This window comes from Lynx canadensis, chromosome D2, assembly GCF_007474595.2.
Source record: "Lynx canadensis isolate LIC74 chromosome D2, mLynCan4.pri.v2, whole genome shotgun sequence".
NCBI classification, from domain to species: Eukaryota; Metazoa; Chordata; class Mammalia; order Carnivora; family Felidae; genus Lynx; species Lynx canadensis.
This window is the reverse complement of record NC_044313.2, coordinates 13,810,497-13,881,912: the sequence shown is the minus strand read 5'-3', so window position 1 is coordinate 13,881,912 and position 71,416 is coordinate 13,810,497. Positions and strand designations below refer to the sequence as shown.

At 49.0% G+C, this 71,416-nt stretch overlaps 1 protein-coding gene across 1 annotated transcript; it reads left to right on the top strand.

Moving 5' to 3' along the window:
• The first annotated feature begins 57,557 nt into the window (after positions 1 to 57,557).
• KCNK18 (potassium two pore domain channel subfamily K member 18) lies at positions 57,558 to 69,661 on the top strand. The gene is made up of 3 exons (XM_030334241.1): positions 57,558 to 57,777; positions 60,399 to 60,527; positions 68,847 to 69,661. The coding sequence occupies exons 1-3, from the start codon at positions 57,558 to 57,560 to the stop codon at positions 69,659 to 69,661; spliced, it is 1,164 nt and encodes a 387-aa protein (XP_030190101.1).
• Positions 69,662 to 71,416: the final 1,755 nt, after the last annotated feature.

Below are 71,416 nucleotides of genomic sequence, written 5' to 3'. Positions count from 1 at the left end.
AGCCCTTCTCGTCACCTTGCCGGGGCAGAAGCCCTCTCCACGCCGCTCTCCCCATTCATTCCTTTATGGGAAATGCGGAGCAAAAGGAGTGAAAGATGGCAATTATCTAATTGGACTATTAACAAACAGTCCTCTGAGTGCGGCGGTCTGGCGTGGCTCCTGGGCGGGGGAAGGGCCGTGTTCCCTGCCCTCATTCACAAAGAGTGCAGGGGCCGGGGAGGAAAGGGGGTTTTTTAAAGGGAGTGGGGTGGCGGGGGGTTGGGGGGGGCGAGAGGAGAGGTGGGAGGTTTGGCTGAGAATTTTTCCACACAATTCCCAGAATGGGGGCGGAGGCGGGCGGGGAAGAGGAGGGGGCTGGGGGCGGGGGTGTCGGCGAGAGGGTGGGAGAGAAGGAGGGAGAGGGGGTGCGAGTGTGTGCGGTTTGCTCCGAGGGGCTCCCGCCCGCCTCCCGGCGCGCTCCGCCCGCCCCGCGGTCCTGCCGCCCCGCCGCCACCCCGCTCGACCCCGTGGAACGTCCGCGAGTGGGAGGGGCCTCCGAGCGGGGTCCTTCGCCCCTTCGCCTCCCCCGCCGCCCCTACCCCCTCCCCCTCGGGCCCATCGGAGGACCCAAGCTCGGTCCGGTTCCGGAAGCCACCTCTGGCCGTGGAGGCAGACCTTGGGCTTCTACTTCATTTGAGTGTGTGTGTGTGTGTGTGTGTGTGTGTGTGTGTGTGTGTGAGATTGTCCTGAGCCACTCTCCTCAGGGAGGCGGGTTTCCCGGGGCCCGACAGACGGGTGGCCTGTCAGTCCTCTCGAGCTGTCGCCAGCTGGGCCTCCGGATGGACAGTGCCTTTGATTCCGCGCTCTGCCGGGTGGTTCGGTGGGGCCGGGTGGCTGGAGAGCGGGACGTGTCCTTGCAGCCGCCCTGGCCTAAAGATGTAGAGTGGGATGGAGACAAAATCCAGCAAACTCTCCAGTTACTTCCCTCCAGGCGCAAACGCCGGGTTGGCGCCCCGAGGCTGCGAGGGCTCCGCTCCCCAGCCCCTCCTGCGGGCGAAAGGCGCTGTCGCCGGGTCTTGGCTCCCCTTACCGCGTAGCCAGTGCAGGGCCCTGGGATTCGGGTCCTCCCGAAGGGGATCCGGGCGGTGGATGGAGCCCGCCTTTCCCTGTAGAGCTCGGCCAGAGGCAGTTCCCGGGGCCTCCTTAGGTGAGGAGACGATGGGGTCCCAAATCCCGGCCTGTGGCCCTTTCCTGTCATACCCTCAGACAGCTGGCCCGGGCCCCTTCCCAACCTCCCCGGGTCCCTTGCGCAGGAGGATTTGCCGCCCATCTCGAGAGATCTGGAGGCCGTGGAAAGTCCCAGACCCAAGCCTTGGCCCCAGTGGGGCCACCTTGGTGGGGAGGGGGGTGTGTGGCTCCGGGTCCCTCATCGCTCCCAGCTGAGCCGCCTCCTCCTTTCTGCCAAAGCTACTGAGGCCCGTGAAACCCACGCTGATACCTGCAGTGTTGGGTCAGAGGCCCAGAAAAAAGTCTTCTAAAATAAAAATACTCAGTCCACCGCCTCTTCTGTTAGGTGGAGGAGGGGAACCGGCCAGGGAGCGGACTGCGGCCCTTAGAAAAGTCCAGCGCGGTAGGCAGTGGTGGCCCAGGGAGGTCCGGAGCTGTATATCCGGCACTGGAGGATACACCAAGGTAAGGCCCAATCCCAAATAAGGATTTGAAGTTGGGCATCAGAGACACTTGCCCCTCCCTTCCGGAGAATAACAGTGGCACGTTTTGTTCTAAGTGGGAACTGTTTATTCAGCAGTCACGTAGGGGTCCGTGAACTCATTTAATTTTCTTAACCCCTCCATCAGGAAGGTTAATCATATCCCAGTTTTATAGATGAAAAGAAACAAAGGCTCAGAGAGGTTCCCTAACTTGCCCCAGTCACACAGCTGGCAAGTGCAGAATTTGAACTCCAAGGTATTTACACTCTTCTTAGCAACCCTGCAGGGCTTTGCCCTTTTTATTCCTGCTTTGAGTTTTTGGAATCTCCGGGTGCTCGTGACAGGTATCCAAGGTACAGAGCAATGACCTTAAGGTCAATCCCAGGAATCGTGATGACCAAGCATCAGTTTTTATGGATTTTATCAGAACAACATGAAATGCAAATGGAAACATGAACTTCTCGTTTGTGATAATGCTATTTATTTCTAGCCATGAGCATTTCTTAGGAGTCTATCACCGCCCACCCCCACCCCTACATCAGCTGCCCTGGAGTGAATAAAGTAGTTTCCTGGATCCAAACCTACTGAATGAATATCTGAGAGCTGTGTTCAGGAATGCGCATTTTTAGCTGCCTCGCAGGGGATCTTTGCACAAATTAAGGTGGGAGAACTGCACCTTTTCTTTCTTTTTTAATGTTTATTTATTTCTGAGAGAGAGAGAGAGAGAGAGAGAGAGAGAGAGAGAGAGAGAGAGAACAAGCAGGGGAGGGGCAGACAGAGAGGGAGACAGAGGACCTGAAGCAGGTTCTGCCCTGACAGCAGAGAGCCCGATGTGGGACTCGAACCCACAAACCGTGAGATCATGACCTGACCTGAAGTCTGATGCTTAACCAACTGAGCCACCCAGGCACCCCAAGAACTGCATCTTTTAAAGTTGGGTAAAGTTGGGGGGCTCTGCTAAGTTTCATGAGAGCTGGGACGTATTTTCCCCCCACTTACTGGAAATGCAAAGGCTTATTGGAGAAGGGAAGAAATTGGGGTATTATGGGAACACACCTAGTTTAATTAAGCAGCCATTTACCAAGAATCTAGAGGTGTCGGGACCAGGGCTGGATCCAGGATGGGAGCTGAAGCATCTGGGTCTCTTTACAGCTTCACGTGCAAACCCTTTACGGAGAGAACTCATGGGCCCCAGCTCCTCATGGCTTGGGGTTGACAGCACAAGCGATGCCTCTCTATGTTCTGAGCCCTTGAAGTGACCAAATTCAATAAAGAAACATTCAACCCATAACCTGGTTTTGCTTTTTGTTATGCATAGTACTTTCTGTGTGTGTGTGTGTGTGTGTGTGTGTGTGTGTGTGTGTGAGAGAGAGAGAGAGAGAAAGAGACAGAGAGACAGAGAGAGACAGAGAGAGAGAGAGGCTGGATTAAAATTCTGTGGGCATCCATCCAGAAAAACCATGACAGGTTTCTGAGAGGACACAGTGGAGGACGGAAGCCCTGGGATGGAAATTTCAGAGAAGCAGCTGCGACTCCCAGAAACTAAAGCTGTGTGTCCACTGGGAGAGAAAGGAGAGAGAACTCAATCAATTATTTGGATAATCTGAGTCAAGCCTGCACTACACAACCCATGAGGACACAGGGCTGCTCCAGGTAAAAGTGGTTTAATCCCATGACTAAATTTGCCTCCCTCCCCAGAGTCCCCTCCCCAAACGCCCCCCCCCATCACTGTCTGCAGGTGCAGACAGACCCAGAATAGAACTGTAGAGCTGGAAGGAGTTTTCAGAGATCATCTATTCCATAACCTTCATCTGACTTGACAGATGAGGAAAATGAGCCTGGGAAGACAAAGCAACTTGTTAAGGATTAGACAACTAGTTAGTGGGGGTATCTGTGCGACAATCCTGGTCTCCCAACTTAAAGCTACACCCCCACCAGCACCCAGTCTTCCCAGAACCTGAACAAGATGAATGCTCTCTCTGGGATTGGGTGAAATGATGCCATATAAATGAACTGAATCACAATCAGAGCCTTGAGGGTGCTTTTCACATGCCTTGCCTCCGCCCTGTCACCCCACCTGAAAGCAGGATCAGAGATAGTACATACACAGTGCTTTCCTTCCTACTTTCATTTTTTTTTTTAATTTCAGGAAGATGTAGGAGGGGAAAATATGCTGGCAGAAAATCTGAGATTTTCTTAGATTATGAGGGGTTTGGGACAGCATAACTTAATGTCTGAGACATCATTTTAAAAGGAACTGCATCGGAGGAGATAATACAACCTGAAATTAAGTTTCTGTGACAATGAATCAGGGCACCTGATAATAATGACTAAAAACAAGAATACCTAGCATTTATGCAGATATTGTCATCCCAGCCAAAGTTTCATGTGGTGATGAATTCAATTTTATCTAATTGCCATCATCCCCATTTCATAGGAGGAGGTCAAGACACTGGAGAAGCAAATTAATTAAGAACTGATGCTGAAATCTGGTACAGCCACTCTGGAGAACAGTATGGAAGTTCCTAAAAAAAAAAAAGTTAAAAATAGAACTACCTATGATCCAACAATTGCACTACTAGGTATTTACCCAAAGAATACAAAAGTACTAATTCAAAGGGATACGTGCACCCTGATGTTTAAAGTATTATTATCTATTATAGCCAAACTATGGAAGCAGCCCGAATGTCCGTCGACCGAGGAATGGATAAAGATGTGATACATATAGACAATGGAATATTACGCAGCCACCAAAAAGAATGAAATCTTGCCATTTGCAATGATGTGGATGGGGCTAGAGAGCATAATGCTAATCGAAATAAGTCAGAGTAAGACAAATACCATATGATTTCACTTCTGTGTAGAATTTAAGAAACAAAACAAAGGGATAAAAGAGAGAGAGAGAAGCAAACCGAAAAACAGACTCTTAACTCTAGAGAACAAGCTGATGGTTACCAGAGGGGGAGGTGGGTGGGGGGATGAGTTAAATAAGTGATGGGGCTTAAGGAGGACATTTGCTCTGATGAGCACCAGGTGTCGTATGGAGGTGTTAAATCACTATGTTCACCTGGAACAAATATTGCACTATATGTTAACTGGAATTTCTTTTATTTTACTTTTAAGATTTTTGAATTAATTTATTTTGAGAGAGAAAGAGTGAGAGGGAGCATTTACATGCATGCAAGGTAGGGAGGGGCAGAGATTGAGAGAGAGAAAGAGAGGGAGAATCCCATGCATGCTCCACACTGTCAGTGCAGAGTCCCAACTGGGGCTTGAACCCAGGAACCATGAGATCATGACCTGAGCCCAAATCAAGAGTCAGATGCTTAAACAACTGAGCCTTCCAGGCACCCCCCTTTTTTTTAAAAGTTTTATTTAAGTAATCTCTATACCCCATGTGGGGCTCAAACTAATGACCCCAAGATCAAGAATTGCACGCTTTTCCAAGTTAGCTTACTTACTAGGTAGGTGACCTTAGGCTCGTTACCTTGCTTCTCTGTGACTCAGTAGCAAAGTAAGGTTAGCGCCAGTATCTGTAAGGCTATTACGTAACAGAAGTAAAGTGCTTACTTAGAACAGTGCTTGCCACACAATGAACACTCAATAAATATTTAACTAGCGTCTTTCTTCCAGCACCTTCCATGGGGCTAGCACTGTGTTGGGTAGAATCACAGATAGCAAGAAGGAACCAAGAGTCGGGCAGAGTAATCGAAAGGTCCAGATAGTGACGGGCAAAGCATCTACTACAATCGAGAATAGGTTGGCATCATGTTGATTCAGTACAATCTGACAGTATAAGCAACTACTATTTATCAAGGACTTACCCACTGCTATTATCTCATTTCATTTTTGTAACAACCCTGTGTGTACCCATTGTGTTGGATTACAAATGGCCATAAATTGTTTGCCATTTCTTCCATCAAGAGGTGGCATCTATTTTCCCCTTTGCTGAATTTGGCTGGCTTCATGACATGCTTTGATCAATAGAGTGACGTGGAAGTGACACGTTGCCAGTTCTGGGGGTAGGTCTTTTTTTTTCTTAGTGTTTATTTTATTTATTTTGAGAGAGAGAGAGAGAGAGTGCATGCACGTGCGAGTGGTGGAGGAGCAGAGAGAGGGAGAGAGAGACTCCCAAGCAGGTTCTGCATCATCAGCATGGAGCACAACACAGGGCTCGATCTCACAAACTGTGAGATCGTGACCTGAGCCAACATCAAGAGTCAGATGCTTAACCAACTGAGCCACTCAGGCACCCCAGCAGCTAGGTCTTAAAGAGCCCTGGTAGCTTCTGTTCTTGCTTTCTTGGAACCCAGCTGCCATGCTTTATGTAAGTGAGTGTAGCCTGCTAGAGGAAGAAAGTCCATATAGAAAACTAAGTGCCCCAGCTGATAGCATCAACTGAGTGAGACCATCTTAGATGGTCCAGCCCAGTGGAACTTCCAGCTGAATGCAACTTTATAAGGGATCCTGACAACGTCATGTGAAGCAGAGATGAGCCATCCATTGTGAACCCTGTTCAAATGGCGGAATCTTGAAAAAAATACATGGTTGTTGTTTTCAGCTACTAAACTTTGGGTGCCATAAGTAACTTGAAACACTCAAATTACAGATGAGAAACTGAGACTCAGAGAGTCTAAGCAACGTGTCCGTGGTCTCAAAGCTGAGCAGTGGTATAGCCTGGATTCAAACCCGAGACCATCCCATATCCAAATCCGTGCTCTTGACCAACGAATTATATAGTGCCTCCTATGAAATAACCAAATTCTTTTTTTTTAAAGTTTATTTATTTATTCTGAGAGAGCGAAAGTGAGTTGGGAGGGGCAGAGAGAGAGGGAGAGAAAGAATGCCAAGCAGGCTTCGCACTGTCAGCACAGAGTCCTATGTGGGGCTTGAACCCGTGAGATCATGACCTGAGCCAAAGATGGTCGCTTAACTGACTGAGCCACCCAGGCACCCCTGCAATAACCAAATTCTAAAGAATAACTCATATGTTCATTTTTCTTCTTTCTCTATTTAGACATTACAAGAGGGAGGCTGCACGCATTAAGGACATAGCATTGTCACTCTTAAGACCGTAGAGAATCAAAGTGTTAGAGCCAGTAATGGAACAAAGGTGGTCTTTGCCAAGATCCTCATCACTTTTGGAAAATCAAATCGGGCCGTCTCACTGGGATATGGGTACAGAGCCCTGAATTGTTTTCTCATTTTATTAAAAAAAAAAAAGGATGCAAATGAACATGTTCTGCTCTAACCTTTAGGAAATCAGAGCAACATTAACACTTAGGGTGGTGAATAGAAAATGGCAACAGGTGGTTCCTTGGCTCTGAAATTCTCCAGGCGGAGCATTCTGAGAGAAGGAAAAGAAAGGTTGATTTTATTACAACGTTTCTGGGTCACAGAGAACTTTGAGGTTTTCCAGGAAAACTGGCTTATAAATTTGTATCTTTCTAACAGGAACACATTTGTGTTTCAAAGCATCTTTAAACCCATCATTTTCTAAAGTTCCTTTTTGCCTGAAAAGCTGCTGGAGCCATTTATTTAACAGGCAGGAGACACCTACTCTGTGTAGGTCTTTAAGAACTCCTTGTTTCAAAAGCAGAAAGTGTTTTTGTTTCAGTGGGCAGGAACATTGGCCCAGAAGTCACTCACCCTGTAAACCTCCCCCCCCATCCAGAAAGAGAGCCACAACTGAAAGGGGATGAAGGTAAGGTCACTGAGCAGTTAAGATGATGTATCACAGGGTCTGTAAATTACAACTGGGTTTTTTTGCTCATAGAAGACCTTCTCAGTCACTCCTTCGAAGCCTATTTACTCTTATTTTCTACCTAATTCTAACAAGCCTAACTCTCCCATTGCCTAGGTTGCAAAAGATTAGAGGCATCAGATGGGAAAGTAAGGTACTGCTTGAGTGAGAAATCTTGGAGAGAGAGAGAGAGAGAGAGCGAGCGCAAACACACCAAGTGAGTCAAACACTATCACAATCTGGGGTTACTTTGTTTAGACACAACTAACTCTGACCTCATGTGTTCTTGAGGGCGTGAAAGCCACAGAATGTAATGTACCATGGGTATTCAGGGAAACGGCCCCCAAAGGTTAAATTGCATTTTTGTTTAAGAAGGCAGAGAAGCATATAAAACCTTTGAGGGACATTTTAACGTCAAATAAATGTAGAAAAATTACATGTGTCACACTGTATATAGTCAGGGAGACGTCACTGTAATTTTGAAAGGCAAAAACTATTCCTACGTGCAAGCAGTGCAAGTAACACAGACTTCTCTTTATTCACTACTCAAAGGTGGCCAAGGTGAGCTATTTAACCCAGGAATACAGAACTGAGCATGGGCATATTTTTATCCCCAGATATTTTGTGTTCGACCCATTGCAACACAGTCCACGGCTGGGCTGGGGGGGGGGGGGGGGGCGGGGCGGGGCAAAGAATGCAGGAAGGTGAAATGACTCAACTAAGGCCACTCAGCAAAAGCATTAGCCCAGGCAAATCAAGGGGACCAAGAGGGAGGGAATGCCTCCTACCTGGTGGGCTCTTGTTAGCATTTGCAAAGGGAGGAAAGGGAATCCAAAGACTATGAGCTATCTGCGAGAAGCATTTGTTCTCAGGTTTTGCCAAGACTCTCAGCTACAACAGAAGCCGAGGAACCGTGGTCCCAGGGACGCCAATGGGCTGTAACTGGTGTTGGAGTCCAATGCGACCCAAAAGGCAGGCTGACACGCTCTCCGTGAAATGAAGCAGCAGTCGGAACTCACGTGCACCCGGCGTGATGGAAGGCGATGACATTTGCGCAGGAGGGATGTTACAAAGTGTGTTGAGAAACTCCTAATACTGCGGCTTAGTATTTCCACAGCACTCTCCCTCTTCAAAAGTGCTTTACAAACATTAACTAATTAAACCAGCACGACTTCTGGAAGGGAAAATTGGGCCTCTGCAATCTGTTTGAATTATCTGAAAAAAGCTAATACCATGAAGATATAATGTTCATGAAGAGGAGTACACAGAACTGTAAACAGCTTTGGGAGGGATTAGGTATCCAAGTTTGGCGGTGGCATTGGAGAGCCCCGGAAGCTGTTTATGGCAACATTGTGTCACTAGCACAACAGGGCGGATGGAAGAGCAAGTTGCAGACACCATAAAGGATCCTCCTGCAAACAGCCTGGGTGCCTGTGGCTGGTTGTGGTCTCTCTCCTTAAGGTTCTTCCTCTGTGGGGCTTGTCCGCACCCTGGGTAGGTGGAAGGAGGAAGAGTTGCATCCACATCAACCAGCCTCTGCCCGCCATCTCTATAGAAGAGGCCTCAGAAAGAGGTTCAGGGAGCAGCCCCCCTCCCCCAACAGTGCCCTGCACCTACCAGAGGCTCGAATATTTGGTGCTGTTGCCCCGTACAGAAATACTTCAAAACATCCACCGTTTTGAGACCCTTCTCAGAAGAATGCGTTTGGGGTTGAAGCAAAGGGCGTCATTTTACAGCCAGAAATGGAAGCTCTAGAAAAAGAAGGAAGTAGGACCAGGGTTTGGGAGACCGTACTATTGTCCCAACTGGGTGCCTGAGAAGGTGAGTGACCCCAGACAAGAGCTGACGCCATCTGGCCTTCCTTTTCTTCTCTGCTGAAGGAGGAGCAGGACACGGTCAGTGATCCACTGGTGATCCCAGCTCTAACGGTCTCAGATTCTGTGGTCACACGTGGCAAAGCTTAGGGGCGGCGGGTCCTCAGGCTGAGACTACCTGCTTTATGGCAGAGTCATCAGGCTGTCCAAATTACATGACTGCTGCTGGGTATTTAGACAAGGCCCCAAAAGAAAACACAGGTAAGTCACAGAGAATGGTCATGCTGAATATCTACCAATATGCCAACGTAGTTTAAGCAAAGGCTGAAAACCAGAGCCAAATCCAGTCTGTGGTTTCGTGTGTTGTTGGGTCCACATTGTATTTTTTTTTTTTAATATTTGAGTTAATTTGCAATGTTTTCAAAATAAGGGGATTTTACTGAAACACCTGAACTCCAAATGTCTCTTAAAAAATTAGATGACCTCGTTGTACCGGACTAATTTTTTTCCACATCAGCAATCAGCTGGAGATGAGAAGTGTCTGCGCTACTGGAAGGGGCTTGTGCTCTCCAGCTCCCCACCGGGTTGGTCCCTTCATTCACGTCACCTGCCTGGTCCTTGCGGCACCATCGAAGGTGATGCTGTAGGCAGCAGGTGTCTGTTACGTTGGGCTGCTCCAGAACCTGAGGGCGCAGGCTACCATTTCTCTGAGGAGCTAACAAAATTGGAGAGCCCCAGGATGGGTCTCAGGTGGTCACTGCTTGCTGTTCCTGAAGAACATCTCACCAAACTGCCCATCAGGATTTGCTCCATCAGTGGAGTAGTTCGAACCCCAAGTCACGTCAAGGACACCCCATGTGGGGAGATGGCCCTGAAGCCAGCCGAACCCCATCCCTTCTTCCCCGTCAATTTGGAGATCCAGGCACCATGCGTCTGGGGAACATGAGCGAACAGAAGAGTCAGGTGATAAAACAGTGAGAACGATCACACACAACAAACACTTTATGGGGGGGCAAGAGCTTCGTATCAGCCTTCCCCATGACCCATGCTATTTTACAGGTGAGGTTCAGGGAACCCAGAGTGATGCGGCTCTAGGAAGGAGAAACAGAGTCAGGAGACCAGCCCGACTTCTCTGCTCCAAGGCCAGCATTTTTTTTTTTTTTTGCACCCGGAGAGTCTGTGGCCGAGACTGGAGGCTGGTGTTGTACCCTGCCAGACAGGAAGCAGCAAGAGAGCAGGAGGATGTGTCTATGGATCCAAAGGCCAGTTCTTCAACTCCAGGAGAAGAGCAAAGAAGAAAGATCTGGAGGCTCAGACCCCACCCTACTGTAGTTTTGTGGGAAAGGAGAATTGAAAACAATAGACCCAAACAAAAAATGATTCTGGCTGTCTACACAGAACAACTTACTTGACAGTAAGTTGAACATTCTAGTTAAAATCTTCTTTGCAGGGGCACCCAGGTGGCTTAGTCAGTCAAGCGTCCAACTCTCGATCTCAGCTCAGATCTTGATCTCAGGGTCATGAGTGGAAGCCCCTCATTGGGTTCCGGGCTGGGTGTGAGGCCGACCTAAAAAACAAAAAACGTTATCTTTACAGGAAAATCTTTGCATGCCAAAAAGGAGGGAGAGACAGAATAGGAGACTTGGGGTGATCTAGCCCAGGGGCTAAAAAATGGAGAGACGCCCTGTTTTCCAGGACAGTCCCTCTGGTGGGTGCTTGGAGACAGGAGAAGCAGAGTGTGCTGACGGAGAAAGAGCATGGTGCCCAGGAGGGAGAGAAGTGACAGCTGCTGGTAGAGGGAATGAAATCAGCAGCCACGAAAAACCTGCTCAGGAGGTCTGCTGACTTCTCCCTCGCTTAAAAACACCGGTGTGCCATGTAAATAAAAATGAGCTCTCTCCTGCCCAGACTCTCCCCTGTTCTTTCCACCTGAACACATCACGTAGTCCCTCCTCCCAGCCTGTCTCCCCAAAAGATCTCCTCTTCTTCCCCTGCTGCTTTGCACCTGCGTTTGTCTAGGGCCTCTCCGAGCCACACATCTTTCCCCAGGTGCCATTCTTCTTTCATACCCTACCTGGGAGTTCTAACATTCGGCTTTCTCGATGTTCCTCCCTGACTTGACTGAACCTGCTATTAGTAATACAAATAGCTGGCCCTAATAGAGTATCCCAAGGGCCTTGCATGGATTAATTCCTTAAAATCTTCACCAGAACTCTATGAAACGGGCACTATTATTAGCCCCATTTCATAGACGAGGAAACTAAGGCACGTTGACTTGTCCAAGGCCAGCCAGCGAATTAGCGATGGTGTATATATTAGTCTGCTAGGGCGGCCACAACAAAGTACCACAGACTGGAGGACTTAACAGAAATTTATTCTCTCAAAGTTCTGGCGGATAGACGTCTGAGACCAAGGTGATAAGTTAAAGGTGGAGATAAAGGTTGGTTTCTGATGAGACCTCTCTTCTCGGCTTGTAGACAGCCACTCTCCCCTATGTCCTCATGTGGCCTTTCTTTCCTCCGTGCTTTTGAGGAAAGAGAGAAAGCTCTTGTGTCTCTTCCTCTTCTTATAAGGACACCAATCCTGTCAGGGACCCACCCTTCTTTCATCATTTAATCTGAATTATCTCCCTGAATACAGCCACATTTGGGGGCTTCAAGATACGAATTTGAGCAGGGGCTTGGGATACAGTTCCATTCATAACAGTGTGATATGATTTTTTTTTCTCATTCATTAATTTACTGAGCACCTATTAATTGCCAGATGTTTTGTTGTCTGGAGACACAGCAGCGAAAAAGTCAAACAAAGGCCTTGCTTCTTAGATGGTAAGCTCCCATCACCTAGGGGGAGAAGAGGGCAACAGGCAAGGAACACACGAGGTCATTAAGCAATTAGATCACTTCAGATGGTGGTAAGTGTCGAGGCAATAGTAATAGGGTGTGTTATTGGGACTATTTTGCCCAAGCAAATATGGAACCGGGGGAAGAGTTTCCCAGGCAGAGGAAAGATATGTGCAAAAGTCCTGAGGCAGAAATATGTAGTGTGTTAGGGGAGCAGAAGGAAGGCTGCCCTGGCTGAGTCAGGGAGAGGAGAGGAGGAGAGAGGAGGGTTTGGAAAGGGAGGATGGGGCCAGGTCATAGAAAGCTTCTTATGTTGTGGGAAGGAATTTCGTATTTATTCTAAGCACAATGGGAAGGTTTGCATTCTGATTTATGCTTTCAAAAGACCTCTTTAGTTGTCCCCCTAGGAGGGACCCCACTGAGGAAGCTCTTCTTCGGTTCACTGGCACATATTTACTGAGCCTCTACCGGCCAGGTAACGTGCTGGTACCCACCCCAGGGAGCTGAGGGCCTCCCGTGTGGTAGGAGGAGACTCCTGGACATGGTGGTCCCAGCCCAGGGCACTTGCAACCTTCCATTAAAGTGCCAATGAGTAAAGACATCCCTGAGGGCTGCGCTTTGTGGCCCAGGCTGCAAGTGGAGAAGGAGTTCAGAAGGAAGGAAAGGCTGAGTGAGTGAGGACTGCTGGTATGAAGCATGGCTTCTCTGCAGAGGTGGGACTCAGCTGGGAATTGAAGGATGGGCGTCCCAGACAAAGGGGTGCCTTCCATCCATGGGGATAGGAGGAGAGGCGCACGGGTGGGATGGAAACACCAGCAGCAAGAGCACGGGCTTATTTCGTATAAAGGTTCATTCAACACCTATTCAGCAGAGCACTCGTTCTGTCCCTGCAGGCCCGGGCTCTGAGGGGCATGTGAAGAGTACTCATACCAGGCTCCTACCATGAAGGGATTTCCACCTAGCAAGGAGGATAAGGCAGGCCCATGACGATGCCGCACCCCAGAAAGTGAGGTGTTCCAGGATCCGAGAATCAGAGGCATCACTGAGCAGGTGTACGAGAGGAGAGTACACACCCGTCACGTATAACTGCAGAAACAGGGATACATACTTCCACGTCTACACATGCAGATACGGAACATGCTTCATGGTCTCCGAGCACCTTCATGTTCATCCATGTATGCATAACAGGTGTGACGGTCAGTTTTGTTTTCCATGTGAATACATGTGGCGCTCTCTCAGCTGGGACCCGACCAGGAACCCTGGAACCACAGCCATACGACTCTCCACTTCCCTGACCCACCGCCAGTGGAGAGCTGCTGGGGAATGGGCACGCGGGCGGGGGCAGTGGGGAGAAGTGGGTAGACTCAAGACATTGGGAGAAGGTCCAACGGGCAGGACCCGCTGTTGGATTGAGCATGGCGGGGAGGGAGGGAGAGGAGTCGAGAATGTTGCTAAGATTTACAGAGAACAGAGAAAACAGAGATGGAGGGATAGTGGGGGGGGGGGGAAACAATTCAGATACAGCACTAGGTTGGTGACTGAGAGGCTGAGGCGAGCACTTCCTCCTCCAGGGCCTCAGTTTTCTCATCTGTCAAATGAAACTTTTTTTTAACCATAAGACACTCTTTTTAAAAAATTTTTTTAATGTTTTATTTATTTTTGAGATAGAGACAGAGAATGAGCAGGGGAGGGGCAGAGAGAGAGGGAGACAGAGAATCCAAAGCAGGCTCCAGGCTCTGAGCTGTCAGCACAGAACCCGACGCGGGGCTCGAACTCACAAACTGTGAGATCATGACCTGAGCCGAAGTCAGACGCCCAGCTGACTGAGCCACCCAGGCACCCCTGTCAAATGAAACTTTTAAGACCAACAACTAAAGTCCTGTGTGTGTGTGTGTGTGTGTGTGTGTGTGCATGTGCGCATATATCAAAATTTATGAAAAGGAGATAATGACCATCCCTCAACATGAGACAGAGAACAGCAACATAATCGAAGGCCCTTGGTACACCTGTTCCCACTACACTCTCCCCTCTTCCCCCACCTTAGATGGAACCAGACTTCATGCCATTGAGTCTGGCATGTGTCACCTCTAGTCACCTTTCAAGGGTTAGTGATTATTCGGTTGTTTCCCTGCATCTTATGATCTCCTAATGCCTCTTACTTTGTTTTTGGTGCCGTTGATTTTCAGTTGACAGGAAGCTTCCGTAGAGGACACCTCATAAGTTTTCCACTGAAGTCCTAGGAGAGGAACTGACCGGGGAGGGGGCCCTCCAGCTTTTCAGATGAGCAAAGCAAGGTTCACAGTGGGATATGCCATAGCACTTATCATCTTGCCCACGGTTTCACCCCAGCTCATGCCTCGCTTTCTAATGCGGGTTCTCTTTTCATGCACATTTGTACCCCAAACTAGACCAAGTTGTCAGGAGCAGCGATCTCTCCCCTGAACTTGTGACCAGTGTGGTGTGGTTACAGGGTTCAGGCTTCGGTCAAAGAAACGGTGACAAAGGGCAAGCAGCCCACATGATGGGGAGGCTTCTAAAGCCACAGGTAACACAGGACAAGGGATGTGGGCACTGGATCTAAGGAGAGGCATGGCCCAAATAGTGCCTGACGGAGTAGTCAGGAAAGTGTCACTGATCAGAACCCATGACAAAGCAGGCACAGTTGGGCTCTGACAAGCCGAAACCCTGATGGCTGAAGAGCAAAATAAATGCAGCTTCACTTGTCCATGACAAGAAGCCTCCTGTGATCTAGGAGTAAGACATGTGACTGCAATATCCACAGAGTGGACATTCTTCCTAATGATGGGGCAAGACTGGGAAGAACCATAGGGTTGGGTCTTCGATGGGCAGTGCTGGTCCCTGGATGCGATCACTAATGCAGAGCACTGGAGGCTTTACATGCATCCTGTCATTTAAGCTTTCTAACAAATAATAGGGAGCTATTACTTTTATTTCCTTTATCTTTAGAGCTAAGGCAACGGAAGTCCAGAGTGGTTAGTAACTTGGTCAGAGTCACCAACAGAGCAAATGGGGGAGTCGGCATTCAAACACAGATGTCGGCGTCCAGAGCCTTAATTTTTAAATGGATTTCCATGTCATCTCCTACAATGGCTCTCCTGTTCTCCAGTAAGACCTGGGCCGTGAACTATTTCTCTACTAGCCTTGTGAAGGTAGACTTTCCCCGGATCCAGCCACTGGGACTGCAGGAGACAAGGACTATTTATTACCATCTCAAAGCCAAGCAAATCAGCATACGACCTTGGCCTCATTAGCAGGAGGCTTAATCTCCTCAGGTAGCCCGTCTTGGCCAATTACACTTTTATTATAAGCAGCTGTTACATTTGTGCTTCCCAGGTTACTCCTAGCTAAACCTGAGCAGTGAAGCGATAGCAAGTGTTGGAGGGATGCTGACAATTAGCTAGTCTCACGTCCAAGGGCAAAAACAGTCCTAAGGGCCCTACTGATTCTTTAGCTCCAGGACAAACAAGTTTTTCTGCCACTAGACCTGCGTTCAACTACATAACATTTTCCAGGTGAAAACACTTAGGGATAGCAGCCTTCGTAAATATATATAAAGACAGATGCTTATAGCAGATCAGGTTTTTCCAACTCTGTGGGCTTGTTCTGCTTTTATAGAGGATCTCAAGTATGACAAAATAGCTCCAGAGTTAATGTTCATCAACATTTGTCATATGAATGTTAGAAATCTTGATATGTCATAATATTATACGTATATATGCATATATATATAATGTATGCATATAAAACTTATGTCTTTTAAAAAGAGTAAACAGAAAGGAAACACCTTGGCCCAATGGAAAAGAACTCAGATCTTGTGGTTCCTAACCTTTTGGGGTTTGATGATCAACAATACGATATTACAAACCTTTTAGGGTTTGGTATTCAATAACACAAAACAAAAAAAAATAAGACAACTATAAATAAATCCTGTCTGGATGATTTAAATTATAGGGCTCACACAGCTGGAGCAAACCCTCTTCCCCTAGCCATGGTGTGATTCTTCTTGATTGAGAATCGAGTTTCTGGGCTCTTTCTCAGAGAATGAAATTACAAAACACAAGATAGCAGATTTAAAAAAAATATTGTCGCCAGGTATCCCTGCTGGATATCAAGTGACTGGGTCAGAAACTCAGTCGGAAACTCCGCTTAAGGAAGAGCAGAACAAATCCCCCTCGCCTGGGAGGCCAAACAGAGCATTGTTTTAGTTCCATGGGAGATAGCGACAATGGAATAGAACATTGTCCCGGGTAATGGTCTCCTGCTGGTGGGGAAATGCGGAGGCAAAACCGAGGTGCTCAGCAAAAACAAACAAGAGGCTGAACTGCTACCTTCTCTTTAAAGTAAAAACTGTTGATCCAGCAAGTGAGCCCCTCCCAGCGGCTTCCATTCTGTTATAAAAGTCTTGCATTTGGAGGTGTGCTGGGTTGGGATGTTGCTGGATGGGGGGGATGGGGGGGAATGGGGGGGGGTGGGCGGGGGACAGAGGCTAACTGAACGACTGTGGCTGAACCTCTAGCCTCAGAGATAGGCTTTGGGGACCATTTTGCAATTCACCAGCTGCTGGACAAAACAGGCTCTCCATAAAAACACAATCAGTGCACCAGGCTGCAGGACCAGCTAAGATCCCACCCTCACCTCTATTCATTTTATGACTGCTGATCACACAGACGTACTTTGTATGGGTAAAGCTCCACATCCGTTGAAGAGAAAACCTTTATTTTGTAAGTATTAATCGGGGCTGCCTGAAGAATGACACCGGCAACCCATTCATTTGACACAGAAATCAGCACCTTCCAATGTTTTTCTTTTTTCCTCGTAAAACAATACTAAATGTGGAGACTCTCTAACGTGTCCCTTGAAACATAATTAAATCAGATAACAATGTAAATACAATAGAAATGTAGGTAGAAAGTATTTAAAATGTGAAATTTTGGAAAATAAACACGGCTTCATATTTGAGACAAAAATAAATGAACATTCAGGACCAAAGTCACCCTTCAACCCACTGAAACTTTTGTAGAACACACAGCTCAAACTCTACCACACAGATGGAAAATAGTCCGAATACAAGCTGGCAGTATTCTTTCATTCCACAAACTTCTACAATCTCCATTAAAGCTGCATGGCATTCAGAAGTTGAGGTCCAATTCATCTTTGCTGTTAATGAGACATTTTACAAGCGTATTTTCTTCTTGGGAAAAATTTCTGAATTGGGTAAAACAAGTGGAAAGTGGATATTTGAAAAAAAAAAAAAAACACAACAGGAAAAAAAAAAAAAAAAAAAACCCCCCGCCCGGACTGGTGATTGATTTGCTTAGAATTCTCTGGGCAAGCATTTCATTTCCTGATAACGGCCATTTCCCCTCCAGTTCCAAATTCTCTCTCCTTGGGGCTGATACTGAACATGCAAATACCAATTCGTGATGGTGGCGTTCCCTTCGTGTATTTCAATAAGAGAATTATTTCAGATCAGCTGTTGGGGTATCCCTCTAACTTTTGCCTTTCCTCTATAAGATCAGGTTTTTCTACAAAGAAGGATATCGGGTACATTGCTAGTAATAGGAACTAGGCGTTCAGTGTCACAAGTACAACCTTTTCATGTTTTGCATGGCCACTATCTGTGTTTTTTAGTGTTGCTTAGTGGACCTGAATACCCAGTGGAGGGTGACAATTTATATTATCATTATGATTATTACAGTAATTAATCTGGTATCGCTAATTTAAAGACATTCATTAGGAAAAACAACAACAACAACAACAACAACAACAACAACAACTCGATGATGAGATGGTTTTGCCTTCAGTTACCTGTATGTGATTATCTCTTATTTCTTCCTCACCTTTCTGGGCTGACAAGAGCTCCTTGGTGAAAAAGTACTCCAGTGGGTGATGAAAGGCATCAGTTAGTTTTCAAGGTGCTTTGGAAATTTGGTCAGTAATGTAAATTGCCATGCTGGAAACCTTTGGTCGAGAGAATAGATGGGGAGAAGAACAAGAACTAGTTTGAAGTACAGGAATAAAGTTAAGGTGGGGGGGGAGGGAGTAAAAATCATGTAGGAACAGAAAAACTTGAATTTGATGATCTAGTTACTAACGAACAAAATTAAAAGGAAGGGAATTTGGGTTAGGCAGAGTCCCTTCAAGTTGTTACAAATCATGTGGGGGGAAACCAAAGCAAACAGTTTTCCGGTAAGTCCCCAGGTAGTCGGGGCTGGCCGAGCAAAACGAGCTATGGAAAAGGGATGATAACTAGTGATAAACCTGAAGGCATGGAGACACTTTGGACAGTTCCGATCTCAATGCCTCCTCTGCCTCAGTAGCTGAGCGCTTCATGCAAAATGAGGAACCCTTACTGAATTTTGTCTTCATGTTGCATGAATCTGGCCAGGACTTTTTGCATTTCTCTCAACTTGTAAGCCTACCTAGAATATTTGCTGGGCATTACACTGGTCCCACATCCCAAACCCTGTGCACCCTGATAGGTGTGGGGTGCCTAAACCTGCATCACTTTAGGACATGCCCTAAAGCAGAGTTCTCCAGGAATGCACATTTTTGCCTCCTGAAAATCCGCTTCAATAAAAGCAAGGTCCAGGCACCCAGGGGATGCTCAGCTTAAAGAATCTGGCAGGGAAATTGGTAGTTTTGAAGGCTGTGTTTCAACTCCCATTTTTAAAAGAGTCCTAGAAACATTGCATTTAACGTGAAATTTCTCTAAGAAAAAGTTCATGGGAATTATTTTAAAGTTTCAGAAAAGTCTATTCGGTAAGAGTAGAAAGTTTTCAACTTCAGAGGCTATTTTTTTTTTAAAGGAAACAAATTTCAATCACTTTAATATACACTTTAAAGGCAATTTATGATAACTGTCGCCTTCCAATGACTAAGGCTACGGCGAACTCTCCAGGCTGAAGCATTCATCCTTGTCAAGAAAAGTCCTCTCAACAATTTTGAAAAATATTAAAAATATGGAAGCAATTGTCAAATCACTTTCACCTGTGCAATATCCTTTTTCATGAGGAGCTCCAAATTGCATAGCTAGGGTTACAGATTTTCACGCAGTTTCATTTGTGATAGTTATGTGGCTGTCATTCCAGGTTTGCTATTTATTTCACTCTATTGAAAGGTATGGGGTTATCTTCGCCTTATCTTCCTCCTGTTACTTAAACCATCCAAGAAAATGTCAAGAAATCAAGTAAGAGGAAGGGGAAACAGGACGTAGAGTCTTCAAAGGACTGACCCCTCCCCCTCCCCCATGAGAAAAATTAAGTTGATAATAGTTGGGGTTACCTCCCTTCTCCACGTCCTCCACCTGCACAAAATGGGCTAAAGTCCCTGGGCTGGACATGTCTGAGGACGAAGAACGAAGTCCTCAGCCGCTGCAGAGATGCTAAGAAAACAGCCAACTGTCTCCTGACTCAGAATATCTGAAAGCTCTCTGGCCTCTCCCAGGACGCGGTCCACATGCACCCGGTGTCAGTTTGCCTTCCAGAAGCGACAGGATGCGTACACGGATCTGGGCAGTGCTTACACTTTGGGTTTATGGGGTCTGTTTGGAACTCTCGGCGATAAAACCGCAGAAGCGTAGGGGCGGGGGACGAGGTGGGGAGGAAAGGAGTCGGCGGAGGAGAGGAGAGTCAGGGAGACAAGCAGGGGGTGGAAACCCTGGGAGGGAAAGGAAAAGCCCAAGGCGGAGAACGCAGCCAGACGAGGGGATGGGGGAGGTGCGGGGTGGGGACGCGAGCTGCGCCTGGGGCCAGAGGGCCGGGCTGGGCTCTATTGGAGGTCGCCGCCGAGCCCGGGGCCGTCCTGCAGCCGAGCTGGGTCCCCTCGCCGGCCACCGGCCACTGTCCCCACCCCACCCCACCCCACCCCCAGCCGCAGCCGGTGCGGTCGCCCGGGGGTAGGTAGGAGCCGCTGGGACTCTCTGCCCGCCTCTCTCGGCCGCCTCGGCCGGGGATCCGCACGCTGCGAGACTGAGCCGCGGCTGGGGCAGCCCCGGGCCGGGTGGCTCGCCAAGCTGGGTGGGGTGGGCGCATTTCACTGGAGGTGGCATTTGCCGGAGGGGAGGAGACAGGGCCATCAGAGCCCCGGGAGCCGGGCCGGGCTCGGGGCCGCGAGTGAGGATCTGCGTCGGGCTCTGCGTTCTGCCTCTTGCAGGTGGCAGTCGCGCTCAAAATGCAATCGTGCGGGCCCGCCCGCCCCCTCCGTCGCGGCAGTCCTTCCTCGGCGCCGGGGAGGCGCCCCCTGTCCGGAGTCGCCGCGTTTTCCGGGTCCAGGCGCCGACCCGCACGTGGGGCCCGGGAGCCGAGCCCCGGAGGGAGGCGGGCCGCGCGCCGACGGCTCTGAGTGCAGAGACCCCACCCGGGGCTGGGGTCCCCGCCCGCCCGCCCGGACACCTCACCTTCGCGTCCCGCCCCGCCTCGGGCCGCGAGGATAGGGGCCGGGCGAGGGCCGAAGTGGCTGCAACCCCAGCGAGCCCAGAAGCGCCTTCTCGCCTTTTCCTCCCGGTCCCGGGCCCTAAGCCCCGGAACCCTGCGCGGGAGGGGGCAGGGAAGACAAAACAGTCAAAGCTTTCCCGCGCGCGGCTCCAGAGCACTATCTCGGTGGCGCTCCAGGCCCGGGGATGTCGCCTTCCCTAGTGCCTTGTGTGGGTGGGCGCCAGGCTGGGCCTCTCGACAGTTTCACGCCTGCTTACAATTTCCCCTTGGCATTGCACAGGGGTAGCTGCGCCCTTCCTCTGGAGAAAGTGGCCAAGGCTGCACCCAAACGTTACTCTCAGGAATGGGGCAGTCCCTCGGGCCGTCGGCGACCGGGGCCAGGAGTTAGAGGTGACTGTTTCATCAGAGAAAATAGGCGGCATTTAAAGCAAACTTGTAGTAGGTCTGGGCCTAAATTTAATTTAAAAAACAAACTTCAAAGATCTCCAAGTGTCCAGTTTTCTTTTTTGCTTCAATTTAAAAATTAGTAACTTTTCCAGTGGTTCAGAGGAGGGAAGAGATGATGCCTGGGTCACCTAGGCTGGGGTCTAATTTGCCTTCTTGTCCTTGCTTTCTCTCCTAGCTGTGTTAACAGTGTGTCCACATAAAAGATTTTCTTCCATAGACAGAACCCTTGCACAAAAACGGATTTTTCTGTTTGGCTGGTGCTACGTCAAAAAAGATTTGCAGCGACAGCCGGCATTGCCAATGATGAAAGGGAGGACATTTCCTACCATAAGGTAGAGTCCATGCAGTGCCTAAAAGCCATTGATTTCCATCCCTGTGTCCTCAGCTTGTTGTTCACTTTCTCCTAAGATTATGACAATCATCATCATCATCATCATAACCAGGACACAAACAGCTCTTGAGAAGTCCTTGGTAACTACCTCTTCTTGGAGGTGAGAAACACACACACACACACACACACACACACACACACACACACACACACACCACCCTGTGGACCTATGTTTTATTTTTGCCAGAGGAGCGCAGAATTGCCCGAGTTTTTTTTTTTTTTAAATGATCTATTTACAGACTTGCTAATGCCTCCCCAGAAATCCTGTTTATCGGCCCAATAGTTGTGACAGGGTTAGGAAACCAGTTTAAACTGTTAATCGGCCACAAAAAGGGTCCCAGATTGACGCCTTTCACTTACCTTTGAAAGGCTATAAAAGCGACGCAGTACATTGGGATGAAATTAGCGACAAAATCATTACCTTGACTTCCCACAATAAAGACAGCTTTAAAGAGGGGCTATTGATGGTTTCAAATTACATAACGGTGGTTTATAAGTTCTTCCTCTGGGCTCACAGAAAGCAATTTTAAGGTGTGAATTCTTCAAAGCACAGTCTCTAGCATTCAAACACCGACATGCAGCTGCCTTATTTTATTTTATTTTTTGCACAGCGGCTATCAGAAAAAAAGAGAAAAACAAAACCAAACATTCTAGACCAAGCAGGCCGTACCCAAAGAGAATCATGTCCCGTTTAAATTTCACCAAGCTTCCTATGCTCACACTTGCCTCCCCCCCCCCCGCTCCCCCCCCCCCCCCCCCCGCCCCCCCCCCCCCCCAGCCTGGAGGGCTCGACCTCTTCCTCCCGGGCGAGACAGGCACTGGACTTCAGATCCCCGCGGGGGGAAAAGCTCGGAGCGTGTCACCGGTCTGCCCACTGCTGCTGCGGGGTTTAAAGCCAGACACGACCTCCTCTAAGCTAGAAGGAAAGGCGTTTGCTTAACACGCCACGGATTCCAGGGGGTGGGCCTGGGGCCGGGTGCTGGCGCGAAAGGTCAGCCCTCCCACCCCGCCCCTCTGGGATAGCTCCAACCCTGCGGAGGACGGGCCTCCGCCTTACAGCCGACCTTTCCTCGGACGGATTTCCACGGAAATCTGCAAGGCTATGGCACGCAGACGGCCCACCTCGCACGTCCTTTCGCATTTCAAAGGCGCGTCTGCATTTTCTCGGGCTGAGAAGTCCCCTCAAAAACCGTCTTCCAGGTAACCCCACCCCTGCGCGCACTGCCTGCAGAACCCGACGGGGCACCCCGCCGCCCCAGCTTACACTTTCTGCAGGGCCACGTCGGTGGTCAAACACCAACCAGGTGGCTGCTGTCTTTTCCCAGCAAGGGCGTCCCGGCAGCCGGCACTGATTGCGGCGCGCGGAGGAAGAGGAGCGCGCCCCCTTTAGCGCGTTATGGGTCCAGAGGGCTGTCGGGGTCAGAAACGTTCTAGGAACAACTTTGCAACGTTATTGGAGAGACTGGAGGGGTGTCCGTGAGCGTGCTGGCCTGGGCTGCAAGCTGGGCCGCATTCGCTGCGCAGCACTGCCCCCTGGTATCCGGTGTTGAAACTGCCCCGCTCGGTGGAGGGTCTCTCCCCAGCGCTGCTGGGACAAACCTTTTCTCCCTTCCAGGCCACAAGCCCCTCCAGAGCTGTCCCGGAGGCCTCAAGAAAGCCCTCTTGCCCTGCTCAAAGCCTTCCTCACCCTCCCGGCTCCTCAAGCACTCACCTCCCCAAAGAGACCCTGGGCGCCGGTGGTCTGAGCCAGGCCCCCAGCGTGTTAACTCAGGCACCAAGTCCTAGGTCATGTCTACCGGTGGGGGCCGCAGGGAGGCCTGGACTATAAGGCCTGGGCAAGGAGGAACGGGGAAGGCTTGTGCATACAGAGACTCATCTGAGGTTGGGCACGTTCATTCTTTAATGGACACCAGCTCCCTTTCCAGAGAAGGAAGGGATGGCAGGGCCTGGCCTCTCCTCACACCCTGATTTGGGAGAGGTGGGCACAGCACGTGGTGACCCACACCGAGGAGCCAGGGCGTGATCCCTGAGGGATCTCCCTGTGCACCTGGTTGGGGCACAGCCCAGACCTTCCTTTCCCACTGGTCCAGGCCGGTGTTTACTTCCTGAAGCCTCCGGGAGGAAGACTGCCCCCACCCCCCTTTCCAACCCACTCTGGGCACCAGAAGCCAGGGTGGGCAGAGGGGGCCCTGACCCCAGGACTCCTCATCCTTTCCCACTCCCAATTAGATGGTTGGTCCCAGGCTTGGGGGCTGAGCTGATGGAGAGGTAGGTGACTAAAAGAAGGAGCCCAGACTCCGGAATTAGATGGAATTGGGGTTCCACCTTGGCCACACACTTGGCTGTGTGACCTTGCGTGAGTTACTTGGCCTCTCTGTGCATCAGTTTCCTTGCTTGTTTTTCAGGGCTGTTTGTGAGGATTAACTGAGATGATGTCCTCATGGTGCCAGCCTATTGTGGATTGCAGGGGTTTACCCCGGAGGGTGGCCACCGGGCGGCGCTGCACTGAGGCATCCCCATCTCAAGTTTCAAGGAGGAGTGGATACTGAGCAGTGCTTCCGCTTCCCGGGTCTCTTCCACCGGGACCCAGACTGTGCCTCCGGGAGGACTTGCATACCTCTCAGTTCTAAGAAGCTAGTCTGCCTCCCTTATGATTGCGTCTGGCTACCACGGGGATGAGAACACTGGGCCTAACGGCTCCCACACAAACAGCCCGACGACAGAAGTTTGTTTTTAAATCTCCATTTTACAAAGCAGGAAACTGAGGCTCAGAGAGGTTAAGTATGGTTGCCCAAGATCACACAGCTGAGAAGAGGTAGAGAAGGGATTTGAAGCGAGTCTTCCTTCAGAGGTCAAGCTCCGAACCACAAAGTTGCGTGACGTGAGCAAGCGCAAGCTTTGGCTCTTGGGTTTCCACTCACTCTGAGCGGCACTTTTGTCTTCCCTGCGCTGGCACTGGCCTTGGGCGGAGAAATGCTCCCGGGAATCGCGGTCCGCGGCGCGCACATCCACTTGCCCAGTTAGTGCCAGGAGCGTCCTGAGACTCTGTGTCGAGCCCCCTTCGGTCTCTGGCCCACTCGGCGGCCTCAGATCATACTGAGCCGCCCGAGCACCGTGGGCCAGGAGCCGGGACAAGCCGGGACAAAGGTCGCGGGAAGAAACCTTTCTCTCCCCTCCCTGGAGACTCAGCTCAGCGGTCCGGTGGGAACAGTTGAAGATCGCAGCTGAGGCCATGCGTGCTGAGTCCCGGGGAGGCAGGAAGGGCCTTGCAGCCGGGATACTCCGGGCCCCCTCCAGGTGGTGCCCACGCCTCGCAGGGGTTGCCTCGCTCCCCTACCCCAAACGGAAGCTCACAAGGACCGGAGTCAGTCGGGTGTGTGACTCCCGGGTTCGCGCTCGCGGTGTGGGGCACATCACTAGGAGGCTGCCAGCTACCGAGGCTCCAGAGAGTGCACTTGGACTCCCCAGAGCTGTGCCGGAGCAACCCCGGTCAGCAGATACTTAACGAGCGCCTAATGGGTGCCAGGCCCTGCATCCAGCCCTCTCCCCCGGTCACTGTCAATTTCCAGGCCACCCCCGCCCCTTTCCTGGGGCCCAGATGGCCGGAGTGAGCCTTCGGGTGGGATCCGCACTCCCCCCGCAGCTCACCCTTCACCTGCGGCCGCCACTCCCGCCCACGGGCCCCTCTGGGCTGGGCTGGGCGCCCTCTGGCGGCAGGAAGCAGAGTGCACTCCTGGTCCGAGGGGCTGGGGGCCTGGCCTGCCCGCCGCCCGCGCACACGCGGCTCCCTCCCGCGGAGGTGGTCAGCCTTGTCGCCAGAAACAGCCCGGGAGACGCCCGAGGCTTTCCGGGACTGCGCCAAACACGCCACGTTTCCCAGCAGCAGGATTGGTCGTCCTGATTAGAGACCACCAATGTCAGATAGACCCACCCAAGTTCAGAGGTGAAGGTGAACTATACACACTCGGATTTTAAAAAAGAAATCGCCCCCCCCACCCCCCACCCCCCACCGCCAACCGCACGGTGTCCCTGCCCCTTGCCTGTATCTTAAGAACAGGAAGGGCAGCTGTGCCTCAGCCTCCTCAGTTGTCACACGCCTGTCCCCCATTGCCCACGCCTGTGCCCACTTCTCTATGTGAAACAGTTTCTCTCCCTCAAAAACTTGCCAGGCAGACCCGATGGAGGGAGAACCAGACTTAGGAGGCAAAGGGCGCCAAGGGGGCCTCAGAAACCCAGCGAGCGAGGGGGGTTAGGGGGGAGGGGGAACGGGGAGACCAGGGGCGCGGGCACCGCGTGGCCTAATTCTCCCAAACACCCTTGGTGGGATTATCGTTACCACGCCTTCCTCCCCACTCCTTTTTACAGACGGAGACTGAAGGCCCAGGAGAGGTTAACTAGCCCCAGGCTGCAGAGTTAGCAAGTCAGGGGGCTGGAATCAGAATTGAGCGGATTCTTACCTGGCCTGCTGTTCTGACTGCTCTGTGGGAGTCGGCTTCTGCCCATGTGTCTGCAGAATGTACTGGGTGCTTTTTTATTGCCAGCTATTTGGGTGGTGGGACTCGATTATATCTTTAGTGATTCAGATTTTTAAAATCCGATTTGAACATGTTTAAACGTTTATTCTTATTAATTTTGAGAGAGAGAGAGAATCCCAAGCAGGCTCCACACTGTCAGTGCAGAGACCCATGCGAGGTTTGAACTCACCAACCATGAGATCATGACCTGAGCAGAAACCAAGAGTGGTGGCGTAAGGGACTGAGCCACCCAGGCGCCCCTGGTTGTTCAGATTCTTGAACCAGAGCCATACCGCTTTGGATTCTATAGGAAAATATAACTGTGATGCTCTGTGGGATGTGGAGTTGAGGAATGGGCACTGGAACGTACCCCAAACTTACTTGTTTTGTAAAGCATTTTATGGTAAATTTCAAAAGTACACAAAAGAAGACACAGTTTCATAATGACCCCCCCCCCCATGCTCCCATCCCCAATCTGCAAGTAATCAACTCTTGGCCAGTCTGTTTCCCTCCCTCTCCCAGCAGACTCTAACCTGCCCCTGTCCCACATTCAGAGAGATTATTTGGAAGCAAAACATAGACATCGTAGTGTTTAGTCTGCAAACATTTTCAGCATGTATCGTCAAAAGACCGCCCTATTTCCCAAACTACGATACCATCAACGCAAAAACAACACCCAGATACTCCCAGAAAATGCACATTCCTAAACATGGAACATCCAGTAGTCGGAACTTCATTCCTGGTTAGAGCTTCCACATTTTCATGTCTGTTGCAGCTCTTGGGTCAGAACGACCTGGATCTGAATCGTGATTTTGTCACTTAATCGCTGAATGGTTTCGGCTTAGCCTCTCTCTGAGCATCAGTTTCCTCTCCTACTACGATGGTGTTACCTCCCATGCTGTAGTAAAAATAAAACTTAACGCACATAGGGGCGCCTGGGTGGCGCAGTCGGTTAAGCGTCCGACTTCAGCTCAGGTCACGATCTCGCGGTCCGTGAGTTCGAGCCCCGCATCGGGCTCTGGGCTGATGGCTTAGAGCCTGGAGCCTGTTTCCGATTCTGTGTCTCCCTCTCTCTCTGCCCCTCCCCAGTTCATTCTCTGTCTCAAAAATAAATAAACGTTAAAAAATTTTTTTTTTTAAAAAAACTTAATGCACATAAAGAATTTAGCATAGGCCCGGGAATGGAACCTTGATTATTCCTCCTAAAGCTGGAATTCAGTGAGACTTTAGCCGATGAAGGTTTGACAACTGGGTTTGAGTTGGTGCATCAAAAGTTTTCAAATAGCTGGAGGAAGAGACTGTAGCCAGAGATGTTAGTTTGAGGTCAGCTTTCAGTCCTGGGAGGGCTGAACTCACAAAGAGTGTTAGGTGTGGCAGAAGCTAGTTATCAGTGAGAGTAAGTATGCTTGTCAGGTGCTGGGGGTTAGGACACCGAGGTTCTCTAAGCACCCTTCCAGGCTTACCAGTTTTCTTGAACTTGTCTTGGGGTAGTGTTGGTCTGTCCCCTCCGTATTCTCCAGCTCAGCATGGGGCCAGGCACTGGGGTCAGTGCAACCTGCTGAATAAAGAGTTGGTTTGATTATCCCATCATATGACCTTACACAGGTTAGTCCCTCTCCTGGGACCTTTATGCTTTCTCCTTTGCTTCATTAACTCCCTCCCTCTCTGAGTGGGTCAAATTCCCCTGCCATACGCTCTCAGAGGACCGTTCAGCTTCTCTTCATACGACTTACCACTGTTAAAACTACATTTATTCACCTGATCATCAGATTGGAGTGCGAAGTGTGGATAGAAATAGGTAAAGGGACCAAGTTACAAGGGATGCTCATGCTACCCTCAGGGCTGGCAGCTAGGTCGTCCCCTAAATCAGGCACCCATTGGGGACATCCATTATGGTCCCAATTGTGTTCTGCTCATTGTGTTCTCATCATTTCTCTGCTCTAAGCTCCATAAGGGCAGGCATCCTGGCTGCTTTCTTATCACTGTATCCTCAGCACTTAATGCAGTGGATAATTGTTGAATGACTACGAAATGGGTTTTTTTAATAGGTAAATTCAAAACCTAGTTCAATTTGATCCCTTGCCCTAATTAGCAGTCATAGTAGGTAATTCACAGTGTACTATTTCAGCACGTTGTGAAGGAAGTTTAGCTTCCAACATCACTGCCATGCAAGCTATCCTGGAGGTGACAGAATAGAAAGGCTCATAGACCACGATGTGTGAATACATTGAAAACACACAGCAGGAAGGATGACAAAAGGGATAGGAAAGGTTAGCACAAATACGATGAGGTGTAAGCAGGTGGGAGCACTGCTCCTGAATCCTGGGTTACATAAAATGCAATGGTCACATCTCTCTCTCTCTCTCTCTCTCTGTCTCTCTCTGTCTCTCTCTCTAGAGTGTGTGTGTGTATACACACACACACACACACACACACACACACACACACACATATATAAACCTTCCCCCTTAATCATGTGATTATAAGCACCAGAATTGAGAGTAACACAACCCAAGAGGCAGAAGGTGCCTGAGGCAATGACCTACACTATCACTACAGGGGGACTCCCCGGCCAAGTCTATCTGGCCCCAGCAGGAGCTCGTCCGTTAGCCTGCTGAACAGCTCTGGTTTTAGCTGTGCTTCTTAGGCAGAACACAATTGGGACCATAATGGATGTCCCCAATGGGACCCAGCAATGGCTACCTAATTTAGGGGACGACCTAGCTGCCAGCCCTGAGGGTAGCATGAGCATCCCTTGTAACTTGGTCCCTTTACCTATTTCTACCCACACTTCGCACTCCAATGTGTTCTATTAATTCCAACCGTCATTAACATACTATGCAGGTTACTGATTTACTCACCATCCGTGTGAATTCTGTGTCTCACGGGCTGCTTGTTCCTCATCCTCGGTACTGAACACGTCCTATGACTTTTGCTCGTATTTCGTAATCTACTGACTTGCTTACTATCTATACCTCGCACTTCTCATGAGTTTAATCTGCCCTGTTTGCTTTTCTTGTCTTCCGTAGCACGATTGAATATTCTCAAATAATGCGCCACGCACATGTTGTGCAACACATTTATTAAACGCCCACCATGTGCTAAGCATCATTCTCGGCAGCCTTCCATACAGTGGAAAGACACAGTCAAATAATCCTCACAGTCGTGTGTGAAATAGGACAAAGGCTGGAAAGTGGGGGCAGGGGAAACTGCCGTCCCAAGAATTTGGGGTGGGCTATCAGGGAGAGCTTCCCAGAAGAAGAGGCATTTGAGTAGAGGTCTCAAAGAAGAGCGCCCCAGTCCTGGGGGTTGCAGAAATTCCTGATGAATAAACATCAAGATCTATCGCTTCCACCCCTTCCGTTTTGAGCTATTTGGCCTATTTTCCATCTGCCTTTCCCAGGGAACACTAACCTGTTCTAGTCCCCCAAATGTGCAAATGTTATGTTTTCCACAACAATAACAATGAAAACACACCTATTGGCAAGACACTGCAGAATAGTGTTTAGGCTTATAAATGGTTCTAACTGGGATCAACAGCCTATAATTAGACTTTAACAATCCAAGACAGGAGTAATATGCACCCTGCAGCACAGATTGGCGTCTTTTTCTTTCGTTCTGCAGGTTTGGTGGGTAGATTGGCCCCCAACTTGCCTCCTACAATAACTGTCCTACCGAGGTAAACATGTCACAAACAAGAACAATGAGATCACCAATAATATAACACTAATACTATAAACAAAAGAAACACCACCTTCGGCTCTGGTGGAATGAAAAACACAATGTGGACCAACTAACAGAGCTATTTAAAAAACAAATTACTCACGGCCAAGCTTCTTAGCTCTCCAGACGCAATTTTCCCAGAACCTCGGTGTAAGTAGAAGTTTTTCCTGAAAAGGGTCCGCCTCTGCTGCTAGTTGGAAGACGCTTGCTTACAGATCGGAGGCTTTGGACAAAGAAGAAAATGCCCCACACGGACCCACCTCGCTGCTTATTCTCACTTATTCCTCTGTTTTTTTCTCCCAAATGGAGACAATTTTAGGGTCACAGGTTACTGTAAATGGAGAGTGTGCAAGCACATCTCCATCAATGACATTTTTCTGAAACTTCTGGCTTTTCCCAAATGCCAAAGCCCTGGGGTCACAGGCCACGCTTCTTGGATAAGGCCATTTTTCTTTATTTTCTTTATGAATGTAAAACAGAATGTTAGAATTGTAGAGGATTTCTGGGGATCGCTTGGTCCGTCTCTTCCACGTTGTAGACTAGAAGCCACGAAAGGCCTTGCTGGGCAGAAAGTACAACATACCTTTGTACAAATAAGTTAAAACAGACACATTTGGTAGTGAACAAGATGCCTCATTGCTTTCTTCTGGGCATTATAATTCACCCTCAATCCATGAATGAACTCATCTGACCAGGGGATGAATCACCAGAATCTTCAATTAGCTTCCATGTGGCTTGGCAAGAGGGACACAGACAAGGAAATGGAGTGAAGGTTTTTATGGAAATGGGATGATTAGTCTTTGTGATGGAAGAGATATTACATAGGGTGGCACATTTGAGCCAACTCAAAGTGGCCCAAGAAATAAAGGCCTTTGTGGGATCACATCCCCCAAAAGTCCAGATGAATACTGAATACTGATTTCAGAAATCAGTATCATATCCGGGGACCAATGATATCATCAACTAGCCACACTCTGTCTCCCGGGTTCCTCGTGGCGACAAGATTGCTGCCAGACACTCCGGGTCTGCATCCTTCCAGATTTAAGTGCCTCTCTCTTCATGGTCATAAAGGGAGTCTCAGTGCTTCTGACTGGGCCATGTACTCATGCTACAATCACTGTGGCCAAGAGAAAGCAACGCTCGAATGGTTACATGTGAATTACATGTCCATTCCTGATGCATTCCTGAGAACCTCACGCAGAGTGGTTTCTCTTAGGAAAACTGAGGTATCAGGAGAAAGCAGACTGGGGGCTGGGCGGCAAAAACAAGGTACCCACCACAGATGTGAAGCTGGACACAAAATGTTATTTCGAGCACCAGCCTTTCAGGTGCACCTGGCCGTCCAAGTTCTGGAATCCAGGTCATTATACGAAGATCCCGCAAGTTAAGGCACAGCTACTTGACCTACATGAAGTGCCTTGGATTAGCATTATCTCTTCCATGGGCTATATAAGATCAATAGTTTGATTTTAGGACTATCAGTTCTGCAGTTTATGATCCGGTTCCCACTTCCCCATAGACTTTTGAAAGCTGGCAAGCCTCAGTGTCCTCATCTGTCTAATGGGAGTAATACAACAAAAGAGAAAGCTTTTTTTTTTTTTTTAATTTTTTTTTTCAACGTTTATTTATTTTTGGGACAGAGAGAGACAGAGCATGAACGGGGGAGGGGCAGAGAGAGAGGGAGACACAGAATCGGAAACAGCTCCAGGCTCTGAGCCATCATCAGCCCAGAGCCCGACGCGGGGCTCGAACTCACGGACCGCGAGATCGTGACCTGGTTGAAGTCGGACGCTTAACCGACTGCGCCACCCAGGCGCCCCAAAAGAGAAAGCTTTTTGCAAAACAAAGAATACCACTCAGGAAACACGAAGGTGGCTGGGGGAGGCAGGGTTCGTGGTCACAAAGCCAATGGCACAGAGGGGCTGGGCCATTTCAGATGAAGCATGAGCTGATGTGTGGGTAAGAACCACGGCTGAAGGGGGTCTTCTCATCTCTGAACCAAAATCCTGTGTGTGTACCACCTCAGAGAAAGTCTGAGGTTTTTGACCAAGCATGAGAAGAAAGGGAAGTCACGTGAACCCTTCATTCACGGAGCTAGAACCCAGATGCCCCAGAGGGCATCACCCACCCAGCTCAGGTGTGAATCGTGAATGTCACATGAAGCCTGGGGGGCAGGACATAAGATGCAAGACAGCAGTGGCCCCCTGTTTGACCTGTCACTGACTTGGCCAGCACTCAGAAGGTGCCACTCAGGGAACCCCTGTCAGCGCAGGCCGGGACAGGGTCGGCTGCGGGGTGAGTCCAGGGTGGTGGCTGGCATTACCACTTCCAGAAGAAGCCCAGGGGATGCCTGTCTTTGGTAGCTTTTCCAGACTTCTCCAGAAGCAGCTGCCATTACCGAGTGGTCACAAACTCCTCTGGTGTCCCCCGAGGCCATGCTGACAAGTCCACTTCCTCGCTGGCCTGCTGCTGGCCTCCTCCAAGTCTGTAGCTCACAACAGTGATTTGTGCTGAACCCCCAAACCTGAACGTCGGGAGCCATTTGCTCTGCTCCCCTCCCACCACCAGGTTGCCTCCTGAGTTCTGCATAAAAACCAAAGGAGATCCCTCTTTACAGCTCTGTCTCCAAATGCGTTAAAAAAAAAAAAAGGAAGTTCTGCAGGAGCAAAATAATCCTGAGAAGAGGGGAAAAGCGACTGTGACACCCTCACATGGTAATGAGGAGGAAGCACTGAGAATTAATTGCAGCTGTTCTAACCCACGGGCGATCTAAGGGGGGCTCCGTCGTGCCCTTGGATACAGTGCGGCATCTTTTCCCTGGAAAACTTCAGCGATTCGTCCAGCAGGAGCACGCCAGTTGCTGCATTCCATTCCCAAACGGGGATGAGGTGCACTGAAAAGGGGCACGTGGAATCCAGCAGCCGGAAGTAGTTTCCACGTCGATTTCAGGGCGTCACCTCCGTGCTATCGCATGTCCGCAGGGCAGTGTGGAAAAGAGCAGGGAGCCTGAGGGGTGGGGCTGGCCCTCCTGCAACCGCTGGAGACAGAGTCGGTGTTCAGTTCTGGCTGGAAGAGTAGTTCCGGAGGCTGTGCGTCGGGCCAGGAGAACGCGGGATTCCTCCCCGGAGGGAAGAGTGTGAGGCAGGGCCGGGGTCTGGAATATTTGTGGGAAACTCATGGTGGAGAACCGCTATTCTGTAACCCTGCAGATCCAGCATCATTCTATCATGTGTACTTTTCACAAAATAGGAGTGAAATTGAAGTGCCAAAGGGCTTGGATTTCCTGGAAGCAGAGAACAGCATTTTCCTCCCCACTTCCTTCATAAAGTCCAAGGAAGCAAAATCCAGACTTGTGCTTAGAGCCCCCCCTGGTGACACGTGCCCCAAATAAGCAAAGCCCTCTGGGATTTGCAGGGGGTTAGTGACACAGAGGCCTCCTGGGGACTCATTCAGTAAGAAGCAGAAGGAGGAAAGATCTCTACCCTCTCAGGGATGGGGCACAGGATCCGTAGGCCCCCTCTGCAAGGTGGCCGCAGTTTGGATTCTGGGCAACTGGAGTTCCTGCGGGTGTCTGACCCTGCCTCTGTGCACGTGTGTCCTGGGATGAGTGATTTGTACAGAGGATTTAGCTGCCACTTTGGCGCTTGACCGGCTAGTCTAGCCTTTCTTAGACTGGCCCCAGCGTCCCCGCTGGCCTGGCACCTTCTCCAGCACTGAGATGGCATCTGAATCATCTTTGAAGGATGCCTCCCTCCCTGTAGCATCTTGCAGGGGGCTTTCCTGACCGGAGTGCTTTCTGGAGGAACTCTGGGTCTCAGGCAGGTCACAAGGGGACCTGCGGTACGTCTCTGAGGCTCTGAGTCTGATGCTGGGTGACCGACCATCTCAGCTGCTCCGCCGGCCCCATGCCGTGTGCATTCTCATAGGTCTTGACAGATGGTGGCAGTTTTGACAGCTGTCAGCCCCACGTGGACACTTGTCCCCAGTCACTGCTCTTGGACTGCCAGCTCTGATTCCAAGTGCTGGGCTTTTCTGCTAATGCTTTAGGCTTGGGGGATGGGTGGGGGCAGCGGGGTGGGAGTGTGACAGCAACCGTGGGGTCCGCAGGGACATCTTCCACGGGAATAACCGTGAGAAGTGCTCGTGTCAATATGCAGATATGACTTGCACTGAACGTTCGAGAAAAGCTCCAGAGAGCGGAAAGCTGTTGCACCAAGAGCATCAGACAGGAAAACACTAGACCTAGTTCCAGGCCTGCCTCTGTGGTCCTGGGCTGGTCACTGAACTTCTCTGAATGCAGTATCTGTATTTGTGTCATAACCTTGCTGAACACATTTTCCAAAGATTCTTTTCCAGATACAATATTCTCTCCAATATGATATATATTTTAAATGGCTGATGATGTGTTCAGCGGCCCGTGGGTATTTGCTACCACTTCTGATGATGAAAACAAGAACCCCAACTCAGGATTTCTGCTGATTTCCTCCTCCCCTGGTGAGGCCGTTGCCTGGACACAACTGCCCCCTTGTGGCAGAGAATCGCATTTTATAGCGTAGTGATTCGGTATTTGACCGTTGATAAGGCTTTATAAACTTGGATTTATGAAGGGATAAGGGAATGTTGGATAATGCATGTCCCCAAAGCTTTACTCATGCCTGGAAGAAGCACATGCCTATCACTAGATCAAATGCCTTAGTCGTTTACCTCCTTAACTCCTTTCCCTTACCTCAAAACAGCAATTTAGAGGCAATCTTTAAATGGATTAACAGCCAGATAACTAAAATCCACTTGTAAACGGACTCACAGAGTAGCATTTGCAAGCTTCTGAGAACTGGTATAGCTCCTACGTCAGAGTGGATTCATTATAAGGGGAAATGACACAAAGACCAGATGGCCCTTGTAGGTATTAAACATCAATTTGTGTGAACGTTTCTTTTTTTGTTTTTATTGGGGTAAGAACTGTGTAACATAAAATCAAACATTCTGTTTTATTTTATTATTATTTTTTAATGTTTATTTATTTTGGAGAGAGAAAGAGTGCACGTGAGCAGGGGAGGGGCAGAGAGAGGGGGGCACAGAGGATCTGAAGCCGGCTCCGCCCTTACAGCAGAAAGCCAGAAATGGGGCTCAAACTCAAGAACCATGAGATCATGGCCTGAGCCGAAATTGGATACTTAACTGACTGAGCCACCCAGGCACACTTTATTTTATTTTTTAAATGTTTATGTATTTATTTTGAGAGAGAGAGAGAGAGAGCATGAGCAAGAGGAGGGGCTGAGAGAAGAGAGAGAGAATCCCTACACAGGGCTCAAACTCACGAACTGTGAGATCCTGACCTGAGCCAAAATCAAGAGTCAGACGCTTAACCGACTGAGCCACCCAGGCACCACCAAGTCAACCATTAAAAAAAATTCTTTTTAATGTTTATTTTTGATAGAGAAACAGACAGAGCATGAGCAGGGGAGGGGAGAGAGAGAGAGGGAGACACAGAATCTGAAGCAGGCTCCAGGCTCTGAGCTGTCAGCACAGAGCCCGACACGGGGCTCGAACTCACAAACCGTGAGATCACATCCTGAGCTGAAGTCGGGCACTCAACTGACTGAACCACCCAGGTGCCCCTCATTTTATCATTTTTTTAAATGTTTCTATTTATTTCTGAGACAGAGAGAGACAGATCGTGAGCAGGGGAGGGGCAGAGAGAGAGGGAGACACAGAATCCAAAGCAGGCTCCAGGCTCCAAGCTGTCAGCACAGAGCCCGAAGAGGGACTCGAACCCACGGACTGCGAGATCATGACCTGAGCTGAAGTCAGAGGCTCAACCGACTGAGCCACCCAGGAGCCCCCTAGGTGCCCCTCATTTTAAAATGAACAATTCAGTGACATTTAGTACATTAATGATGGCATCTTCATCACCCGTGGAGGATGCCTCCTTCCCTCCGGCATCTAGGAGGGGGCTCTCCTGATCAGGGTGCTTCCTGGAGGAATTTCTGTAACCATCTAGCTCCAAAACACCTTGACAATCCTAAGAGAAACTTCCTGTACCCATGTGGTCAGTCTCCCTTCCCCGTTCCCCCCGGCACCCAGAAAACCACTAAGTTGCTTTCTGTCTCAAGGCATTTATTTATTCTAGATATTTCATAGGAATGGAATCATACGGTATTTGTCATTTTGTGTCTGGCTTCTTTCACTTACCATAAACTTTTTGAGGTTCATACGTGTTGTAGCAGGTGCCAGTACCTCACTCCTTCTTGTAGCTCAATAATATTCCATTACACATACGCAACATTTTGTTTACCTACTCATCCACTGATGGGCATTTGGGTTGTTTTCACATTTTGGCCATTGGGAATAGTGCTTCTAAGAACAAACAGTATTTGTTTGGAACCCTGTTTTCAATTCCTTTGAGCATATAACTAGGAGTGGAACTTCTGGGGCATAGAGTAATTCTGTCGAACTTTTTGATGAACTGAATCTTTAGAATGATATATCATTCTTTAAAAATTTTTTATGTTTGTTTGTTTATTTATTTATTTTGCGAGGGAGAGGGGCAAAGAGAGGGAGAGAGGGAGACACAGAATCTGAAGCAGGCTCCAGGCTCTGAGCCCTCAGCACAGAGCCTGACGTGGGGCTCGAACCGATGAACCATGAGATCATGACCTGAGCTGAAGTTCGGACGCTTACCCGACTGAGCCACACAGGCACCTCAAGATGATATATCATTCTAAATGACATGCTCCAAGATGGGCACCTCCTTGTTTATCATCCAGGATCTGCCTCCGATTTGTGGGCTGGCTGGCACGGTATTGCTTGGGGTGCGGGTAGGGGGTTTCTGGTCCGCTCCACACGTCTGGGATGAACAGCTCCCAGAGAATGCTCTTTTTCAGGTGCACGGTGGGTGCCCAGGGGGCCAGACTAATCCGTGCAAACACGTTAAAAAGCCTCTTCTGACATCGCGTTAGCCACCATTTCACTGGTCCAAATCAGAGGGCCAAGCCCAGCTTTAATGGCGAGGGGAATGTAAGGCTTGCTGGGTCTCGCGGAAGGCACTGCAAAGTCATACGGCTGAGGGTGTGGGTGTTTCAGAGTATCACAGGCCAGGAGCGGTTGTGTTCCCCACCCTCCCCAGTGAGACTGGTTCCCTCTTTGTAAGGGGCTGGGGTCCTATGAAGTATGTAATTTACTTTCTCTATGTCGTATTTACATTGTGTCACAGACATTCATGATCTTGATGCAAATGTGTTCGCACGGTGGGGCGTTTGTTGGTAGAGAACTCACATCACAGGGCTGGGCAGCAGGTGTCCCGCCCGCCGGGAGCTCCTCTGGGGAAGCTGGGCTTGCACTCAGTGGAAAGCTTCAGGCTCCTTTAACCCAGGACTCTTAAGAGACAGGAATCGATAAGGGGCATAAATTATTCACCTCCAGGAACATTCTCAGAAATGAACAACAGTCCTTTTCGGTGTTTGGACCTTTTCTCACCTTCTGAAAGGCCGGGCATTTCTAACTATTACCAATTCAGGGGAGAAGGAATCTAAGTCGTATGGAGATTCCCATGCAGCCTCTTCCGTGGGGTGAGGCGAGGGAGTGGGTGGGCTCAGCCTTGCTCCTCAGTGGCGTGACCGAGGCCACTTCTGTGGTGGGACCTCAGGGCCTACCCTCTGTTCAAAAAGATCTTCTCTACCTGTTGGCTGAAATATCAGAAATTCATTCTCTCTCTAAAATCCATTCTGAGGGCTTTGTCTCTTTGGAAGACTTCTTTCAGAATGCAGAAACTCAGGAGGGGAGGTGAACTAACATTTATCAAACACGGACGCATCATCGGCGCAAGATAAACAGGGTTTTACAAACCTGCTTTATTGGGTTTTCCCTTTGAATAACTAATATATCAGAGAAATAGATAACACTAGAAAGTGAAAGATTAAAAAAAAGAATAAGAGTGCCTTACCTCCCAGCTGTCAGAGATCATCTTTGGTGATGTGCGGTGTAAAATCCTGCAGATTTTTCTCTATACTGATACATGTCTTGGCATCTTACTTGATGCGTAAGTGGCATTTGACGGGGTCGACTACTCCGTGTTGTCCCCCTGGCTTCAGAGGTGGCTTCTCCGTGATTTTCCTCCTCCTGTTCTGGCTGCCCTCCCTCCGTGGCTTCTGTGTGTTTCTGGCCCATCTTCTCTGTTCACTCTGTAAATACCAGGAAGTCCTGTTTGGTCCTTTACCATCCTTATGTACCATCACGTGCCATCCACCTAACTACGGAACTGATATATCCACATAGTATGATATCAACATTTTATCAAATCCGAGATGTGTGGCTGTTGGTACTTTTTAAACCGTCGCAAAAGGCGTCGACGGAATGTTTTTACCACACAGTCGTCTCGTAATCGTTCCATGGAAGATCGCCATTGAAAGATACTGTTGGTTGAAGACTTCATCCTGATTTCAGAGAAGGGTAAGTGTGAAAGAGAATGCGATCTCAGAGTCAATGAAATACAGAAGCTTAAGAGTCCATCCATCCATTTCCATCTCTGTCCCCACTAGTCTAGTACAAGTCTTCTTCCATTTGGACTTCCTGTTTGCTCTCTTAGACCTCACATTTACTCCTCTTCAAGCCTTCTTTTCTCCCATTTATCCACTGGCAACTCCTGTCTACCTCCAAAATATATCTGGGTTCCAATGACTTCTCAATACTTCCTTTCTATGACCCTTGTCCAGGCTCTGGTATCTCTTGCGTGGACAACTGATCTCCTTGCCTCCTTCAGCAAGCCCACAGGGATCTTTCCAAACAGTAAACCAACCCCTTCACCGCTCGTGTCAAAAGTCTCCAAAGGTTTCCAGTTGTACCTGGAGTACATCCAATGGCCAGGCTACCTGATGATCCCCTGTCTGCCACTCCATATTCGTTGTTCTCCATTTGTCACCTTGCTGACTGTGCTCCAGCTACCTGCACATTTTTCTCTGCCTCAGTCACGCCAAGCTCATTCCCATCTCATTTGCCGTTCTGTCTGCTTCAAAAGATTTTGTACTTGATCTTTGCACAGTTACTTCCTTCTCATCAGTGATGGGTCAGCCCAAATGTGAGCCCTGGGGAGATGCCTTTCCCAGACCAACCTCCAGTAAAGCTGCCTTTCGGCCTCGATTTCTGTCCCCCCGTCCCCCCCAACCAGTCACTGTCAGTTAGTGCCTAACAGTATCTGAATTATGCTTTTATTTCTCTTTCTCCCCTCACTAAAATGTAAGCCTCTTGAGGGCAGGGAGTCTGTTTCCTGCTGCCACCTTAGCACCTTCAGGCTTAGCACAGAATAGGTAGTCAATAAGGATTGATGGATTATTTGGCTGACGTAATATCCTATTCCCTACTTTCTCTTTTGTCCTTCTAAACTTGATTGCCAGACTGATCTTTTAAAAATGAAAGTCCTGACGATTTACTCCCCTACTTAAAACCCACACCTGCTCACTGCAGCACTTCTGCAATGCTGTAGAGGCATCCTGCTATATCTGATCTGTTGTATTTTCATTTACACTCACTTCAGAGTGCTCTCCAATTTCCCTGGTGACTTCTTTTTTGATCCATGGGCTGCTTAGAAGTGTGTTATTTGGGTTCTAAATACCTGGGGACTTCCAGATATCTTTCTGTTACTGATTTTTAATTTAATTCCGCAGTGCCCAAAGCATATCCTTTGTATGACTTGGATCCCTTTACATTTATTGAGACATGTTATTTGACCTCAAATATGATTGATTTCCATAAATGTTCCACCGTGCACTTGAAAAGGATGCATATTCGGCAGTCGTGCGGAGGGATGTTCTACAAATGTCAATTATTCAATTTTGGTCAACAGTGTCATTCAAGTCGGCTCTATTCTTGCTGATGTTTTTGCCTACTCATATCAGTTATTTAGAGAGGGATATTGAAATTGCCAACTATAAGTGTGGATTTGTTCATTTCTCCTTGAATTTTATCAGTTTTTATTTCAGGTATTTTGAAGTTCTGTTATTTGGAGCATACCACTTAAGATTGTTAGGTCGCTTTGGTCACTTGACTCATTTCTCATTACAAAATGACCTTCATTATCTCTGGTAATGTTCTTTGCTCTGAAATCTACTTTATCTGGTATTAATACAGCCATCACAGCCTTTTCTTCTGACAAGTTTTTTTTTTTTTTTTTAATTTTTTTTTTTTTCAACGTTTTTTTTTTTTTATTTATTTTTGGGACAGAGAGAGACAGAGCATGAACGGGGGAGGGGCAGAGAGAGAGGGAGACACAGAATCGGAAACAGGCTCCAGGCTCCGAGCCATCAGCCCAGAGCCTGACGCGGGGCTCGAACTCACGGACCGCGAGATCGTGACCTGGCTGAAGTCGGACGCTTAACCGACTGCGCCACCCAGGCGCCCCTCTTCTGACAAGTTTTAACATGGTGTATCTTTCTCCATTCTCCTAACCTATTTGTGTCTTTATGTTTAAAGTGTGTTTCTTGTAGACAGCACCTCGTTAGGCTTTGCTTTTTTATCCAGTCTGACCATCTATCCCATTTAATTGGGATATTTTAACTTAACGTCATTATGGTTATGGTTAGGTTTCAGCCTCTCATCTTGATATTTATTTTTCATTTGTCTCATTTGTTGTTTTCTTTGTGGATCACTATCCTTTGTTGTCTGATGTCCAGTTTATTATTATTATTATTATTTTATTTAAGAGAGAGAGAGCATGAGTGGGGGAGAGGAGTAGAGGGAGAGAGAGAGAGAATCTTAAACAAGATCTACCCTCAGCATGGAGCCTGATGCAGGGTTTGATCCCAGGACCCTGGGATTGTGACCTGAGACAAAATCAAATGTTGGATGCCTAACTGACTGAACCACCCAGGTGTCCCTGATGTCCATTTTTAAAAATATTATTTTATATAATTTTTCTTTTTTTTCTGGTAAGAGGGTAAATCTTATCCCTGTTATTCTGTTTTGACTGGGCCTGTTGATTGTCTTTGAGTTCATTAATTCTATCTTCTGTTGTATCCAAGTCTTTAGTTAAACCTATTCAGTACACTAAAAAAAAAAAAAAAAAAAAAAAGACTTTTAGATTCATAGCAAAAGTGAACAGAAAGTACAGAGGGTTCCCATATACCCCCTGCCCAGACACATACACAGCCTTCCCTACTATCAACACCTTGCACCAGAGTGGTACATTTATTACAATCAATGAGCCTACATTGACACGTTATTTTCATGCAAAGTCCATAGTTTACATTAGGGGTCACTCTTAGTGTTGTACATTCTATGGATTTTGATAAATGTATAATGACACGTGTCCACCAATACGGTATTACGCAGAATAATTTCATTGCCCTAAAAATGGTCTATGCTCTGCCTATCGATACTTCCCTGCCTCCTAAGCCTTGGCAACCATTGATCTTTTTACAGTCCCTATTTTCCAGAATGTCATAACTGATATTTTTTAGTATGTAGCTCTTTCAGATTGGCTTCTTTCACTTGGCGATGCTCATTTAAGGCTCTTCCATGTGTTCTCATGACTTGATAGATCATGTCACCAAATAATATTCCATTATCTTGGATATATCACAGTTTATTTATCCATTCACTTACTGAAAGACATCTTAGTTGTTTCCAAGGTTTGAAAATTATGGATAAAGCTGCTATAAACATCCAAATGCAGGTTTTTATGGAGACATAAGTTTTCAATTTCTTTGGGTAAATACCAAGGAGTGCGATTGCTGGATTGTGTGTTAAGAGCATGTTTAGGTTTTTTTTTTTAATGTTTATTTTTGAAAGAGAGAGAGACAGAGAGAGAGAGTGAGTGAGAGAGCATGAGCAAGGAAGAGGCAGAGAGAGAGGGAGACACAGAATCTGAAGCAGGCTCCAGGCTCACACCTGTCAGCACAGAGCCCGACGCGGGGCTCGAACTCACAGACCGCAAGATCATGACCTGAGCCGAAGTCGGAGCCTTAACCGACTGAGCCACCCAGGCTCCCCAAGAGCATGTTTAGTTTTATAAAAAAACCACTAAGCTGTCTTCCAAAGTGGCTGTCCCATTTTGCATTCCCCCCAACAGTGAAAGAGAATTCTTGTTGCTCCACATCCTGGCCAGGATTTGGTGTTGTCAGTGTTCCACGTTTTGGCCACTGTAGTAGGTGTGCATTGGTACCTCATTGTTTTAAGTTGCAATTCCCTAACGACACACGAGGCTGAACATCTTTTCACGTGCCTGTTTGTCACCAGTGTATGTTCTTTGAAGTGTCTGTTCACATCTTTTGCCCATTTTTAAATCAGGTTGCACTTTTTTTTAAAAATTTTTTTCAATGTTTATTTATTTTTGAGACAGAGAGAGACAAAGCATGAATGGGGGAGGGTCAGAGAGAGGGAGACACAGAATCTGAAACAGGCTCCAGGCTCCGAGCTGTCAGCACAGAGCCCGACGCGGGGCTCGAACTCACGGACTGTGAGATCATGACCTGGGCCGCAGTTGGCTGCTTAACCGACTGAGCCACCCAGGCACCCCCAGGTTGCACTTTTAAAAAAAAATTATTTTAAAATTTATTTTCTTTTATTCCCCAGCTTTGAATCCAGGTATATGCTTTTTTGTTCATGTTAACCTTTGGTAAGCTTTTTCTCCATTATACCCTCACACACTGCTCACAAGCACATTCCTCCACAGCCTTGCAAGAATTACTTACTGACTTCGTTCTTTGCCCTTCCCCCCCGCCGCCCAGGACTAGCTACGGGAACCAAGGAGAGAGGCTACCTGTTAATCTCTGTTTTACAGACACAGGGTCCACATGTAACGTACTGAATGGGACCCAGATGTCCAAAACAGCGCACAACCTCAAAAGTTTTCAGCCTCCTCTTGAACGTTTTCAAGGTCCATCCAGTTTCTGCCCTAACCCCTGCATACCTTGCTAACCTCATATAAACTATCCCAAGGCTCCACAAAGACAAGGCAGACTTGGGGCCAATCCCCTGCCTTCTCACTGGGCTACCTTTCTGATAAAAAAAAATCTTTCTCTGCTTCAGACACAGTGACGCAGAGATTGGCTTACCACAAATCACACATCCACACATCTTATTTCAGGGTTCGGTCACAGTTTGGCCAGCCAGTCGGGAGGCCGTGTGCTAGAGGCAGACCACCCTGAGCAGTGGAGTGACTTGGGGGACTCCGCGAAGCTGCTTGGACCACATATTGAGTCCACGGGAGTTCTCCTGGCAGGCTCCCCAAGCAGCATCCACTGTGTTCAGCGTCAAGCCACAGTTGGGAGTGGAACAGCCTCTGTTTGGCCACGGGTGAGGGACTCGGCGAAGGGCGAGTTTCTGGAGTGCGGAATCAGTGACTGTTCCTATTTGCTTTTGGTCCTTTTGGGGACATTTTCTGACAGGGCGTTGGTAAGAGGGACGCTCATAGTTTGAGAGATGGAAAAAGTGCTCTAACTACCCGTATTCAATTATGTTTCCTCCTACAAGGCCTTAATTGTTGTCTTTGTGTGTTGTCCATTTGTCTTGCTTGCCCCATGTGGAATGCTGATTTGATTCGGGACTATAGCCCTTCGGGCTGTATATTCCAAAACTGGTTTAGGTTACAAACTTATGAAAAAGAAAAAGATGATCTGGGGCACCTGGGTGGCTCAGTCGGTTGAGCGTCCGACTTCGGCTCAGGTCATGATCTCACAGTTTGTGGGTTCAAGCCCCGTATCAGGTTCTGTGCTGACTGCTTGCTCAGAGCCTGGAGCCTCCTTCAGATTCTGTGTCTCCTTCTCTCTCTGCCCCTCCCCCACTCACGCTTTGCCTCACTCTGTTTCTCAAAAATAAATAAATGTAAAAAAAATTTTTTTTTTTTACAGAAAACGATGATGTTTTTTGGTAACACTGCTTGGCTATAATATTTATGACAGTCTGGAGAAAAGTGGAACAATTAATAGATCCACAAATTATAATGCCGTCTTGCAATTACATTTGTTTCATAAAAGGGAGATATTTGGAAATTGAACCTTTAATATCCTCTCCACAAATACTAGTAAAACAAAGGCTAGGTTTTGTCTGCATCTTGTTTGTGGATATAGGTCTATATGGGTTATAAATATGAGATATTTTCTCTACCTCGGTTGGTATTGCTAAAATTAATTTGTAAGGAGGCTCTATTTAATTGGCTTAAAGGCAAACACGTGTAAAAACTGGGCATTCTAAAACTCTGATAATAACTAACCCACATGTGTTTCAAGTTCACATGATCTGGAAAAATATTCAGTATTAAAGCAAATTCAAGGTTGTTGGTTTAATTAAAAGGGACATGCATTTAGAGTTATCAGCATCAAACACAGAATTTCTATTCTACCAAGATTTACCACGGGTCAAATGAGCTCATGTTATGCTTCTACAGAATTTGTCGACAAAAAAAGGAACCTAAGAATGATGGGTAGCTGTTTTGGGGTGTCTGGGTGGCTCAGTCGGTTGAGCATCCGACTCTTGATATCAGCTCAGGTTGTGAACTCGTGATCATGAGATCGAGCCCCAGGGGGCACTGTGCCGAGCATGGAGCCTGCTTGGGGCTCTGTCTCTCCCCCTCTCTTTGCCCACCTCCCCTGCTCACATGGGCTTTCTCTCTCTCAAAATAAATAAATAAATAAATAAATAAATAAATAAATAAACAAACATTTTTTTAAAAAAAGAATAATGGGTTAGCTGTTTAATGTCATAAAAATTTCATGACTAATCTAAACATAATTGTTAAGAATAAACAGATGAACTTTAAAGTTTTGCTAAGTTAAATGATGAGTAACGTTAAGTCCATAAAATATTTAGATCATTTGCAAATAAGATAAAGTCCTGAAACAATAATTACTAAACATATGTTTATCTGCTTTGGGGTTCCTATTGCGGACGAACTAAAGATACCTGGGTCTGTTAGTAAACATGTTTTATGCTTTATTTAAAAAGTTGTGCTATTCAAAAACATGTGTTTCTAGAAATTATGAAATATAGTCATAAATATGCCAATATAAAGAATTCTGGCATAACAGACACTTCACAGTTGATGACTACTTAGTTTTCACCAGAGACTGAAGTTTCTAAGAACTAAAAAAAATTAAAAAAAAATTTTTTTTTACATTTATTTATTTTTGACAGAGTGAGACAGAGCGTGAGCAAGGGAGGGGCAGAGAGAGAAGGAGACACAGAATCCGAAGCTGGCTCCAGGCTCCGAGCTGTCAGCACAGAGCCCGACCCGGGGCTCGAACCCACGAACCGTGAGATCATGACCTGATCCAAAGTTGGATGATCAACCGACTGAGCCACCCAAGCGCCTAGACTTAAAAATTTTCAGTAAATGTAATTAAGACTGCTGGAAATGATAAGGGAATGAACTCTGCACATGGGGAAAGTAGGGTATGTGTTTTTGGTAAGAAAGGTATGAGGAAACGAGAGGCATTTTCATTTACGGAAAATAAATAATTTTGTCCTAGAATAAGAGTGGTTATGTTTAATTAATTAATTAATTAATGGAGAGAGAGAGAGAGAGAGAGAGAGAGAGAGAGAGAGAATCTTAAGCAGGCCCCATGCTCAGTGCAGAGCCTGATTTGGGGCTTGATCCCATGACCCTGGGACCATACATAACCTGAGCCAAAATCAAGAGTTGGACACACAACTGACTGAGCCACCCAGGTGCCCCGAGAGTGGATATTTAAAGAGGGAAAACTTAGGGCGATATCTAAATGTAAAAAAGAAGGTTGTGGAAGATTTATGAGAAGGACATCTTTGGAAAAGAATTTTACGCATGGTCAGGATGCATGAGAATTTATTTTTGAATTGATTAGAATTTATGAGTTTGAATATCAAATTAGAATTTATGAGGTAGATCAGAATTATTAGAATTTATGAGTTTTACTGTCAAAAGCACACTGGTATAGAAGTGAAATTTGGCTTTTCCTCTCTGTTGAAATGACAGAGTGTTCTTAGATTATCGGTCTACTCTTTTTTTTTTTTTTTTTTAATGTTTATTTATTTTTGAGACAGAGAGAGACAGAGCATGAACGGGGGAGGGTCAGAGAGAGGGAGACACAGAATCTGAAACAGGCTCCGGGCTCCGAGCTGTCAGCACAGAGCCCGACGCGGGGCTCGAACTCACGGACTGTGAGATCGTGACCTGAGCCGAAGTCGGCCGCTTAACCGACTGAGCCACCCAGGCGCCCCTATTGGTCTACTCTTAACAAGTGCAGAGGTGCTGACAACACTGACTCCATCTTGTTCGCGCTCGCACAGTGACCCCCCCCACCCCCGCTCAGGGCTGTGCTCCAGTCCCCCATGGAGGTTAATGTATGCCCGGACTGGAAGGGGAAAAGCTTGTTCTGATCTTCCCTAAAGGGTTGCACAGAAGGCTCCACTTTAGGTAACTAGCAGAGACCCACTGGCGCACAGATGGCCCCACTTTAGATAACTACCCCATGACCTCCCCACCATGCCCCTCGCTCTATAAAAGCTAGGAATTAAGGGCCGGTTTGGGTGGCGAATAGGGGCGGAGGGGGGGTGCTGTGTGCAGCCTGGATCGCCTGCTCCTGTCTGTAAGCTACCCTGAATAAGGAGGCTGTGTAAACGTTATGGAGTGGCTTGCTTCATTTTTCAGTCCTGGGACGCCTTCTCAGTCTGGAGGATACATGACTGACTCTCTTCCACCTTCTAATAACGAGAAATTGTAGGGGTGCTTGGGTGGCTCAGTTGGTTAAGTGTCAGACTTCAGCTGGGGTCATGATCTCATGGTTTGTGAGTTCGAGCCCTGCCTCTGGCTCTGTGCTGACAGCCTGGAGCCTGCTTCAGATTCTGTGTCTCCCTCTCTCTCTCCCCCTCCCCCACTTGCACTGTCTCTCTCTCTCTCTCTCTCTCTTAAAAATTAATAATAAGAAAATGTAAACAAAAGTTTTTCTTTTCCTTTAAAGATATCTGCCTAGAAAAGCAAAGTTCCTAAATTTTGTGGTTATCAGGTCTTTGATTACTTAAAAACGTTGAATCTTGTCAACATTAAAAGAGTTAGTTTTGCTTACAATTGCATAACCCTCTGTATCTGCATTTAGAATCTCTGGTTACCACCTTGGCTAAATAGATAATTAAATATTAAGTTTTTTGGGGGGCGCCTGGGTGGCTCAGTCGGTTGGGCATCCGACTTCGGCTCAGTTCATGATCTCGCGGTCCGTGAGTTCGAGCCCCGCATCGGGCTCTGGGCTGACAGCTCAGAGCCTGGAGCCTGTTTCAGATTCTGTGTCTCCCTCTCTGACCCTCCCCCGCTCATGCTCTGTCTCTCTCTGTCTCAAAAATAAATAAATGTTTAAAAATTTTTAAAAATATTAAGTTTTTTTTGTAATTTTTAAAAAATGGTCACTTATTTTTGAGAGAGAGACAGAACATGAGTTGAGGAGGGGCAGAGAGAGAGAAGGAGACACAGAATCCAAAGGAGGGTCCAGGCCCTGAGCTGTCAGCATAGAGCCCCATGCAGGGCTCGAACTCGAAAACCGCGAGATCGTGACCTGATCCGAAGTCGGACGTTCAACCGACTGAGCCACCCAGGCGCCCCATAAGCATTAAGTTTTGTAATGATCTGTGATCCTATTTAGGCATGTGCTTTATAACCTTCTAATATTTTTTTTTATTTTTTTTTATTTTTTTCAACGTTTATTTATTTTTGGGACAGAGAGAGACAGAGCATGAACGGGGGAGGGGCAGAGAGAGAGGGAGACACAGAATCGGAAACAGGCTCCAGGCTCTGAGCCATCAGCCCAGAGCCCGACGCGGGGCTCGAACTCATGGACCGCGAGATCGTGACCTGGCTGAAGTTGGACGCTTAACCGACTGCGCCACCCAGGCGCCCCTAACCTTCTAATATTTTTGACAGTATTCCCAAAATTAAAATTCTAAATGAAGTCTCTATGACTAATTAGGCTTCTATATTTGATATGTCCAATTACATGGGAAGTATATTGGACAAATGATGATAAATCTTCTTAGGATAGATTACATGAGTGAATGCTTTAACTGTTCCAGAAATTATATAAAATTACTAAGCTGTCCTAGTATAATGTCCTAGTACATAAAATTCCTGATCTGTCCTAGTATAACGTCACCGTTTGTAATTCTACTTATTAAAGTGTTGTGTGTCACAGAAATAACCAAATTTCTTTGTCAACTGCACATTGTTCTATTCTGATGCTCTTGCAAATGTATTTCAGCTTTAAAGAGATTCATGGAAAGGACTTTTGACAAAGAGGTTTGTCATATCTGTAAGGTCATAAAACTAAACAATTTCTGGAATAGGAAAGCTGCATTCAAGCAGGACAAGAATTAGTAACATGAGACTAAATAGAAGACGATTATAGTTTTTATGACTTTTGTTTAAAACGCTGCTGCTTCTCCAATGTTTTCTCTTCCAGATTTAAGGAAATTTTCTCTCCCAAGATATCTACGACTTACAGAAATGTGGTAAAATATTCCTTTGTAAACAAATGTAAATATTTATCTTGTCTCCCTACCTGAACCCTTCAGAATTTAGAAACTCTCAGTGAGTATTCTGTCTTTCATGGTACTTATGGTTGCTTACACAAATTCACCAGAATCTGTTCCCCTTGTAACAGGACACCATTGGAAACACTGGTCATATTATCAAGGCTTTGACTGGAATGTCATATTTGAGAGAGACAGGCATAGACTCAAATATGACCAGACAGCTTTAAGGAACGAAGGTTGACTTTATGGAGTCCACAGAGTCCGTTGGAAAGGTTGGCCTGATATCTTGCTTACAGAGTTCCCAGCAGATTTACTGAGTAAAGAATTCCTGGCAGGTGCGGGAACTTCCAGATATTTGGGGGATTCTGGGAAGAGAGGACGTCACCCAAATCAGCAATTATTATAGGTGAATCTGACAGCGAGTACTTGGCTTAGCTTCTGGCCTTGAGAGGCTGTGAAAAGTTTAACCTGAAATTCCTTATGAAAGGTTCCAGCGAGGCAGGTTTTAAAAAAGTTCATATGGGGGCGCCTGGGTGGCTCAGTCGGTTAAGCGTCCGACTTCGGCTCAGGTCATGATCTCACGGTCCGTGAGTTCGAGCCCCGCGTCGGGCTCTGTGCTGACAGCTCAGAGCCTGGAGCCTATTTCCGACTCTGTGTCTCCCTCTCTCTCTGACCCTCCCCTGTTCATGCTCTGTGTCTCTCTGTCTCAAAAATAAATAAACGTTAAAAAAAAAAAAGAATAAAAAAGCTCATATGGTCTCTTGCTGGTTTTGGTGCACTTATATAAATAATTAGGCCAAGTTGTTAAAACTGCACTTGACTTTACAAACAAATTAGTCCTAATTTGGCCATCTTTGGCAGAAATGAGGGTGTTTTTAGAGAGACAAAATATGTTTCACCAACAGACCTTTATGGATGTTAGATTCTATTTCTGATTAATTATCTTGGAATGTTTCTTTGCCTATAAAACTGGGCTGGGTCCTGGAGCCTTCTGGTTTCCTCAGATATCCAGCTAAGACTCTCCAGAGTAAGGTTTCCAATTTTCTCCCATTCTCTTGACTTGGAATCCTTGAGAACCCAAACTGCCCTTTTTCCTAAAGCCCTGCAAACTGAAGCTAGATAACTTGAGATACACTTTGGAGAAATTGCTACAAGAGTTCATATGTAGTCAATCTTCATGGCTGCTGCTTTTCAGGCCACTCAAAGGGATCACTGGGGATATTTGAACAACAATCCAGAAAAATCTATCAGATTGCCGCTGCCCCCAACCCCGCCATCTGAGGATGCTTTGAGCCTGACGTCTAGCAAACTTCTCACCGGCAGTACTCAAGACTCAGACACTAGATTTAGAATGTGCTCCAACCCTTAACCTGTGTTTTTCTTTTGTTTTCATAAAAATGTCTTTTATTAATTATCTGGCTGCTTGTACAACACCGGCCTACCTTTGAGAGCCCACTAGTAGGGTCATCTGAAATGAGACAACTGTTTACCTGAACTGACCTATTTTTTTTAATGTTTATTCATTTATTTTGACAGAGAGCGCGAGAGAGAGGGAAAGAGAGAGTCACCATAAGAGGGGGGAAGGGCAGAGAGAGAGGGAGAGAGAGAATCCCAAGCAGGCTCCATGTTCTCAGTGAAGAGCCCAACACAGGACTCGATCCCACAACTTCAAGATCATGGCCTGAGCTGAAACCAACAGTTGGATGTTTAACCGACTGAGACACCCAAGCGCCCCTGAACTGACCTGTCCTTAAGACTAAGACTGGTTCATGAGATATAGAGTAGGATTTTTATCTAAGATCTAGAACAGAACAGTTAAACTCCAGCTGGGAGGAGACAATTGTTAATATAGGATATAGGATGCTTTCCTAAGAAAAATAAATCATGTCAAAAGGGTAGAATGTTAATTCCTGACCACCCCACAGGGACTTTTGATAAAAATTTATTTCAGATATGGGACAGATTCTTATACAAGCCTCCCACTTATGATAAATTAAGTCAGAGGGCTCCATTATGCGAAAAACAAGCCAATCGTAGTAAATACTGAACCCTTTTTCTGGATTCCCCGATGGACTGCTGTTATAGGGACTACTAAGATCTGGGCTTATGTGATAATTAAATGTGATTTCTGAATATTTTGGTCATGCAAAATGTATACCTTAAGCCAAGTATCAGAGAATATTTTTAACAAGATGCAAAGTTGATTTGTTTCTCAAACCCAACCTTTGCCCCTTTTCAGCAAGAAGTAGCTGAGAACGGTCACCACCCTATTCCCCATGATTGAAGAATTAAAAACCGGAGTGGAGACCTGAACCGGGTATGTGCTTCTTTATTCATTTTAACCTTTGCGAGGCAGGATTTTTCTTCATGATATAAGTACATTCCTCCACAGCCTTGCAAGAATGATTAAACTTGTAGATTGTTCTCCACCCCCCCCACCCAGTACTAGCCACAGGAACCCAAAAGGGAGGACATTTGATAATGTCTTCTTATGCAGAGACAAGGTCAACATGTGACATACCGGAACCCCTCGATGGATCCTGGATGTCCAAAACAGTACAAAATCTCAAAACTTTCCAGCTTCCCCTTGAAAGGTTTCAAGACCCAACCAGTTTCTGCCCTAACCCCCACATACCTCACTAGCCCCATATAAACTGTCCCTAGGTCCAACCAATCATTAATCAGATAGGGCTGTTTTTTTAAATGTTTATTTTATTTTTTGAGAGAAAGACAGGGCACGAGTTGGGGAGGAGTAGAGAGAGAGGGAGACACCGAATCTGAAGCAGGCTCCAGGCTCTGAGCTGTCAGCACAGAGCCCGATGCGGGGCTCGAACTCACAAGCTGTGAGATCATGACCTGAGCCGAAGTTGGACGCTGAACTGACTGTACCATCCAGGCGCCCCTCAGATATATCTTTTGAAGAGATTTTCTCTTACTTTGTAGCTTGTCTTCTCATTCTCTTGACATCTAGTAAATTTTAAATTTCATCTACTTTAGTCATAAATCTAGAATATCCTTTTGTCTTTTATAACATATAGATACTATTAAAAATTTTCCTTCATCCATTTTTCAACCTTTTCTTCTACTTTCTTTAACGTATTATATCTCTGTTAAACTGTTTGTCCTCTAACTCCCTCATCTGGACCATCTATGGGTCTACTTTTTGTTTCTTTCCCCATTTGATGATGGTCACATTTTCCCCTCAGTGTGTCTGTTGGTTTTTTATTGCATGCTGAACCTGCGGGAAGGGAAGTGTGGGCACCTTCAGACCCCAACGTTTTAGAGTAAGAAAAATAACCAGCACCACAAAAACATGAACAGCATCGCTGAGTTTGGACCATACTTTGGAGTTTTCCAAGCACTTTCTCATGTATGCGTCTTTTGGCTTTCCTCAGTCTACCTGCCACCAACCAGGACAACTAACTGCAGGCTATAAGAAGTCCTCTCTGAAGGGTGATTTTATGAAGGGCCTGGACAAAAACTCAGAGACGTGAGTCTCCATCCAACGTCTGCAAGGATGGTGTCTCCTGCTGTGGTCTTGGTGGGGTTGTGGTCAGTTATATCCTCCTAATCAATTCCCCTCTTCTTCCCGGGCAATGGTCACCTGCTAGAGGTTACATTTTCTAGCTGACCTTATGGCTGAGTATGGCTGTGACCAAGTTCTTATCAAGTGAATATGAGTACACGTGACGTGTGCAAATTCCACCTTACAGGCTCCAAAGAAATTGATTGCCCTGACTTCCTCTTTCCCTTCCCTTGGCTAGAACAGAGGTGAGCTGAAGAGGCCAGTTTTAAGTGTGTAGGTGATGAACGTGTCCTAGGGTAGTACCAGGGTAGTGCTTCTCAAACTTTAGTATACTTTAGAATCACCGGGGGCCTTGGTCAGACTGCTGGGTTCCACCCCCAGAATTCCGAATCCTATAGATCTGGGGTGGGTCCCAAGAATTTCCATGTCTAAGAAGTTTCCATACAGTGGTCATGCTGATGGTCTAGGGACCACCCTCTTAAAACTGCTGCCCTAGGATAGTGTGGAACGACAAGATGGAAAGACCCCAGGCCTGAGTACTTAGTGCCTGGATGGAGCAGGGCTGCCCCAACAACATGCAACTCTTGCTTTTGGAGTGCTATGTAAGAGATCAATAAACCTCCATCTTTTTTTAATAATTTTTAAAAAATGTTTTAAATGTTTGTTTATTTTTGGGGGGGGGGGCAAGGGCAGAGAGAGCTGGAGGCACAGAATCCGAAGCAGGCTTCAGGCTCTGAGCTGTCAGCACAGAGCCCGACCCGGGGCTGAAACTCACAAACTGTGAGATCATGACCTGAGCCAAGGTCGGGTGCTTAACCTACTGAGCTACCCCGGCGCCCCAAACCTCCATCTTTTTTGAAACACTGTGTATATTTGTGGGTTCTCTTGTTAAAGCAACTTTGCCTTCACCCCAAGCAGGACACACGTGATTGCCAAATTAGTCAGGGTTTTGGTCAGTGACAGCCCTAACGTTCAATCTTCCTCTTTGGTCTGCATGTTTACCTCTCTTTGAAGGAGTCACCCCTTCCCTGTAGGCCTTACTGTGTGGCTGGCAGGCCACATGGCCCTAAGCCTGGGGCAAAGCCACCTGGACCACAGGTGGAGACCTAACCTGAGATGTGCCCACCCAGCATGCAGACGTGGGCTGGATGAAGCAAACAATCTTTGAAGGCCTGGTTTGCACACCCCACCCCCGCCTCCCTGCCTCCTCTCTGCCAACCTTTTTGTATTAAGACTTTCTTTCTTCAGTTCCCACACTCTCCCCTAAGTGGTCAAGTCTGTAGGTCGTCAACACAAAGTGGGCTGTACGACTTGATTGTAACACAGCAATTTGATTCCAGGAACCAATGCCATGTTTAATGTAGGAGTGTAATTGGCTCCCCATTCTTTTTAAAAGAACTGGTGGGTTCTTTGTGACTGAGAAGTCCCCACCCTGCCCTGTATGCTTGTCCTCTCTCAAGAGAGAGAGATAGAAACACACACACACATGCACACACACACACACACACACACACACACACACATTCATGGGGAGAGAGCATGGCAGCCATATCTTCCTCCAGGGAAGCCTGTGCCAGAATTCACATGGGCCGGTGCACCTGAGGAGGCCAGCCCTGGTGACACTCTTCCTCCTCTGCCTGGGTTAGAAGGACTCCTTCTTGGCCGCTGGAATAAACCATCCCCCTCTTCCACTATTTGCATATACTGTACCTGCCTGAGGTGAGGTACCCTACTAGGTCTTAGGAGACCAAGAGGCGGCTTTTAAAGTTTGATTTTGCTTTACCTGCATCTTGTGTTCCTGTGTTGTCTGCAAAAACATCACTCATTTAGAGAAACAAAAACCCTTGCTGCTATTTCCACCCACCCCCACCTCCAGAACTAGAAGATTTTGCCTCGGTCAAACCTATTACCATTGATCTGCTCTCAGCTGGCCATTATTCTGCTTCTCCTTGGACAACTTTTGAACTCTTCTCTTCCATGAGGCTGGCCTAGGCTGCTTGGACTCCCAGCATTTCTTTCTTCTGACTCCATAAGCCACAGAGTGTTTGCCTGTCACTTCCTAATTCATGCCTTATATTTAAGTATATGAATCCATGGATCTCTATTCTCTTTTTCCATGGATGGTGGGGGCCTTTATTGCCCTCAAATCATCCAGCCTCTCTTGGGCCCTCGGGAAGTGCTTTTTGGGCTAGTTGACTGATATCCATCTGATACTTCATTAGGAGAAAGAATTAGACTTCAGGAAGAAGTCTCTTGATAACCTGTCTCCCTTCTTCCCTAGGAAAAGGGGCTGGATAATATATAGGAAGTAGGAAAATTCCTCTCTCCTAAAACCTAAAGAAACTCAGTCACCTCAGAGGTGAGGAGAAGTACCCGGATCTCAGAACCCTGACTTTCTCCACAAGAGTCCCTTCTCTTGTGGGTTCTCACCTATTCCTGCCCCCACCATCCCACTGGTCCAAATGTGGGCAAATGACCCTTGCACACTGATTAAAAACTATATAACATTGAGTCACATACAACTGGATAATGTGGCTAACGGGCTCGAGCTCACCTGTCCTCAGTTTGTGTTTTATCACAAGGTCTTTCTCTACCCACCACCCTGTCTCCCTCCAGATGGCTCATGGCATCAAGGGTAATGGGTACAAAGGCACTTATTATGTTATTTTCTACAGTATTCTAGATGCTTGAAACATGTCTTCCAAAAGAAGACTTAAAAAGATGATTGAAATACACTTTCTGACCTCCACCATCTAATGCTTTCATTTCTTAACACTGCCCCAAGCACAGTAAATAGCACTTAACAAATGACTTATGCATTCTTTTTTTTTTTAATTTTTTTTAACTTTTTTTATTTTTGAGACACAGAGAGACAGAGCATGAATGGGGGAGGGGCAGAGAGAGGGAGACACAGAATCGGAAGCAGGCTCCAGGCTCTGAGCCATCAGCCCAGAGCCCGACGCGGGGCTCGAACTCACGGACTGCGAGATCGTGACCTGAGCTGAAGTCGGACGCTTAACCGACTGAGCCACCCAGGCGCCCCTACATTCTTATCTTTAAATGTTGGTTCTTGGCTTGAATAAGGCATGATGGGAGCACATTAAAGTGTTGTTCCAAAGAAATGGCCAGGAGAAACATACCATGTTCATGGATTGGAAGGCTTAACACAGTAAAGATGTTAAATGTCCTCCCATTGGTCTATGGGTTTAATGCAGTGCCTATCAAAATCCCAGCTAGGTTTTATGTAGACGTAGATAAGATTATTTTAAAACTTCTATAGAAAGGACTTAAAATAGCTCACTCTTAAAAAAGAATAGGGTAGAAGGAATCACTATACCTCATATTAAGGCCTACTACACAGCTATAGTAGTTAGACAGTGTTGTATTAGTGGAAAGATAGACCACTATTTGATCAGTGGAACAGAATAGAAAGCCCAGAAAGAGATTTACACAAATTTACTGAACAGATTTTTCATAAAGATGAAAAAATCCAATGGAGTGAAGACAGACTTTTCAATAAGTGGCACTGAAACAATTGAATATCATTGGCCAAAAACAAACAAAGATGAACCTTGGCTGAAATGTCACACCTCAGGCAAAAATCAACTCAAATGGATCACAGATCTAAATATAAGCTTAAAAAATATAAAACTTGTCTGTTTCCGATTCTGTGTCTCCCTCTCTCTCTGCCCCTCCCCCGTTAATGCTCTCTCTCTGTCCCAAAAATAAATAAACGTTGAAAAAAAAAATTAAAAAAAAAATAAAACTTGTATAGGAAAACAGAAGAAAATCTTGGGGATCTAGGGCTAGGTGAAGAGTTCTTAAACTTGACCTCAACTAGGAGGCTGGATACAGATGTTGGGGTGAGGGTAGGGATGCGGGGTAGTTGGCTTGTTCTAGGCTTGGGGATCATCTCTTTCTTCAGGGCAGTGAAGAAGCAGAATTGGATGCTTTCCATTCCAAACTGAGAATTGCATGAGCACATGCCTTTACTATCTTCCATCCCCCAACTCTGGGCTCTGTAGGGTTGGTTAGAGGCTCTTATCCCCAAAGGGGACATATTCACTAGGAAACCTAGTAAGGGGTCCATTAAACTACACTCTCTGGCTGATGCCTGGGCATTCTGGGATCTTCACATCCAGGAGCCAGAAAGCAAGGAAAGGGGTGATCATCTTGTCGAGGGCAACAGACCTGGTCAGAGGAAGGAGGTAGAGCTGTTTTCACACAATGCGCACTGGAAGGAATAGGAACGGAGCTCGGGTGACTCACTTGGGTACCTCTTGGTACTCCTTACCCAACTGTATTTGTGAATGGACAAACCCAAACCACTCCAAACTGAAGAGTATGTGGTTACCATGGACTCAGAAGCCCCAGGAATGAGGATTTGGGTCGTGCCATTGGGCAAGACATTGAGAGAATAGAAGAGTTAGCAGAGGGTGAGGGGAATTTAGAATAGGTAGTGAAGAAAGGAGATGATGAACATTAGTTGCAGGCCTAAGGCCAATTGCAGCAGAGGCTGTGTGCTCTGTCCTACTAACCTCCCTCTTCTAAGTTTGCCTTCAGGGGACTAATTTGACTTCATGATAACCATCCACACTTGTTGTCCTTGCATTTATCCTTCCTCCAGTATGTTTTAAATGCCTGAATCGTTGCACTAGTCAACACCTTCCACCTGCTCACCGTTCTACTTCACCACTGGCGGATGTTTAACAACTGGACGGCCACCTTGAGCCAAGAGCTGTCTCCACACCATTTCCTGACCAGCTGGGTACTGAGCGACCCAGTCCGAAACTTCCATCTTAGAGCCTACTCTCTCGGAACACTTTGGCGCCAACTGCCACAGGTTGGATCTTCTGCTGGGATCTTTACTGGGATGCAGGATGGGACAGAGAAAGCCTTCAGATCGTGACGCAGAGCTGACAACAATCTCTGGCAGACCAACAGGGAGTTCTGGAACAAAGCCTGCAGGTTGGAGGAGTCCCTCCGGGGGCGGACAGACCTGGGTAAGCTCTTGTACCCCCATCTTGCTCAGTCATTGCTCAGGGCTTGCCAGAGGAGAGGCCTGGGAAGCTGAGGGACGCTCTGAAAGGATGAATAGCGGAGGCTGTCATGACCCAAGTTCTTTGAAGCCTCACAGAACATCCTTTTACGAAGGCGGGCGGGGTGGGGGAGGGGGTTTCATGTGCACACATCTCCATGTCTGTCACCGGGCATATTTTTCCCGTGGCAGAGACAGGGCCCAGGGGAGCAAGTTCCGCATCACCAGCGCATTTCCAAGCCCCTGCTTACCTCCGGTCTGCTAACACCCGATTGGTTGGAGCAAATCACGTGGCCTACGTCAATACTAGGGGGCATGGAATTATGCTCTGCCCTCAGAGAGGCCACCGCAAAGGTGGGTATGCTACAGAGGAGTGGAGAATTATGACCAACAGTTGGATCCACGCAGGATAAAGGCCCTTTGTAAACTTGTAGAGCTCCGGCCAGACTCATTGCCATTATTACTACCTGTCCAAGACAGGTAGTCCAACCTCCGGAAGGACGGTTGCTTTACTATAAACCAAAAGTCAGACTTGGCACCTGGAAGTCAAAAGTCGCAGCTTCCAGATGGGAAGGGCCAAAGCACAGAGCAACCACCCCAGCGCCTGCCCAAAGCCGCCACAGGGCCGTTCCCAGGCTGGCGGATCAATAGCAATTTGGGGCGCTGGGGGCGGGGGGCAGGGGGGGCGCCATCTAAGTAACTGAACGTGATGAGTACCGGCTGCTTCCCAGTCCTTGGGGGAAGCGCACGCACCATCCACTTAGCGCTGGAGCCTGGCCATTCTCTGGGCACTCCCGTTCCTCCCCCTCCTCCTCTCCGTCCTCCTCCTGCTGGGGCCCCGCTCCTGCCTCCGTCCATCAGCAACTCCTGTTCTGGGCGGGCGCTCCTGGGAGGATGGAGGCTGCCGGGCCACCCCAGGCCGGGAGGTGCTTTCAGGAGGCCCTGGAGAAGCTGTTCCCTCGCCTCTGCTTCCTCTGCTCCCTGGTGACCTACGCGCTGCTGGGTGCTGCCCTCTTCTCGGCCATCGAGGGCGGCCAGGACCTGGGGCCAAATGACCCGGAGTTTGAGGAATTCCTGGGGGAGCTCTGTGGCATCTTGAAATGCAACCGAACAGGTAGGTGGCTCCCCCGGGGACAGGGCAGCCTTTTCCGGGTGGGTGGGGGCAGCCCCAGGGAGCAGAGGGCAGGGTGGGGCAGGGGCGCCCCTACACTCTCTGCTCCTATTCTCCCCATTCCTGGGCGGGACCTTAGGCAAATGACTTCTCTCGGAGCCTCAGTTTTCTCCTCTGTAAAATAGGGAGAGTAATGGCCTGTCAGGGTTGGTTGCTGTGCAGAATGTAGGGAAAGCCCTGAGGACCCACTAGGTGTTCTGGAAAGTCCAGCCCCCTTCCCTTTGCCTCTGCGCCCAGCCCCACCCAGACCAGCAGGTTCTGAGGAGGGTGGATTGCTGGAGATTTGGTGAGGTTGGATGGGCGGCATGGGTGACCGGATTTGGGGCTGGGGGTTCCTAGGCAGGTCCTCCGAACTCTGCCTGCCTGGCCCCGTGACTCAGTTTACAGGGACTAGAATTCAAGAGCAATCCAACTGGATTTGGACCCCCAGGAGGAGCAGCCTGTCCCCTTTCTCTCTCATTTCCTGTTTCCAATGGCTTTTCTATTGTTGGGCTCAGGGGAGGGGAATTGGTTGTGGGAAGAACCTGGGGTCCCTGTTGCTGTGTGATCTGCGGGAGAGCCCTTGCCCTCTCTGGGTCTCAGTGTGCTGGACAGAGGCGGCCCACAATCTCAGGCCTGCCAATCACAGAGACCCTGTGGGAAGCAGATGACATAAAGGACAGGAAGCCTCTTGAAGGCACTTTATGGCCTTACTGCATTTCATTTGTATTTAGTCACTTATTTCTACACTGCCCTGTTCCCCAAAGCTTGCAAATACGTATTTAGCAGAGCAAAATAAAATATAGAGAGCAAATAACTAAAGACAAAGGAAAAACGGAGCCTACAGGTGAGGGGAAGAACAGGATGTTCCCCAGTGTGACATGTCCTCTCGTGTCCCTCTGCTCGGGCTGCTCACAGCCCCTCCCACCGCCCAGCCCGCTTTGGGGGCAGGTTCTTCTGGCTGAGGCCGCCTGACTGGAGGCTGGTCACAGTGTCTCTCCTCCGAGGAGGGTCCCACTCGGTCTGTCTACATCTACCAGACAGACACACGCCAACTCAGATGACCCAGGAGATGTCCTCTGCCATTGCTACTGGGACTCTGAGCCATCCCATGTAGTCTCTCGCGTGTCAACGAGTTCAGAGCTTGCCAAACCTGACAGGTCACAGTCATCCAGGGAGCTTGCCTGAAATATACATTCCCAGGCTCTTCTCCAAACCCACTTCATCAGGATTTCTGGGGCTGGGTAGGGAATCTTATTTTTAAAGTCTCCTGGATGATCCTAATGCACAGAACACGACGGGAATACAGAGCTGGCCCAACCCCATTTTGATTTTGTTACTGTTGTTTACGTAATCCCTCTGCCCAAAGTGGGGCTCGAACTCACGAGCCTGAGATCAAGAGTCACACGCTCTATGGACTGAGCCAGCCAGGCGCCCCTCCAACCTCGTTTTGTACTGGTTTTTGTTGGAGATTGAAACGCTGAAGAGGTCTAGCTAAGTGCAGGACCCTCTGCCGAGCACGTTTCGGTGCATCACCTCACGTAATCCTCATGCCAGCCCAAGAGGGTTGTATGAGTTGTCCCCTTTCACGGATTAGAAAACGGAGGCTCTGGGAGTTGAGCAGCTTGCCAAGGTCACAAGCTAGAAAGTGGAGCCAAGGATTCTACCCTAGGCATTGGGACTCCAGAGCCCAAGTTTTCACTGCGACGCCATGCCGCCTCCCTGATGGGGAAACAGCCTCAGAAGGAAGTGTCTTGTCCACAGCTTCAGGAGCCACTCAGGCTCCTTTAAATTTTTTAAAAATGTTTTTTATTTATTTTTGAGACAGAGAGACAGAGCATGAGCAGGGGAGGGGCAGAGAGAGAGGGAGACACAGGTGGAGACTCAGACCTGGGTCTAGAGTGCTCGTGTCTGGACTCCCAGGTCAGTGCCCATTCAGAGTAGTGACTTCCCGCCATGTGCCAGAGTCTCAAGGTGGCTTCTGGGGTCTCAAAAGCCACTGGCCACCAAGGCCAACGGAACTATTTGGGAACCTCCCTGAGGAACCAGGACCCCAATCCGGCTCCGTTGACCCTGGGGCAGATGTTTGGAAAGCCAAGCCTTCCCAGAAATCTTCAGGCGACTGGTGCGCACAGATCCCAGTATGAGCACCAAATTCCATCAGGCTTAATAACCTCCGGGAGTGGGTATGGTTTGCATCCATATAACAGCTTACAGCTCATAAAACCCATTTTGCTTTCAATGCTCAAGAGCCCCATGGGAGAGACTGAGCAGAAGTTAGTATGTTTCTTTGCAAGTGAAAAATGTAGAGGCTCAGAAAGTTCAGAAAGCCCCCTAAGGCCACGCAGCAATGCTATGGCTGAGCTCGGGCCGGACCCCTGAGGGCCTCTCCCTTGGGTGCTCATCTCATGCGGTATGTGGCCTCTTAATCTCCGCAGGCACTAAATGCAGAGATGTGCAAAAGCAGAGCCAAGTTCTGGTGTTGATGACGCCACAGGGCAGGGGCCATCCTGGTCCCTGGGGAAGACCCTTTTGCCTGGGTGGGACCTGTCTTGAGCAAAACCCTCTCCTTCACTCTTTCCCAGTTGAGGAAGGCAGGAAACAGGATCTCAGGGTGCTGCTGCAGAAGGTGAAACCCCACTGGTTCAACACGTTTACAGACTGGTCCTTCCTGAGCTCACTCTTTTTCTGCTGCACAGTCATCAGCACTGTGGGTAAGTCCAAAGGCAAGGGCAGGCCTGGGGGAGAGACCTGGGGGAGGAGGGGGGAGAAGAGTGAGGCTGAGGACCCTTGGTGGGGAGGCTGGAACGTTCAATTCATTTGGTCAAGAAACAGATGTGAAATGCCTACCTCGTGCTGGGTCTCCTTTGCTGAGTGGCCGCTGCTCCTTGCTGGGGGTGGTGGATAGTGGGGGAGGGGGGGATACAGCAGTGAGCAGGACTGATGTTGGGTCCTTGGTGGGGATTAGGAAAGAGGGCCCTTGCTTCAGGTGGGTGCAGCCCCGTGCCCGGGTGTGGACCCCAATGAGCAAGGCAGGGGCTGCATTTCAGCCCCCTCCCGCTCCTTGGCTGAATGCTTTTGTACAGAACACCTCTTGCCAATGGTTCCTGCCAGAGCCCAGACTTCGGGGCAAGACAGAAGAACTCAGGCAACCAAACGTGGTCAGCCTATGAGGCCTTCAGGGTACTGTGGGAGCACAGAGAAGGGGCACCTGCCGCAGGCTTGGAGGTGGTCCAAGAGGCAATGCTTAAGTGGTAGGAACATTTTAAAGGCTCCCTGGTGGGATTGGTGGCCTGCTGAGTCCGACAGGGAGCAGCGTGGGAGAAGGTGGTCATGAAGAGGGACTCCGGGCCAAAGGAATGGCAGGCATTGTCAGGAGGTTAATCCGGGGGAAGAGACGTGGGAGGGAAAGGAAGCGCCAGTCCCCAGGAAGGCCAGTGAGCCAGGCCGAGGAGGCTGGGTTCATCCCGAGGGCAGTGGGGAGAGTCCAGTGGGTTTTAAGCGAGGGAAGAGCTTGGTAGCTCAGCATTCCAGAAAGATCACCCCAGCTGCAGCATGAAGGTGGACCAGAGAGAGTAAGGCTGGCAGCACCGAGAGCCCTAGGGGGCTTTCTGCAGCGGCCTGGGTGGGAGATGATGGCAATGGCCTCATCCAGGACAATGGTCATGAGAACGAGAAGAGGGGTGGATTGAACGAGGACTTTGCAGGAAAGTCTGCGGGGGGATGGGGAAGACACCACTGTCTCTAGCTCTGGTGGGCTCGGCAGGCTGGGGGGAGGGTGGTGAGGACGCTGGGCCTGGGGATGGAGGTGATGATTCAGGGCCAGTCAAGGCCAAGGCTCTAGTGGAGATTCTAGGTGGAGTCACCTATCACTGCCGGAAATGTGGTTCCGGGGCTCCAAGCTCTGGGTGGAGTTAGGGAGGTGGGTTTCAGAGTCACCAGCATGTAGACGACAACTGTACTCCCAGGGAATGGTGGGGAGCACTGGGGAGGGGTGGGGCATGGTGTGGAGAGGGAGGACGGTGTGCCAGAGCAGGACTGGGAGCACCAATGGTGAGGTGAGGGAGGAACTAATAGGCAGTGACAGGAACTAACAGTTACCCTTGGGGACTTTTAAATTTTTTTAAAATGTTTTTATTTATTTTTGAGACAGAGAGAGACAGAGCATGAGCAGGGGAGGGGCAGAGAGAGAGGGAGACACAGAATCTGAAGCAGGCTCCAGGCTCCGAGCTGTCGGCACAGAGCCCGATGTGGGGCTCGAACTCACCAACCGTGAGATCATGACCTGAGCTGAAGTCAGACGCTTAACCGACTGAGCCACCCAGGCGCCCCAACCCTTGGGGACTTTTAAAGCTCACAGAGGTCTTATGAATCAGGTGGGGGAGCCTGAGCCCAGAGGGGTGCTGTCAGGGGCCAAGGGCATGCCGTGAGTAGGGCTGGTACCCACAAATAGGCCGTGAGACTCCACGTCCTGTGCTCTTTTCCCGAAATAGTCTGCCAGCCTTGCGGGTCTGCGGGGCGCTGCCGGGGCCCTGCCCACCCCTGCCCACCCCTGCCTGGGCAGCCCCAGGGAGAGTCTGACTGTGCCTGGGCGGCAGGGGCAGCTCAGATTCCCAGAGACCCCTTGTGTGGCTGGGTCGATATCAGTGGCTGGGAGGGAAGGTCCTTGCAGGGAAGGAGCCGGCCTCTCCCCATTTCCCCGCGTTCCCTTTATGCGTGTCTTCAGCCCCCAAACAAAGGTAAGATTCCTACGTGAACGTCACTGACCCAGACCAGTCCCTTCCAGAGTCCAGGGTAGAGGGGAGGCTGCAGGGGCAGCGCTGCCCTCTACAGTGACCATTTGCTCATTTGAAAAGGGGCTCTGTGGACCCCCCAAGCCACAGACCCTCTTCTTGGCCGCCACACAAAGTGTGGGCTCCTGAGTGACAGAGCTAAAGGATCTGGAGAGGTGAGCCAGGCAAAGAAGGGCGAGAGCTTTCCGGGTAGAGGAAACAGTCGGACAACACTCTGAAGCTTCGAGGTGCTTGGAGGAACAGACCACTGTGGCCTGAGAGCAGGGATCAGACAGGAGAGAGGGGGACATGGCACGAGCAGTTGCCTCCTGAGCTACGGGGACAAGGCTGCTCTTGCATTCGGGCACCGTGTCCCTGGGCCCTGTCTGAGGATGATCGCCCAACTAAGGGCCCCTGGTTTCCCTCCGCGGTGGTGCAGCAGGACGGGCGGGTAGGAGGGGCCTCCCCGGGGCGGGCAGGAGTCTCCCCTGCTGGGAATAGGGTCACAGGAGCAGAGATGGTGGGGCTGACCTCAGCCACAGCTCAGAAGCTTCTGGGTCAGCATCTCCGCCAGGAGTGGAGCCCATTGCTCAGCCCCTACCCCTCTCGGCCAGTGAAAAGGACTGAGGCCCCATCTTCATTCAAGAGAGTACCGGTCCCTGCGAGGGATGGGCCCACAAGGGTCACAGGGCCCCAGCCGTGGCTGGGTGCTCGTGCTGAGGTTCCCTTACACTTGGGGGTGGGGTTGGGGAGCACGCTGGCCAGCTGTGGACTCTGGAGGCTGGCCGCCTGGGGTCAGCCATGTGACCTCCAGGGAGCAATGTGGCCCTTCTGAGCCTCGTCCCCTCATCTGTAGCTCCTCCCAGTCCTGCCTTTCAGATCAGCGTGAGGATAAACCTAAGTGGCCGTCAGCATCCTTCCAGATGCCCCTACCACAAATTGCAACCCTACTGGCTGAAACAGCCGGGAAAATGTGTAAATGTGTTCCCTCTGGAGCGCAAGTCCAGCGGGGGACAGCTCTAGGGCTGGTCCATGTGCAGCTAAGCCATGACATTGAGCACCAGATACTCTCCCGTCCTGCTCAGCAGGTCACAAGACGGCCACCAATATCCACTCCCATTTGGGCATGGTTGCATCTCGTAGACAGAAAAAGGGCTGGCTGTCACCATCAGCAAAAAAAACCTCTAGAAACTTCCCACCCCGAGCCAGTCCTGGCAAGGGGGTTACGTTACCAGAATGATTTAGACCAATTGGATCTATCCCTAAATCAGGGGGTCGCGTGGGGCGGGTGGGGGGGGTAGTGGTATTCCAGGAAAGATGAAGGAATATTGTGGGGGGAACAGCCAGTGTCTGCTTTATGAATGGGCACACGCGTGTGTCCAAGGGCGCCCCCATGTGGCTTCCTTCAGAACTGGTCCTCCACCTAAATTGCCTGTGCAGGCAGGGACTGGTCATGGGCAGAGACAGTACCAACAGTAACGCAGCACCGAGCATTTGCCAGCACTGGGCATGGTGTTCACAGGCTTTATATGCATCATTTCATTTAATTTTCATGACGTGACAACCCCACGGGGTAGGTGCCGTGACATTTAGCCATGAGCTAAGGTTCTGGAGAGGGAAGTCACTATCGGGAAAGCAGGGGTGGGGCACAGCTGGACTTTTTCAGGGAAACCCACGGCTCAATGGAACAACGGTTACAGGGATGCTGCAACTCCAAGGAAGATACTGGAGATGAGCAAAGGGGTTCAGTTTGTGTTCCTTTTCCTCAAGGACTTCGGGGAATTGGCCTAATGCAGCTTCTCAGCCTGGGCATTATGGGCATCTTGAACTCGATGGTTCTTTGTCATGGGGGCTTGTCCAGCAGCGTCCCTGGCCTCTACCTACCAGAGGCATCCACCTCTTCCCCTGCGGTCTCCACCAGTCGTGGCAGCCAACAGTGTCTCCGGACATTGCCCCGTGTCCCTCGGGGGAGGGGGGGCAAAATTGCCCCCCTTGAGAACTGATGTAATGCAGTGGTTATCAAGGTATGGCCCCTGGACCAGTGGCATGAGCATCACCTGAGAACTTGTTAGAAATGAGAATTAAGGGGCACCTGGGTGGCTCAGTAGGTTAAGCGTCCAACTCTTGATCTTGGCTCTGGTCATGAACTCACAGATCATGGGATCGAGCCCCACATCAGGCTCTGCACTGAATGGTAGAGCCTGCTTGGGATTCTCTCCCTCTCTGCCCCTCCCCCACTCATATTCTCTCTCTCTCTCTCTCTCTCTCTCTCTCTCAAAATAAATAAACTTAAAAAAAACAGAAATGAGAGTTAATTCTCAGGCCCCATCCTAGCCCTATGGAGCCAAAAACTATGGATGTGGGGCCGAGCAGTCTGTATTTAACAAACTCTCTAGGTGATCCTGATGCATGCTGACGTTTGCAAAGCGCTGACCGGATGTGAAGATTCTCAGCCCTGACTGCACACTGCAATTATCTGGCTGTCTTTTATAAGCTCCCAAGCCCGGACTCCATGCCAATCAAGTCAGAGTCGCTAGGGACAGACCCAGGCATCAGTATTTTTCAGAGCCCTGCAGGTGATTCTAACGGGAGTCCAGGCTGTGAACCACTGATCTAATGGAAATGCATTATCTTGGTTTAAATCCCAAGAAGGCGATGCTCCTATCAAATCAATTAGGACGTCACGCCGTCCAGTAATTACAAGTGGAAGAGGATGTTGGAGAGGCTCTCCGCGGCCTGTAATCAATACTGTGTTTCAAGTGCTTCCTGCCCTACATCTCTGGGCCATTCTTAATGCGCCTGGCCTTAATGCTGAAAAGGGGACACCTGGCAGGTGTGAGATTGGCCAATCCCCAGTCATTTCCAATTGGGTCAGTCCCCTTCGATTAGAAAGTAAAGTGCACGGGCTATTAAATACAGCCTAAGTGGAGTGGACTGACCGTACTGGAATATATGAATGCATTATAAGAAATGGTAGGATTTTCCGTTATGCATTTCAGCATTTGGTAATTGCTACGGTTAATACATTTCCTTCACAGGGGCCATGCACTCTCTGATATTTGCTTTCTTTTTTTTTTTTTTTTTAAGTTTTTTTTTGTTACTGGGGAGCCTCTCCTGACTCTCCTGGGGGTGTACAAGAATTAGGGGGCTTATCCACCATCTAGAAAACAGGGTGGTCTCCGTCTCTGGGACTTTGTGGCTGCTGCTAACATCCCTAAGGACTGATGGCTCTGTGGGGCCCGTGACAAGCTTTGGCACAGGAACCTTTGCTGACACGCAGGGCCTGGGCTCCACCAGGACTCTGTGGCCAGGCCTCTCTGAGCTCCTGCCCCTGCAGGGGAGGCTCCGGGTGCCCTCCTCCCTCACCTTCCCCGCTCCAGAGAATCTTTCCACACCTTCCTTCATGGCTGGACCGACCAATCGTCCAGTTTGCCTGGGACTACCACAGTTTTAGCATAGAAAGTCCGGTGTCTTGGGAAACCCCTCAGCCCCATGGCTCCCCTCTGTCTCTCCTCTCCCCCTTAGGTCCTCACCCCCACCTGCTTCTCCTTCGTGGTTCTGGGCTTTCACTGAAGCCCGGACAAGGAGCTGAGGCCACTTCTGCAACCTCTTCTCCTTGAGGGGAGAGCCGGAACTGCTCAAGACCCTGAGGGAACAGGGAAGGGAAACAGAGGCACTTGGAACCGTCAGCGCTCTCTCGGCGAGTCCCGCCCCTGGAACACACCTGGGTTTCCGAACGGGGGGTTTAGGCAATGCGGCCCCCATTCCCGCCCCCTTGTGCAGATACCTGTTGGGTCCTCATCACAGGTGGAGGACTCCACTGGTGGAGAGCTGAGCTCAAGGCCAGGGGTCCTAGAGGGCAGGACCTCTGCCTGCTTCCCGTTGTGCCCCCAGCCCTGCCCACAAGTGCCTGGCATAAAGTAGGCGCTCAGTAAATGCGAATCCAGGATAGATGCCTTGGTTCTCAACGCTCATAGGACAGTCTGCTCTTACACATCCTGTTATTGGTCTCCAGCTGCTATGCATATATCACTAGTGTAGTGATTCGATTCATATCTGCCTCTCCCACTAAACCAGAAGCTCAGCGAGGTTGGATACCATATCTACTTTGCTCAGCACTGTGTATGCAGTAAGCACTCAGTATGCGCACGCATATGAACACACGTAGAATTAACTGTCCCTCCTACCAAAAGGTGCCTCGTGGAATCAACCCAGTGTGGCGTAGAGTGCCCTGGGATGGGTGCCCATTGATGAGCCCCTCTGAGGTCCACAGCCTTCTCCCAGGACCCTGGTGAGGGTGGGCAACCTGAACGCCTCTGTGCTCCTGGAAGGCAGAGCCTGAGGCCGGAGTTCGCCACAGGGGACCGTAGCCCCGGAGGAGGCTGGGGCAGAGCCAGCCTGGGAAGTGCCTTCAAATCAATTTACATAATTGGCCTAGGTTTTTCTGTATTAATCCTCCTTTATGACATCAAAAATTAAACACAGGCATTACATACAAAAGCTTTTCCCTCGTTTTGTTGAAGTCACTGAGCTTGCTCACTCCAGAAGATCCAACTCTCTGTGCTGTGGGGGTTTGATAGCTCTCTGCTCCTGCCCTGCTGTAGACGTGAGGGCGGGGGGGGGGGGGTGGGCGACGGACGGAGAAGACTCCAGAAGAGGACAGAAGCCTCAGCCCGCCCACCCCCTTTGCTTGGCTGACTGGTTCTTAATGATTGGAAGGTTCCGCCCCCTTGGGTGCTCCAGACCCCGTGGGAATGAATGTTGGCATGGGAGCCGGATGGTTCTGGGGATTTGACTGCTAAGCCTATCACTGAGCGCTCTTGGCCAAGTTACTTCATTCCTCCAAGCTTCAGTTTCCCTGCCTGTGAATGGTGACAACCACGCCTACCTAGGCAGGTGGGCTGACACCAGCCCACGGTAAATGCTGCTGCCTGCTCTTATGGGCTCCTGAGGGCAGGGACGCCGACGATTCTCGGCTGCCCACTGTGGGCCAGGCACTGGTCTCGTGTCATCTTCCCAGCGAGTCAGGACACAAAGCGGAGACTGCCGTTCCTGTTTTGCAGCTAAGAAACTTGAAAATGTGAGCCGTCAAGTAACTTTCTAGAAATGCCAGAGCTGAGGTTCGCACTCAGGTTGGAAGATTCTAGATGCTGGGAACCTAACCCCTTCACTAGCACTCGTGACCGCGTCTGTCCAATCTACTAAACCACAATGGCCCTGAGGGTAGCAGCTGTATTTTAGTCCTTCTGTCCCCTCTCCCTCCTTCCATGCACACTGCTGTGCTCTGATGGCACATAGTAATAGCCTGTTGTATAGAAACAAATAAACCAAGAGACCCAGGCATCCCAGGGAGGACAAGCGTGGCTTCTTAAAAACAGGTGCCTTCGTGGAGGATGAAGGAGGCGGTGGATATGATGGCAAAGCCATCCATGGCCTCTCCCCTGCATTCATCCGGTCACACGGATGCTTAGAAGTGGCCGCAGCAAGGGGCGCCTGGGTGGCGCAGTCGGTTAAGCGTCCGACTTCAGCCAGGTCACGATCTCGCGGTCCGGGAGTTCGAGCCCCGCGTCAGGCTCTGGGCTGACGGCTCGGAGCCTGGAGCCTGTTTCCGATTCTGTGTCTCCCTCTCTCTCTGCCCCTCCCCCGTTCATGCTCTGTCTCTCTCTGTCCCAAAAATAAATAAACGTTGAAAAAAAAAAATTTTAAAAGAAGTGGCCGCAGCAAAATGAAAAGCAATCAGTCCACTCCCAGACATGTTTGTCCCCTGCCAAGGACATCTTGGGTCACATATCTAGACATGAGTTGCTCCTTATCCTGAAGAGTAGCTGAGTTTCACCTCCTGCTTCCCCCACCAAAATGGGCCCAATGCCAGACGGTGGATGGGTTTTTTTTTTTTTAATTTTTTTAATGTTTATTTTTGAGAGAGAGAGAGAGAGAGCGTGCGCGCACGAGCAGGGGAGGGGCAGAGAGAGACAGGGAGACACAGAATCCGAAGCAGGTTCCAGGCTCTGAGCTGTCAGCCCAGAGCCCGACGCGGGGCTCGAACTCACAGACCGTGTGATCATGACCTGAGCCGAAGTCGGATGCTTAACCGACTGAGCCACCCAGGTGCCCCCGGATGAATGTTTTAAGATGAATATTTTCAAACACGTTGTGTAAACCATCACACCAAGGAGGAGAAATGGCAGAAGGTCTCTTTAAAACTTTCTTCGGGAAGGGGAAGAGCAGACCAGCATCCCAGGGTCTGTCCTCTTTTTTCAGGTTACGGCCACATCTACCCTGTCACCAGGCTCGGCAAATACTTGTGCATGCTCTACGCCCTCTTTGGCATCCCCCTGATGTTCCTCGTCCTCACGGACACGGGTGACATCCTGGCCACCCTCCTGTCCACGTCTTACAATCGGTTCCAGAAACTCCCATTCGTCCGGCCCCACCTTCCCGAGTGGTGCTCCCGCCTGCTCTGCGGAAGGCCTGCCACCAAGCCTGCTTCTGCCACCACGCCTGCGGCCGAAGCCGTCCCCAGGATCGTCATAGAAACCCAAGAGATTCCGGACCCCAAACCCGGCACGTGTCCCTCAGCCCCAGGCAGCAACGTGGATCTGTTCGAGAGACTTCTTGCGCGGGAGAAGCAGAACGCGCTGCAACCGCCCCCGCGGGCCGTCGAGAGGAGCAACTCGTGTCCAGAGCTGGCGTCAGGGAGGCTCTCCTACTCTGTCATCAGCAACCTGGACGAGGTGGGACGGCAGGTGGAAAAGCTGGACGTCCCCCTCCTGGTCATCGCCCTCCTCGTCTTCGCCTACATTTCCTGTGCAGCCGCCATCCTCCCCATCTGGGAGAAGAAACTGGACTTCGAGAACGCCTTCTATTTCTGCTTTGTCACGCTGACCACCATTGGGTTTGGGGACACCGTTTTGGAACACCCTCACTTCTTCTTGTTCTTCTCCATTTATATCATCATCGGGATGGAGATCGTGTGCATTGCTTTTAAGTTGGTGCAAAACAGGCTGATTCACGTCTATAAAAATCTCATGCTGTTCTTGGCGAGAGGGGCATTTTACCATCCTGTTAAAAAGTGAGATCTCCACCATCTCTTGTGGGACACATGCCAGATGAGCCGCTTTCCTTGCCTCATCTCTTGAGGGCAGTTGGAACTGGTGGCCCTGCAGCTTGTCACCTGAGACCGTGGGGCTTGGAGACAAATCCTGCACGAGAGCTGATTTTGGTCTCAAGGCCCTGCAGAAATGTGGCCAATGCCTTTCACATCAAGGCATTGGACAAAAACTCTCCCCATCCTCCGAAGCCCAGTTCATTGTCCTGTCTTCGTCTGTCAAAAGCCCCACCTTATGTAAATGAAACCACCTTACGGATGTCATAGCTTCTCTTGAGACACCAGAAAAAAAATGAACCTTTGTTTTTGCAGTTCGTACTTTCACCTAAATTAAAACGTACCCTTGGTGAAACAGAGCTAGTGTGAACGACCTCTCCTCTTGAATGACTTCATGCATGTGTGCGGGGTCAGCCCAATCTCAGCCCATGTAAGGTACACTGGTGCCACGAAGCGTGACTGTCACCTGTGTTCACGGGGGCCTGGGATAGTTCAACTGCCCGATTCTGTGTAGACCCGTGTTCCCACCAGAGTGGCTCCTGAATGAGCGGGCATGTGAAAATGTTGACTTGGGTGATCGTTGGTGGAGGAAGGGGTCGGCACTCCCCAGTGGAATCGAGCCTCAGTTACTTATCAGCACCCCCTGCATTGGCCCTCCTTCTCCGTGTCGTTTCTCCGTTCCCCTTGAGATCACCCCCAAATAACCCACTTGCACACAAATCCTTGTCTTGGAGTGACCCCCCCTGGGGACCCTGGCCGGGGAGAGGATGTCACAGGTCAGTGTAGGAACTAGTTGGCACATGCATGGGGCACTGCAAGGGTTCTTGGGAATCCTGTGATTAACAAAATTAGTCAGACCCTGGGTAAGTGGTAGCACAAAGTCCGGGAGGTTCCAATTAGAACAGAAAGGAAACACCTATCTTTTGAAGCTTCTCTGGTCTGCTTTGGGTTCAGGCCAGTGCCAAGGGCCAGATCTCAGATGGGTCTTGGATCTTCCTTTCTGGATCTTTCCTCCTCTTCCCCCCAACTATTAGGTTTCTGCCCCTTCAATTCATTAAGACCCACCTCAGGAAATGGAATTTACAGGATGTGAGCGACAACCCCTGAAAGACATAAATAGCCCCAAAAGTGGGATCTCAGGCAGCAGCTACCAGGACTAGGGTTTCCATGGAGTTTCTCAACATCCCTGAAATCACAGCCGCCCAGATGCAGCAGGGAGCCTTGAACTCAAAGGTAAATCCAGACTGGCCACTCAAATGAGATCAGCGATGGGACCGAAGGGCTGTTCAAGGTTCGTTCAGTTCTACAAACATTCATTGAGTGATTGCTGCTTTCCAGCCTCAAAGAGGATTCCAAACACGAATCAGGTATGTCCTCTGAAACACGGGGGTATTTACAGGCGGTGTCCAATCTCTCAGCCACGCCCTTCTTGAGGCTGTTCAAAGGCAAACGTGCAGTTTTGTGCAAATTCAACCTCATGATCATTGGCTTATTTCACTTGCTAGTGGGTATTCTTCTGCAGTTCTGGGAAATGGCCCAGCCCGCCTTCCTGCCTTTCATTTCTTGCCTGTGTGCGCCCCACATTTCCAGCCGCCTTGGGCTATGTACAGTGCTTCCTGCCTGTGCAGGAATGTGAATTCATTCCTCCAAGGCTTTGCTTGGGGGTTCTCAACCTTGCCTATACTCTGAAACCCAAGGGGCTTCCAAGACTTCACATGTCTCCCTC

Bases quoted from the DNA above. Each gene is read 5' to 3' on its own strand.
- KCNK18 (XM_030334241.1), top strand. From the start codon at position 57,558: ATGGAGGCTGCCGGGCCACCCCAGGCCGGGAGGTGCTTTCAGGAGGCC. The intron at 57,778-60,398 runs GTAGGTGGCTCC...ACTCTTTCCCAG, and splicing joins CTTGAAATGCAACCGAACAG to TTGAGGAAGGCAGGAAACAG. The intron at 60,528-68,846 runs GTAAGTCCAAAG...CTCTTTTTTCAG, and splicing joins CACAGTCATCAGCACTGTGG to GTTACGGCCACATCTACCCT.